The sequence below is a fragment of the Henckelia pumila genome, chromosome 3, assembly GCF_033568475.1.
Source record: "Henckelia pumila isolate YLH828 chromosome 3, ASM3356847v2, whole genome shotgun sequence".
Classification (NCBI taxonomy): Eukaryota; Viridiplantae; Streptophyta; class Magnoliopsida; order Lamiales; family Gesneriaceae; genus Henckelia; species Henckelia pumila.
In genome coordinates this window covers 196,019,897-196,091,985 of record NC_133122.1, presented here as the reverse complement: position 1 = coordinate 196,091,985, position 72,089 = coordinate 196,019,897, and the positions used below count along the sequence as shown (strand labels likewise).

The window sequence follows — 72,089 nt, the reverse complement described above, 5'->3', positions numbered from 1 at the left end:
TCTCTCGGACTGACCATCTGTCTGGGGATGAAATGCTGTACTGAACAAAAGCCTAGTCCCCATAGCCGTGTGCAGACTCTTCCAAAACGCAGATGTGAATCTCGGATCTCTGTCTGACACAATAGACACTGGTATGCCATGCAGTCTAACAATCTCTCTAATGTAAAGCTCTGCATACTGTGTCAAAGTATAGTTAGTCCTCACCGGCAAGAAATGAGCTGACTTGGTGAGTCTATCCACAATCACCCAAATCGCTGTGCAACCTCTGGCACTCCTCGGCAAGCCAACCACAAAGTCCATCGTAATATTCTCCCACTTCCATTCCGGAATAGGAAGAGGTCTAAGGAGTCCTGCTGGACGCTGATGCTCTGCTTTGACTTGCTGACAAGTCAAGCACTCTGACACCACTCTCCCGATGTCACTCTTCATCCCAGGCCACCAATACAATAACTGCAAGTCTCGGTACATCTTCGTACTTCCGGGGTGAATGGAGTACGGAGACGCATGAGCCTCTGCTAGAATCTCGGCTCTCAACTGATCAACGTTCGGCACCCACATCCTCCCACGGTACTGAACGATGCCATCCTCCACTGTATACAAGAGACTACCTCTGGCCTCATCTCTCTGTCTCCATCGCTGTAGCTCCTCATCAGTAGACTGTCCCTCTCTAATCCGATCTCGCAGAACTGCCTGCACCGTCAACACTGACAAGCTCGGTGCATGGCCACTCGGATAGCACTCCAAACCAAATCTCTGAATCTCGGTCTGTAGTGGTAACTGTACAGTCAAACATGATACCACTGACGACTTCCGACTCAAAGCATCTGCCACTACATTAGCCTTACCCGGATGGTAGCTAATGTCACAGTCATAGTCCTTAACAAGCTCAAGCCATCTGCGCTGCCTCATGTTCAACTCCTTCTGGGTGAAGAAGTACTTGAGGCTCTTGTGGTCTGTGAAAATCTTGCACTTCTCGCCGTAAAGATAGTGCCTCCAGATTTTCAACGCAAATACCACTGCTGCAAGCTCCAAATCATGCGTCGGATAGTTCTGCTCATGAATCTTCAACTGTCGCGACGCATATGCGATAACTCTGCCACTCTGCATAAGTACTGCGCCCAAACCAAGCTTGGACGCGTCGGTGTACACCACTAACTCCTCATGTGGCACTGTCATAGCTAACACCGGTGCTGAAGTAAGTGCATCCTTCAGCTGATCAAAGCTCCTCTGACAATCTGGACTCCAACTATACTTCGCGTTCTTCTTGGTCAAGGAAGTCAAGGGTACTGCAATAGAGGAAAAACCCTTGATGAACTTCCTATAGTATCCTGCTAAACCCAAGAAGCTACGAATCTCCGAAGCATTCTTTGGAATCCCCCAATCCCTCACTGCCTGCACCTTGGACTGATCCACTGCAATCCCATCCCTAGAAATAATGTGGCCTAGAAACGCCACCTGCTCCAACCAAAACTCACACTTACTGAACTTTGCAAACAGTCGATGCTCCCTCAAAGTCCGCAAGGCTGTATGCAAATGCTGTGTGTGCTCCTCAATGCTCCTCGAGTAGATCAATATGTCATCAATGAATACAATGACAAACTGATCTAGATATGGCTGGAAAACACGATGCATAAGATCCATAAACACTGCTGGAGCATTGGTTAACCCAAAGGGCATCACCAAAAACTCATAGTGTCCATACCGTGTCCTAAAGGCAGTCTTAGACACGTCTGAATCTCTGACTCTCAGCTGATGGTAACCAGATCGCAGATCGATCTTGGAGAATACCGAAGCTCCCTGCAACTGATCGAATAAATCCTCTATCCTCGGTAGCGGATACTTATTCTTCACTGTGACTCTGTTGAGCTCTCGGTAGTCAATGCACAATCTCATGCTACCGTCCTTCTTCTTCACAAACAACACTGGAGCTCCCCATGGAGAAAAGCTAGGACGAACAAAGCCCTTCTCCAACAACTCCTGAATCTGCTCCTTCAACTCTCTCATCTCTGTAGGAGCAAGTCGATACGGTGCCTTAGAGATAGGCACAGTATCCGGCAACAACTCAATACTGAACTCCACCTCCCTCACTGGTGGAACTCCTGCAACATCGTCAGGAAAAACATCTGGATAGTCACGTACCACCTCTATATCTGATAACGATCTGCTAGAAACATCTGAGGTAGTGACCACACTAGCCAGAAAACCCTGACATCCACTGCGCAACAGTTTCCTCGCACGGACAAGTGATATCATCTGAGGAATACTGCTAGACTGAGATGCACAGAAAATAAACATCTCACCTCCTGCTGGCTTCACTGATACTGTCCTACGTCGGAAATCAATCGAAGCTCCATTAACTGATAGCCAGTCCATACCCAAAATCAAGTCGAACCCAGTCAATGGAAGAACCACTAGATCTGCTCGAATGGAGTGTCCCTGCAACTCCAATGCCATATCCCTGATGACACTAGTGGTAGTGATAATCTGTCCGGATGGCATGGTAACATCGTAACCACTGTCTACAACCTCTGGTGTAATGCCTATCCGTCTGATAAAATCCCGGGAGATAAACGAATGCGTGGCTCCTGAATCTAGCAACGCAAACGTGGAGTTGCCTCCAACTAGAATTCTCCCTGCACGCAGAAGATTCCCAACAATTCACACCACTAAGCTCCCAAGGTTAAAACACTAAAATCCTTAATTCTAATCACAAAGAACAAAATTCCTAGTCTAGCATGCTGATAATTAAACTCAAGAAACAGGTATTCAAATATGATTGCAATTAAATAAAAGCAAAGTATTGAAAAAGTTCTAGGGGTTAGGTATACCGGTAATCAAGGAGGTATCTGGATCTGCCTCCTCAGCCTGCATAACATAGACTCGCCCACTAGTATTCTGCCTCTGCGGGCAGTTGGCAATCTGATGCCCTGGCTCTTTGCAACGATAGCAGACTCCTGCTCCCAAAAGACACTGCCCGGAATGCATCTTCTGGCACTTCGGACACACTGGATATCTCCCTGGAGTAGGGGCCCCGCCCCTAGTCTGCTGCTGTGGCTTCCCCTGAGGCCTCTGCTGAATCGGGCCCTTAGATGGCCCTGTAGACTGCTTCTTCGCAGGTGGCTGCGAAGATGGTCGCTGATACCCTGTATGCGTAAACTGTCTCTTACTCTGTTGCTCTCTCTGGATCGCTGTCCGACCCTCCTCAGAACGCAAAGCTCGGCTGACTGCAGACTCATATGTGAAAACGTCTGCCATGCGTACGTCATGCCTGATCTCTGCCTTCAGGCCCTCAACAAACTGTCGCAGCTTCTCCTGCGGACTCTCAGCAATCATGGGCACAAAACGACAGCCCCTCTCAAACTGGCTCACGTAATCCACCACAGATCGGTCCCCCTGACGGAGACTCATGAACTCACGGATCATGCGGCTGCGCACGTCCTCAGTAAAATACTTGGCGTAGAAGATACGCCTAAACTCAACCCACGTCAATGTCGGTAGATGGACCCCTCTAACTGCACCCTCCCACCATGAGGCTGCATCGCCCCGCATCATATATGTAGCACAGCTCACCCTGTCGGTGTCTGTGATCCCCATGTAGTCAAAGATGGACTCAAGTGAGCGAATCCATCCCTCAGCCACCAACGGATCGGTGGTCCCCAAAAACTCCTTAGGCCCCTTCTTCTGGAACCTCTCGGCGACGTCCTCCTCGTGGGACAGTCTGGGACGGGCTGCCTGCTGCTCCAGCAAGGCAGTAATACCCGCCATCATAGTGGCACTGGCCTGCTCCAGTGCTGTAATAGGGTGCTGCTGAGGTGGCGGTGGAGGTGGAGGTGGATGTGGAGGTCTCCCACGTCGATTCACCTGTCTGGGAGGCATTCTGCACCACCACATATTTATTTACGTAAATCGCCATGCATAACTAGGTGTTTAAAAATTAAGGCTAACTTAAATTCTAGGAATTAAATCATACTATAAACATTTAAAACTTACAGACCGGTAGCGTGGATTTCTGAGCTCGCATAGCAGTAGTGACCCCTCCAAGGACCGTGCTCTGATACCAACTGAAACGACCCTAACTCTCTAATAAATAAATATGCGGAAATTTTTTTTTTTTTTTTTTATACTACTAAATAAATATAAGTACATATATGCCCATACATATATGCACCAAATAAAAATACTAAAAATAAATTCATGACTAAATAAATAAACAATTTAAATACTTAAATAAAATGCATTCTTTGAAATAATTAAGCATCTGAGTCAACCCTAGAATTTAAAAATGTGCTGCATAAATAAAATAGATAAAAATGTGCATGCACTAAAATATTTAATAAAATATTCCAACACCTCAACCCATAAAAATCATAAAAATGTATCATAAGACATCAGTACGGTGACTCAGAAGCTGTCACGGTCACGGGGCTACTGCAGCACGGCTCATACATCCTCACCACCGGTAGGAGTAACCTGTTCCTCTACGTACTCACCTGCACCATATCAGTGTAGTGAGCCTAGAGGCCCAACATGCATACTAACAAGGGTTTAAAATAATTTAAATCAATTTAATACTAATACATACATATACATGAATGAGCATGCTTAAAAATTACATAACATAAATTACATAAATAAACATACATAACATACATAATATCATACATACATAAGTTATTGAGCATTTATTTTCTGAACATCGAATGGTCCTATCCGTAAGTGTGACCCATAGTGCGACTGATCAGTCTAAGAAACCATCGTACGAGGCTGGTGGCGAACCACCCATACATAAATGGCAGAAAACTGCCCATACATAAATGGCAGAAACTGCCCATACATAAATGGCAGAAACTGCCCATACATAAATGGCCACACTACTTCAATTTCCACCTAAAATATTTTATTTGCTCAACCATAGAAATTAAATCATAGCGTAAAAATTGATTTCATGAATGCATGTACTTAAATAAATTGTGTGTCCTTCATATATATTTAATTTAATTTTCTTACTAACATATAAATATTAAAATAACTTAAATGCATAAAAATAATTAAATATATAATCAGGACACATGCAATTTTCTCATGGATGGTTCTGGACTGATGGCCCTACACTCAAGCCCATTAACTTAAGACTTGGCCCATAAATCAAATCAAGCCCAATAAGACTAATTTAGGCCCAATAACACTGTCCCTGGCCCAATGGGCACAATAGCCCAATAACAGGCCCAATAACTTTCATGGGCTCCCAAGCCCATAAAAATTTCTGGCCAACTTAGAAATTTAAATAAAAATTATTAAAAGCCCAAAAATAAATAAAATAACCCAAAATAATTTAATGGACCCTAAATAAATTAAATGATACTAATTAAATTTTTGAGAATTTAATTAGCCCATTTAATTCCTAATTAACTTAAAAACTTAAAAATAAAAATACCCGAGCCCAATTAAAATAACCCGGACCCGGACCCACTTAACTTAACCCATATTATTTTAGACCCGACCCGGACCCAAGACCCGACCCGGAACCCACTAGAAACCCTAACCCGAAACCCTAGCCTAGCTTACCTTTCTCGGCCGCCGAAGGGCTTGTGCAGCAGGCCTTCCCGGCCTGCTGCAGCCCAGCTCCGGCCGCCGTGGCCGGAGCCCCGCCGGCAGGACCTCCCCAGGGTCCTGCCGGTTCGAACCATACCAAGGTCCCAACCCCATGCTTACCCTACATCGAACCGAAGCCCCTCAAACCCAAAACCCTAACTGCTACTCGGCCGAACCCTTTGCTGAACAAGGTGACCACCTGGGCTCGTTTGGCTCGAACCACTCGAGCCACTCGAGCCCAGACCACGTTCCCACACTCCCGGAGACCTAGCCATCAGCCTAACCATGCATGGATAGGAAGAAGACGTGAACATGCTATGAAATTCGAAGGCAATGCACCAACAACAAACTTCAAACGATTTTCTGAAAAGTTTCTAAAAGAATTTCCATGCCTACCTTAACCTACATAATATATACTGATATGATGTTAAAAACAAGAAGAAAATCATGCCTTTCACCGTAGGAGTTGATTAGAACGCACGTAGGACGTTTCCGGGACGACGGGGCGAACACACCTTCGAAGCTTTAAAAGATTTGAGCTATGGAACCTCCTAGGCTTGAGGAAGAAGATGAAGATGGAGAATGGAGGCGGCTAAGGGGGTGAACGATCGGCTAAGGGGTTTGGGGTAGATTAGGTTTAATTTTGTGTTAATTAAAATATAGGTTAAATAATAAAAAGGTTTTAAATAATTAATATACAACTTAAACTCTTAATTAAACATTTAAAAATCTGATAACATAAAAATAAAAATCTCGAAATAATAATTTAGGGGAAATTTAAAAATACTAAAAAGTCAATATTTTGACTAATTTTGGATAAAAATGACCCCTAAAATTAAATAAAATTAAATACTTAAAATTTTGGGATAATAAAACTCAAAATAATATTTTAAGGCTCCAAAAAGGCTCCTAAAATAATTTGGCTAGAAAATTGTCATCTCGTCCGTCCACGGTCCCGTCTACGCGATCAAATAATAAAAATACTAAAAATCATAAAATTACTAATTATGGATTACGTGAGCCAGTTTGAGAGGGGCTGTCGTTTTGTGCCCATGATTGCTGAGAGTCCGCAGGAGAAGCTGCGACAGTTTGTTGAGGGCCTGAAGGCAGAGATCAGGCATGACGTACGCATGGCAGACGTTTTCACATATGAGTCTGCAGTCAGCCGAGCTTTGCGTTCTGAGGAGGGTCGGACAGCGATCCAGAGAGAGCAACAGAGTAAGAGACAGTTTACGCATACAGGGTATCAGCGACCATCTTCGCAGCCACCTGCGAAGAAGCAGTCTACAGGGCCATCTAAGGGCCCGATTCAGCAGAGGCCTCAGGGGAAGCCACAGCAGCAGACTAGGGGCGGGGCCCCTACTCCAGGGAGATATCCAGTGTGTCCGAAGTGCCAGAAGATGCATTCCGGGCAGTGTCTTTTGGGAGCAGGAGTCTGCTATCGTTGCAAAGAGCCAGGGCATCAGATTGCCAACTGCCCGCAGAGGCAGAATACTAGTGGGCGAGTCTATGTTATGCAGGCTGAGGAGGCAGATCCAGATACCTCCTTGATTACCGGTATACCTAACCCCTAGAACTTTTTCAATACTTTGCTTTTATTTAATTGCAATCATATTTGAATACCTGTTTCTTGAGTTTAATTATCAGCATGCTAGACTAGGAATTTTGTTCTTTGTGATTAGAATTAAGGATTTTAGTGTTTTAACCTTGGGAGCTTAGTGGTGTGAATTGTTGGGAATCTTCTGCGTGCAGGGAGAATTCTAGTTGGAGGCAACTCCACGTTTGCGTTGCTAGATTCAGGAGCCACGCATTCGTTTATCTCCCGGGATTTTATCAGACGGATAGGCATTACACCAGAGGTTGTAGACAGTGGTTACGATGTTACCATGCCATCCGGACAGATTATCACTACCACTAGTGTCATCAGGGATATGGCATTGGAGTTGCAGGGACACTCCATTCGAGCAGATCTAGTGGTTCTTCCATTGACTGGGTTCGACTTGATTTTGGGTATGGACTGGCTATCAGTTAATGGAGCTTCGATTGATTTCCGACGTAGGACAGTATCAGTGAAGCCAGCAGGAGGTGAGATGTTTATTTTCTTTGCATCTCAGTCTAGCAGTATTCCTCAGATGATATCACTTGTCCGTGCGAGGAAACTGTTGCAGCAGTGGTATTTGCGTTGAAAATCTGGAGAATATTACGATGGACTTTGTAGTTGGCTTACCGAGGAGTACAAGAGGGTGTACAGCGATTTGGGTGATTGTGGATAGACTCACCAAGTCAGCTCATTTCTTGCCGGTAAGGATTAACTACACTTTGACACAGTATGCAGAGCTTTACATCAGAGAGATTGTTAGACTGCATGGCATACCAGTGTCTATTGTGTCAGACAGAGATCCGAGATTCACCTCAGCATTTTGGAAGAGTCTGCACACAGCTTTGGGGACTAGGCTTAATTAGCCCATTTAATTCCTAATTAACTTAAAAACTTAAAAATAAAAATACCCGAGCCCAATTAAAATAACCCGGACCCGGACCCACTTAACTTAACCCATATTATTTTAGACCCGACCCGGACCCAAGACCCGACCCGGAACCCACTAGAAACCCTAACCCGAAACCCTAGCCTAGCTTACCTTTCTCGGCCGCCGAAGGGCTTGTGCAGCAGGCCTTCCCGGCCTGCTGCAGCCCAGCTCCGGCCGCCGTGGCCGGAGCCCCGCCGGCAGGACCTCCCCAGGGTCCTGCCGGTTCGAACCATACCAAGGTCCCAACCCCATGCTTACCCTACATCGAACCGAAGCCCCTCAAACCCAAAACCCTAACTGCTACTCGGCCGAACCCTTTGCTGAACAAGGTGACCACCTGGGCTCGTTTGGCTCGAACCACTCGAGCCACTCGAGCCCAGACCACGTTCCCACACTCCCGGAGACCTAGCCATCAGCCGAACCATGCATGGATAGGAAGAAGACGTGAACATGCTATGAAATTCGAAGGCAATGCACCAACAACAAACTTCAAACGATTTTCTGAAAAGTTTCTAAAAGAATTTCCATGCCTACCTTAACCTACATAATATATACTGATATGATGTTAAAAACAAGAAGAAAATCATGCCTTTCACCGTAGGAGTTGATTAGAACGCACGTAGGACGTTTCCGGGACGACGGGGCGAACACACCTTAGAAGCTTTAAAAGATTTGAGCTATGGAACCTCCTAGGCTTGAGGAAGAAGATGAAGATGGAGAATGGAGGCGGCTAAGGGGGTGAACGATCGGCTAAGGGGTTTGGGGTAGATTAGGTTTAATTTTGTGTTAATTAAAATATAGGTTAAATAATAAAAAGGTTTTAAATAATTAATATACAACTTAAACTCTTAATTAAACATTTAAAAATCTGATAACATAAAAATAAAAATCTCGAAATAATAATTTAGGGGAAATTTAAAAATACTAAAAAGTCAATATTTTGACTAATTTTGGATAAAAATGACCCCTAAAATTAAATAAAATTAAATACTTAAAATTTTGGGATACTAAAACTCAAAATAATATTTTAAGGCTCCAAAAAGGCTCCTAAAATAATTTGGCTAGAAAATTGTCATCTCGTCCGTCCACGGTCCCGTCTACGCGATCAAATAATAAAAATACTAAAAATCATAAAATTACTAATTATGGATTAAATGCTTAAAAAATAAATTAAATCATGCATAACTAATTCACAAAATTATTTAACCCATAAATCATAAATTTAAATAATTAAATATCCTAATTATGCAGGCGGATTTATGTAATTAAAAATACCGGGTGTTACAAAAATGCTTACGTGGCACTGTACACGTCAGCTCCACATCAACACTGAATTGGCACCACGTCAGCGCCACTTCGGAAAAAGGACTAAAATTGCCAAAAAAAATAAAGATAGCGGACTAAAACTGAAATGTGATAACATAGAGGACCAAAATCGCAAAGTGACAAATATATAAGACTAAATTTGCAATTTTCCCACGTGGAAACTATTGGATGCAATGTTCATGTAAGCATAGAAAAGACTAAGCAAACTTTAGGAAAAAATAGGGAAAATTACAAATTTAGTCCTTAATGTTTGTCACTTTGCGATTTTGGTCCTCTATGTTTTCACATTTCAGTTTTACTCCTGCATGTTTTTATTTTTTGCAATTTCGGTCTTTTTTATTCAAAAATGCTTATGTGGCACTGTACACGTCAGCTCCACATCAGCACTGAATTGATGCCACCTCAACGCCACGTCAAAAAAATGACTAAAATTGCCAAAAAAATAAAACTAACGGACTAAAACTGAAATTTAAAAATATAAAGGACTGAAATCACAAAGTGACAAATATACAGGACCAAAAACGCAAATTGCCCGAAAAAATATAACTGAATTGTTAGAAATAATTGTGTGAATAGTTGAAGAACTCGTATATATGTGATCTATGTTTTATTTTGTGATGTTGATCACCCTTGCTAATATAATATTTTGGAATGCTTTAAAAAACACTATTGAATTTTCCCTAAAACGATAAAAGTGCACTCCTCCGCTTCATTCATTGATAATCATCACTCAATTAACATGCATGTTAATCATGGCCCATGGGGATCATGGGGAGGCAAAGTTGAAAGGTCTTCTCCAATTACAAGTCACAATTAAAGTTGATTCATAAATCCATTAGTTATTTCCAACGTTTTTATATTCTTGTGTTTTATTTCGGTTGTCAGAATCCGGAGGCTGAGTTGTTTTGTTATTATACGATGTATCAGAAGCTGAGTTGGCTAATACTTCGTCACGTCCCATTCTCAAAGAAGGAACTGTCGATGCTACACATGGAGTAATATCCATGTGGAGCGTGGAGGCCTCCCATTGGTCATATCCCGTGGGCTTTACATGTTTTGTGGGGCATCGACAAATCCCTCAATAAATATGAGAAATACAGACAAGGAAAGTCCAAAATGATGGCGCGGCCGGATTGACAATAATTTTATTTCATTTTTTCTTTTGTTTTCTTGGTCATATGAGAAGGTGGTCCATAAAGCCATCGATGGATCCCACCATCTATACACTTTTTGGATAATGGAACAATTAACCAAAACCGTCTGCGCTGCAAAATAGCACGAATTTCATGTGCAAAAGTTCAAGCATGTACGTCCAATTAAGTTTGGATCGTGCACAACGAAATCTCATGTTCGATACTGAGCTAGACACGGTGTTAAGCTGTGAAATTAAACAACTTATGGTTACGTTTTTATTCTGCTAGCTGGTTTATCCAAAAGTATAACGTTGTTTTTTTAGAAACTGTATGTCGTTTGTATATCTTCGATAAAATAAGTGACACGAAACTTTATGGTTTTCACACGCATGATAAACACAGCTCACCAACAAAATTGATGGTTCCTCTTGTGGCATGAAACATGCTATGTATATAAATATTTATAACCCAAAAAAAAATCATGATCGACATATATATGTACATATGTGTTAGATGAGTAACGGCTGACTTTTGTTGACTAACAAATGTATATATGGATATATTTGAATTACGAAATATTTTAAACAAATTGAATTTTACAAATTTTAATTTGTATTGTTATTGCAACTACACATGAAGACTAGAAACGGTGTATTGTTAAAAATTAGGTCTGCCATTTCTTTTAAAAGATAAAATTAAAATATTGAAGTGTGAATGTGTGATTAATAAATGGTCCAAATTAAACTACATATCGCTATCTACTAATTATCTGAATTTTGAGTAGGTTTTTTTTTTTGAAATTGTCTCATGAATCTTTATCTCTTAAACGAATCAATTATGTTTATTTTACAATAAAAATTAATATTTTTTCACAAGTGACCCAAATAAAAAAAATTATATAACAAAAATGAATTATGAAATCGTTTCATATGAATTTTGGTGCTCAATCTCATAATATTGTTCACCACATTCTAGATTCAGCTATAATAATTACATCTCATCTCTGAATGAAATAAAAATATTATTATACAACACTGACTAACACTTTATTCCGGATCATGGATCGATCGAGCAGTATTACTAACTAGCCGACACTAAAATAGGGTTAGCGTGCGATTATCTAACAAAATCAGCCGTGTGAATCTATTAATCCCAATTGCTAAGTTGCGGATTTAATGTTTCAATAGATAGAAAATAAAAACTCTAAAATTAATAATAAAACTGTCAGTTTGGGTATAGTCGATCAATCAAACAATCCAGCTACTAAAAACAAGGTTTGATTTTGACGGCATGTTTCGAGATGGGTCAAACGGGCTAGACCATTTGGCATTTAGGTTAAAAGGAAGGTTGACTTGTCATATTTATATTTAAAAAAATTCATCTACAAATTTCAAGGCGCGATTCAAGATATTTATCGTATTTTTCTCAAATTTTAAAGTTTAATTCGATATCGAAGTGTTAATCCATCGAATTAACGTTATGAAAACATCAAATCAAATCTCTAGGCATCGAATCATCTTTCAAGAATATCAAATACTCAAGAAATTCAATCCATCAAGAAATATATTGTCACGAAGAGTAAAATAAAGGGATTATCTAGAGATCGCATCCACAAATATTTATTTAATATCTTAAATTTACTTTGTATCCATTTTTTATTTCTTAGTTTTAATAAATAAAGAATTTTGCGCTACAGTAGCACCAGAAAATAATGATATAGCTTTGGAAATTAATGACTTGTCAAGTTGTCATGTCAGCAATTGGATAAAAATACCAAAAATTAAAATCAAAATTTTAAAAAATAACGAACCAAAAACCAAAAATACGCAAATTAATGGACTGAAAAATCATTTTTTCGGAGTTTTTTTTTGGTCTTATAAGATGTTGGCCAAATCCAGAAGAAATAAGTAATGTATAATTAAAGTCTATGAATTTTCTCCACCATGCATAAAATTAACACATGCCTAACTAACTAACTAACTAACAATCAAATAAAACACTTCTCCAAAAGAAAAAAAAAACAAATAAAACATGTGGAAGATGGAAAACAAAGAGAAAATTATTACAACCATAAAGTCATGGCCTCCACCATGTACTAGGTAGCTCTATACTCTTTCGATATATAACAACCAAAATTTGAAAAAAAATATAACCGATCAAAAACCAAAAATACGCAAATTAATGGACTGAAAAATCATTTTTTGGATTTTTTTTTTTTTTTTGGTCTTACAAGATGTTGGCCAAATCCAAAAGAAATAAGTAATGTATAAACTAAAGTCTATGAATTTCTCCACCATGCATAAAATTAACACATGCCTAACTAACTAACTAACAATCAAATAAAACACAGCCAAAAGGGAAAAAAAATAATCAAATAAAACATGTGGAAGATGGAAAACAAAGAGAAAATTATTACAACCATAAAGTCATGGCCCCCACCATGTACTAGGTAGCTCTATACTCTTGCGTATAACAACCAAAATCTGTAATGTAAAATAGCACGATTTTCGTGTGTATGTATGTCCAATTAAGTTTGGATCGCACACATCAGTCTCTTACGAGGTATCTAGACTGAGATCCCGTGTAAACATTATCATCTTAATCATTAAAAAAATAAATAATATATATTCCACTAAAAAAGTATAAACATTGTCAAAGTTTTACACATAGTGTATTATCGACTTTATTCTTTATTTAAACATATTTGAGATATTTAGCGATGATGTTTTTGATTACTTATTATAATAATGTAAAAATTGTGAAAACTATGTACATACTTGATAAGGATCTAATTTTCAAAAAGATTAAAATTTCAAATTTTTGTGGTTTTTTGTTTGTAAATAGATGAATTGGTCAGATTTTTTTCACGAAAATCTTAATTCATAAAAATATTTTCGTGAGTATTTATTTTATCTAGATTTATTTATTAAAAAGGATGCCAAATAATATTTTCAAAACCTTAATTTATTATTAAAATTTAACAATATATGATTGAATACATATAGTTTTACTAATTTTAAGATTTTTTTCTTCTTCGTAAAGACTAGCTGAATACTATAATAATTACTTTATGGGACGATCTTACAATTAACGAATTAGTATTTTTACAAGCTAGAGACAGAGAAGGACAAAAGATGACGTCCAAAAAATGTATGGATCATTAATAATATTGCTATATAAGTAATAAAATATGATAACATTACAAGAATGAAGATTAGAAGTAATGAAATTATTGCTACTATTAAAAATAAAGATTTTCAGCATAAAAAAGAGATCGTTTAACAAAATAATCAAAGAATAAAAGATATGAAAATGCAAATGATTGAGGACGACAACATCACAAGAATTGTTATTGAAGATGTTGATAATATTGCTTCTTTCACAAAGAAAGTCCTCAACATCACAAGAATTGTTATTGAAGATGTTGAGAATATTTGCTTCTTTCACAAAGAAAAAAAACAGATTGACAAAATAAAAATCGTGAAAGATATAAAAGTTCAAAAGATAAAGGAAGTAAACATTTGACACAATAATTTAAGAGTAAATTTTCTTTAAATCTCAAAATCCAAACATAATTTTGCATTCAGTCTCTGTCGGAAAAAAAATGTTTGAGATCTCTAATCCATAGCAAAATGTTTCTACACACCCTAGGCCCACATGTTTTTTTCGGATGAAAATCGGTACAAAACATTGAAAATAAAATACTAATACATGATATTTGATCATGAATTTTTTCAAATTTGGTACTAATATATGATATTTGAGTACTCAAATATGTATACAAGTATTGATATTAATTTCATATTTGTATTTTTTTTAATTGGACGGTACAAAACATTAAAAATATGATACTAATATATGATATTTGAGTATCACTTGTTTTAGATCTAGTACTAATATATGATTACTGAGTATCCAAACATGTGTTGGAAGTGTTGGTAGAAATAAAGTTGCTCAAATTTTGTAGTGTTGGAAGTGTTGGTAGAAATAAAGTTGCTCAAATTTTGTAACCAAAATTTTATCTTTTGTATCAAATCTAACCAGTTAGTACTCATATTAGCATCATATTTTCAATGGTTTGTATTGATTTTCATCCGTAAAAAAAAACACATGGTCCCAGGGAGTGCAGAAAATATTTTTGTGTGGATCAAGGATCTCAAACATACTCTTTTTCTGATAGGAACTGAATGCAAAATTATGTTTGGGTTTGAAGATTTAAAGCAAACTTACCCATAATTGAGTTTAATTAAAACTTATTATATATCTTTATATGTTTATTTTTTCATAAAGCAATATTAATAAAATAAGTTGTTCTACACTATGGATTATACTTTTTTCTTCTCTTAAATAATTTATTTTAATAACACTATTATGATATAAGTTCTATAATTTATTTTATACAAAATTATAAGATTGATCATACTATGTTAGTCAACAATTGTAAATTCATTTAGATTTGCAACACATAAAAATATTTGAACAAAGATCATTTACACGCATTTTATAATATGTTATGCAGTATATTACATTGAATTTATTTTTGATTAAAATAACAAGACAATCATTAATTTATAGCAAATTAATCTTTTCTCATCTTATTTCTTTAACAACTCTTATCGAAAATAAAAATGTGTACCCACATGTGTCGCAACTCACACTCGCACGTTTATTTTTTTAGTAAATAAAAAAACATGTTTAGCTGGTTTAATGAACGTTAGAACTTCGTCTTTTTGACATGATGGTTTGTCCTGCTGTTTATATATATATATATATATATATATTATATAGAGTTTTACTATGTTGCCCACCTATCATGCCCATCAATGATGTGACACTATTCTATTGGATGTGATAAATTGTATGTCCAATAGAATAGTGTCACATCATTGATGAGCATGATAGCATGCGATTATCGATCGAACAGATTGAACCTTGTTAGTCTGTTTAATCCCGATTGCTTAGCTGTCGATTTACTATTTCAATAGAAAATGCAAAAGCCTTAAATTAAGAACATATAGAACTGTCAATTTGGATTTTATCGATCTGTCAACCCATTCCGTCACTACAATTTTAAGCGAGTTGGGTATGATTTTGAGGTGTGTTTTGAGAAAGGTCAAAATGGGCTAATCATTTGGATAACAGGGAGGTTGACTTTGTCATATTTCCTTTCTTAAAAAGTATTCATGAGTTTTAGAAGAAAAAAAATTAGTATATATGAGTTTTGCCAAACTTTTATTATTTGAAATGGTTTATGTATATATGGTTGATGCTTTTGAAAGGTTGGTAATTTATATATAGGTTTTTTTAAAAAAAGAAAAAAAGAAAAAGAAAAAATTAAATAGGACAAACAAATTTTTTTTGGTCCACACATTTACTGCTGGGTCCCCGACAGCACAATGGTCGGACTAGGGTACAAAAGTACGAACACACACTAATTATACTTATCTTCTTCACAAAATTACTTTAACATGCATTCTTTATTTATTTCCAAATTAATATAATGACAAATAAAAGTTAAATTTCAATAAATAATCATTTTGAAATTTAGATATTTGTGTTTCTTTTGAAATTAAATTATAATTTACATCATTAATGAACGAAACTTAATTCAGGAACAAAAATAAAGCTACTGAAGGCTTATTCGTACGAAGAAATTATGGTGAGATGAATTTTTATGTGTTGATGGATAGATTTTTTTTTTTTTTTTTGCTGGAATTTTTTTGTATGATAATTCCAAGTGTATAAAATGTTGATTTATATTTTTCAAAATCTCATTGTACTAATTTTTGTACAAGCGTCTTTAATAACTAATTAATAATCTTTATTATATATATATAGAGTTATTTGCATGAACCACCCCTGTGAAATATTGAAAATGCACACTTCTCCCCTGTGAAATTTTAATAGGCATCTTCAACCCTGACCTTTTTAAAAATTAGCACACTCGCCCCATCAGAGGAGTGATTGTTGCGCACGCGCTCCTCATGCGAATGGACAAAGATTTTGATATTTTTTTTGCATCAAATAACCCTATGAAATATTAAAAATGCATATTTGACCCCTGTGAAAATAATTTTTAAATCTATTCAACCCATAATACACAATTTTTAATAAAATCCAATTATAAATATTTAGAAAACATTTTTTGTTTTATTAATTTTTATTTTTTATTTTAATTTATTTTATTTTTTTTAAAAGAATTTTAAATGTATTTTCATTAATTAATTATTTTCTAAAAAAAATATTATTACTTTATCCTGTTATCATTATTTTATTAAATTCACTTCGTATTTCCAACTTTTCAATTAAACATGCATTCATAAACAAGTATTTAAATAATTTCAAGTACCAAAATATTGAACTAAACTGATAAGTTCAAACATATTGTTTTTTCGATTTAGGACTATATATTATTGAACCAAAATTTAAATTTTTCGAGAATATGTATTGCATAATTTGTAATAAATAATACAAAAATAACATGCTTATATAATTCTAAATCGAAAAAATAACATTCATGAACTTATCATTTGGTTCAATATTTGGTATTTTTAGATATTGAAATCATTATTTATGAATTATGTTTAATGAAGAAGTTGAAAACACGAAGTGATTTGCTAAAATAATGATAACGAGATAAATTAATAATTATTTTTAAAAATAAATTAAATAAAAATTAAAAATTAAAAATTAAAAATTAAAATAAATAAAATTAAAAATGTTTGGTACTTATCATTCACTTATCATTTTGATTTAATATTTTGGTACTTTTAGGTATTTAAATCTCGTTTATGAATGCATTTTTAATGGAAAAGTTGGAAACAAGAAGAAAGTTTAATAAAATAATGATAACAAGATAAAATAATAATATTTTTTTAAAAAAAATTATATAATCATAATAAATTAAAAATTAAAAATAAAATTAATTAAACAAAAAATGTTTGCTAAATATTTTATAATTATATTTTAATAAAAATTGTGTATTATGGGTTGAATAGATTTAAAAATTATTTTCACAGGGGTCAAATATGCATTTTTAATGTTTCACAGGGGTATTTGGTGCAAAAAAAATATCAAAATCTTTGCACAGTTGCATGAGGGGCGCGTGCGCAACAATCACTCATCTGAAAGGGCGAGTGTGCTAATTTTTTAAAAGGTTAGGGTTGAAGATGCCTATTAAAATTTTACAGGGGATAAACGTGCATTTTTAATATTTTACATGGGTTATTTGTGCAAATAACTCTATATATATATATTTTTTGAAATATATTTTTTGCCCATCAGATTAAATATTTTTGGCTCCATCCCCTGGACTTCATATTAAAAATTTTATTATTTGAGAAAATTCCAACATAGATTTCTAGGACAGGTCAGAGATACAGAGTGTGTTTGGATTAAGAAGCTAGGAGATCATTGTCACTGTGTCCGTAAACAAATCTTCGGTTCATCCGATAACATAAAATGTAACGTTTGTGTTTTGAAATTGTTGTGTTGCATCGCCTAAAAAATAATATAATTTTTATATGTTTACTAGATTAGCTCGCGACTCTCTCAGATATAAACAATTAAAACTCGAACTCTATTCGAGTAAAGAGTCGAACAAATCTAACTCAACTCGAGTTTAGTCGAATCAAACTCGAGTTGAGTTTTGACCGAGTTGTTCACGATAACGTTGACTCACATGCATTCCTATTTTAAATACTCATTGAAAAGTGTTAATCCTAATTTCAAGTGAGCTTTATATATGTTATCATTATACTGGCATACCGAACGATGCGTTCATGTAGATTAAATTTTAATGTAAAAAATATAATTTTGTATGAAGTAGTAAATATTTGTGTGAAATATATAACGATGCTGGTCTAATTTTCCATTTAAATCTAACTTCGAGAATCATCAATAAAGGTAGGAGGCAAGCATACTCGAAGCAAATTAAATGAACAAGAAAATCTTGACATATTTGATTCGGATGGAAAGATAGGGTGAATCGTCGTAAAAGCATTTCAAATACAAATTTGGGACAGTTGTTGCAACGCTAAAACCGTCGCAAATGCCGAAAAAAATTTTTAGTGCAAGTTAATCAAGGAATTTTAAACTGTTGGATTTGAAATTTATCACCTCAAATTCATCTACCCAAGCACAATCTTCCTTTTGCTGGCTGATAAAGATATAGAGTGCACCGGATATTTGATTAATATTTCAAATTTCGTTTTGGTTAGTGATATGTATTATATCTATTATTGTGGATTTTCAGTTCCAATTTAAAAATAACAAAAAAAAATACAATGGATATTGCAATGTTGCATGGTGGACCAAAAACTGTGATTTTTTTTTTTGAGATTGTATGGGCTTTTGATCGAGTCCATGAATAATCCCATGTCTTCAAACCTGGCCTTTTTATGCACATGTAGCTCGTTTTTTAGGGAACAAATTCTCGAATAGTACCCGTCTCTCACATTTAAAACATACAAAAACTCAAAAGTTAAAGTTTACAAGAAAAACACAAAAAAAATTAAATTAAATTAAAAATAAAATAAAATAAGAATTGCTAGTCTTGATTGTTCTAATCGAAGGTTTGGCATAAAAATTTATGTTAAGTAGGCAGATAGCAGTGGATTAAATTATTTGAAATCCAAAACACCCATGAAAGTTCCGACAAAGAATTATTAACCATTAATTATAACAAACCATTATAACATAATAATGGTGTTAATAAATATATATACACGTACACATTTATTCATGGAATAAATTATTTTTTTCGTGATTATTAATGACTGGTATTATATACTATACTATATAACAAAATTTGGAAAATTTATTTTTTTCTTATAATATTATTCACCGTCTTAGTCTACCAACTTTTTTTTTTTTTTTTTTTTTTTTTGCACCCGAGTATGACGTTACATCATAAATTACTGAATATTTACTGTGGAAAAAATAACTAAACTTAAAAAAAATACAAATTAGTGGTCAACCGACAAAAGGACCAAAATGAAAAATGTCTTCGTATAACTTATATGACCAAAAATATAGTTATATCTAAAGTACTGTTGGTACATGCATATGAACAATGTGAAAATGAATTAAGATTCAGAGAAAAAAACATAGAAAATATTCATAAACAAGTAAACGACTGTGTATATAGAGTATATATGGAAATATATTAGACAACCAATCTATATATAACAAGGGTGGCATGCATCGGCTTTACGTAAAGTAGGTGGCATTAAATACCTTCTCGTACGTACGAATAGTGCAATATCAAATTTTATTTTATTTTATATATTTTTTTTAGAAATAGTGCATTAGCAAATTAGGTGCTGAATAGGGTATCGATTTATTTGTTTCTCACTTCGTAAAAACAGACCTTTTTTTCCATTTTGAGCTGTCTCCACCTGTGCATGAATAAATACAATCAAATTCTATTGACTGAATTAATTATTTTGATAAAGGATAACATACTACGTTTTACTATTGAATTTTTTTGAATTTTTAAGGGTTTGCATGTTTTGGTGTTTAATATTTACAGGGTTGGTTGTATTGAGATTTAATGTTTTTTATATATAATTTATATAAATTTACTAATTTGTAAACATTAATAAACTGAAATACATGCATTAGATAGCATATGAGGAAAATTTTGGATAAATGAATAATATGGATTAGTACCAATCATATATACGAGTTAGAATTAAACAAATTTAGAAAAAAAATTTACAAATTTGGTCTTATATATTTATCTCTTTGCGATTTTAGTCTCCTATACTTAAATTCGTTCTAAGTTTTATATCTTTCATTTTTTTAATTTTTCTCGTCATGATTACTGATGTGACAGTGTGTGTACGTCAATGTTATCGTCACTGACTAATATTTGAAATTTTACTAAGGACCAAAATCGAAAAAAAAAATAAGCCTAAAGGACTAAAATAGTAGTTTTTCCATAAAATTTTATGACTTGTGTATTTGATAATTGAAAAAAATTACGATTTTGGTCTCACAAGTTGATCATTTCATTTTGTCTTGTAAGTTTTGGAGTTGCAGTTTTAGTTGTTTATTCGCACTTTCAGACCTTTTACATTCGAGTGGTCATGTTTCGCCGAAAATTGATAAGATATATATGGCATCAGAAATATTGATGTGATATCGAACATTATTGATGTATCTAATGTCACATCAGTATTTTCCTTGCAAAAATGATTTTAAAAGTGATAATTATAATGAAGTACCTACATACATGATTAAAACTGTAGCTCTTCAAAACTTACTTGAAGTATTGAAAATTAAAACTGTAAGTTAGTCTGTAACTCTTTAAAAGTTACGAGACCAAAATTGTATTTTTCTATTATTAGATCGAACTTCTCATAATTTCTGCTAAAATTTTTTATGGATAATTTCTTTTCACGCAACTAAAACACAAAAATTACGTACTTAATACAAGTATTAATTATCAGTACTTGCCAAAATAGCAAGCTGAATTAATTGGGTTTGGATCCCCTACTGTGGGGTTGTCCACAGCAGGGGGTGCTGATGTCGTTTCCCCCCACAGCCCCCTTTCTTTTTCTTTTTCTTTCTTTTTTTTTCTTTTTTTGCTCTTTTTTATTATATTTAAGTTTTTATTTTTATTTATATTTTTTGTTCTTTTTTTTTTAGTACAAATTGCATCGAATATCGAAATTACATCATTTTTTTCCCTAAAATTTATGTGTTTAAATTTTGAGGACTTTTTTTTTTGTTTTTTGTTCCTCTCTTCTGACTTTTTAAAATTTATTTATAATTTTTAATTTTTTAAAAAAATATATCATTTTTATCTTGTCATTTTTTGTATTATTTTAACACATTATTCTTGGAAAAAAAAATTAAGTATAATATTAAATATATATACATTTAAAAATATCATAAATTATAAGTAAATTCTATAAAAACCCAAATTAACTTATTTGTAAAAGTGAAAATAATAAAATTATTATTTGGATATGAGATTTTATCATAATAAAACACATTATGCTCGACAAATTAAAATTAAGTATAATTTTAACTATTTAAATATTTAAAAAATATCATAAACTACATGTAAAGTCTAATTAAAAAAACCAAATATAATTATTTATTGTTAATTAGGTTGTTAGAAATCAATCCAAAATTTGGTATTCCGAGAATTCACCACGCAAACGAACACACAAGAACAATAACACAATCCCAGAACATATAAAACCAACGCACACAGATCAAACTCAACTCACACGAAAGCGATTAAACAACGCAAGTATTTACGTGGTTCGGCAAGAATTTGCATACGTCCACGAGAGAGTAACACAACACTTTTATTTATCACCAACAGAACAACCCAAGCTCAAGAACAGAGCTTATTATAGAGATGGACTCAGATAAACTATCAAGCTAGATACAGACACAATTCAAGTTTAAAGCCTTGAATTTTTCCTTCACAATCTATGCTTAGTTTTCTCCTCCGAAATCTCTCCTTCTTCTCTCACAATATATTCTGAAAAATTTGATTTTTTGTTATGTTCGTTGCGACCATCTTCCATCTGCTTATATAGAGAATTACACCGACTTTCATCTTGGGCTTTAGGTCAACAGTAACTTACGGCCCAATTATAAAGTCAACATGGTCCAGCCCGATAAGCCTTCATTCATCAGTCTGATCTGCTCTTGTACTTCCATCTGCATCGATCTGCCTGCAAGCTTCCCGCTTTACGAAAACTCCATCTGACTTCTAACCAAGTCACAATACTCGAGCAATCTATCTGTATGAACTCATCAGAAGACTCATCTGACCATCACATCGATTTGATCCCAATATTCGATCTGGCCATGAACTCATCTGATCACCGAGCTCATTTGATCTGTACTATTCGATCCGATCTCTTTTCTATTCACATTCAATTTGATAGAAGCATACTTCAACATAGGTGAACCGATTTTTTTTATAAAAACCAAAAAATCAAACTGAACTAAGCGAAATTTTCTAGAACTAAAATCGAATTTTAAAATTATAAGACGAAAAAATGATTCAAGTAAATGATAAGATAAAAAAATAAATGTTTTTTTAAAAAAAATCAAAATGTATGATTTAAAAAGGCCAAAATAAAGAAAAAAAACCAAAAAACCAAATATGTTTTTAAAAAAATATAAAAACTTAAATATAATAAAAAAAGAAAAAAAAAAAAAAAGAAAGGGGCTGTGGGGGCAACACCCCCTGCTGTGGACACGATTACATTAATTTAAGCACTTGAAAAACCTTCCAAGAACTCGAAAAAGAGTGTAATTAATTAAGATAGTATTTGAATTAATAAAAAAATGTCCATAATCACTTATTTTTATATATTATAATCAATACCTAAGTCTTATTTAGAAAACTACTCGGATGAGCTAGAGTTTGCGTCTATAGTGAAACCTGCTGCCATGTCCACATGATGACATGACAAGCAAGCATTTCCCATACTCAATACATCTCTTTTATCAACCTTTTATATATATATAACAAATGCACATGCATGACTTAATGCATTTTGCATCTATCGAGTAAGTACTCTGCAACACGGTGAAAAAAAATAATAATAAAAACTTTGGTATAAAATAATAACTGATGAAAATATTGAACTTACAACACCGCACCACACACTTGTGACCCCTACTCCTCGACATCTGGCGCATTGCAATAAATATTTCTGATGAAAATATTTATTTCATCCAGTAATTAATTTGTGGCTTCAAAATATTTTCACCCACCTCCTCTTCTTCTTTATAATTACCAATTACTTCCATGTACTCATCCGCTCACTAGCTAGCCAGCAATTTGCTAATTAACACAGAAACATAAATGGAGATTATAGACATTTTTGTACTATCCCTTACAGCCCTCTTCCTCGGCTTATGGTGGCGATGCTGGTCCGTCGGCGGCGGCGGCGGCGGCGCCAAAGCTAGAAACCTACCGCCGGGTCCGGCGGGTTGGCCGCTCGTGGGGAACTTGTTTCAAGTGATCCTCCAGCGCCGGCCTTTCATATTCGTTGTACGTGATTTACGTGTGAAATATGGTCCCATTTTCACCATGCAGATGGGGCAACGAACTCTGGTGATTGTCACCAGCTCCGAGTTGATTCACGAAGCACTGGTTCAGAAGGGAGCGCTCTTCGCTAGCCGGCCGGCGGATTCTCCGATCAGGCTCATATTCAGCGTGGGGAAGTGCGCCATAAACTCGGCTGAGTACGGCCCTCTGTGGCGCGCCCTCCGCCGCAACTTCGTGACGGAGCTGATAAACCCGGCGAGGATCAAGCAGTGCGGTTGGATAAGGAAATGGGCGATGGAGAATCACATGCGGCGGCTTCAGGAAGAAGCGTCCCGCGTGGGATATGTGGAGGTGATGAGTAATTGCAGGCTCACCATATGCAGCATTCTCATTTGCTTGTGCTTCGGGGCGAAGATTTCCGAGGAAAGGATCAAAGCCATCGAAAGTGTATTGAAAGATGTGATGATGATGACCACCCCGAAGCTGCCGGATTTCCTGCCGTTGCTGACTCCGCTTTTCCGGCGGCACGTGAAGGAAGCTAAGGAGCTGAGAACGAAACAGCTGGAATGTTTGGTTCCGTTGATTCGAAACAGGAAAGCGTTTGTTGAGAGTGGAGGAAGAAAACACGCAACTTCAGAAATGTCGAGCCCCATCGGCGCTGCGTATATCGATTCACTGTTCGAGCTTGAACCGGCGGGAAGAGGGAAGCTGGGGGAAGAAGAAATGGTGACCCTTTGTTCCGAAGCCATCAACGCTGGAACAGATACGAGCGCCACCACTCTGGAATGGGCTCTGCTCCATTTAGTACAGAATCAAGAAATCCAAGCAAAACTGTATAAAGAAATCGTTGATGTTGTGGGTAAAGATGGAGTTATGACTGAATCCGAGGTTGAGAAAATGCCATATCTCGGAGCCATTGTGAAGGAAACTTTCAGAAGGCACCCTCCAAGCCATTTTTTACTCTCACATGCAGGTAAATTATTGTTTTTTTCATGTCACCTTATTATATATATATTTTCAAGCTCCCATACAATTTTCTTCCATGCAGCCACGAAAACTATAGAGCTTGGGGGATACACGATTCCGGCCGACGCAAACGTGGAGTTTTACACGGCGTGGCTGACGGAGGACCCGGAAATGTGGCAGAACCCGAGTGAATTCAAGCCGGAGAGGTTCTTAACCGGCGAGGGTACGGAGGTGGACATCACCGGAATGAAGGGAGTGAAGATGCTTCCGTTCGGAGCCGGGCGGAGGATTTGCCCCGCCTGGAGTTTGGGCACCTTACATGTGAACTTGCTCCTGGCCAAGATGGTGCAATCGTTCAAATGGATCCCCATACCGGGTAGCCCGCCCGACCCGACCGAAACCTTCGCATTTACTGTTGTCATGAAGGATCCGCTCAAAGCAATTATTCTGCCCAGGCCAAACATTTAAATTCATTGATTTATTGCGCAGACTTGAAGTCCATGAATCCATCTGTTATTAATTGTACGTTTTGGTTTGTTGGGTTTTAATGTGTTGCATTCCATCGACTGATTTTGGTCTTTTTCTCTCTCTCTTTTTTTTTTTTATCGAATGAAATGCATTTCATACTTTTTTTCTATTATTAGGGTTTGGCTACTCATGTCCATATGGATATGACGTCAGCATCAACGACCCAGTTTTTTTTCATGTCACACGTAAATAGGTCGATTATCTATTTTCTCAAAAGATATATAGCGTCCAACGAACCTAATTTTAGTATTGAAATATGATTCTATAAAAATTTAACCTGCTGGTCGTACGAAATCTTCATAAATTCATAATACAGTTGCGAAAATTTAACCTAGCTCTGTGCAAATTTTATCAACTGATCTTATTAGTTTAGTGTTGGAGGTTCAGGTGAGGAAATGTAATTAATTAAACCTCATAATTCCCATATGCAAATTGTTATGAGTTTTATGACTTAATAATTTGCAGACTTTGTGCAATATTTTGCATTTTCTTCCCAAAATTGAAATTGCACTTAAAATTTTCCAGCTGGCGTCCAGGTGTTTATTTGCTTATGTGGAATATTTATTTTTTATAAAAAAAAAGTCACATCAGCTACTTTCCCACCAAAAAACCAAATCCCCAAATTTATTAACTGCTATCTAAGCAAGTGACATGCATTAATTAAAACTACAAATTGATACATAACATGACTAAAAATAGAAGAAGACCATACTTTAATATTCGTATCACGGTTTGCAGTGCACTGATGGGAAACGAATTACAAAACTGGTCAACTTTTACTTTCGTTTTATTGAACAAATTGATTAAAGTGTAAGGGATTCATGTGTATCAGCTGAGGTGGCATCTAGTTGACGTCCATTTCATTTTTTTATTATTATTTATTTTTTAAAATATCAGCTGAGATGGCATCTAGTTGACGTCCCTTTCATATTTTTTATTATTTTTAAAATTTAAAAATATACGACACATATATCTAACATTGCCCACCTTGCCGACGGCCGACAGTGGTCGATCACCACACCTCCGGCCGCCACCCTCACCCTCTCCGGTTACCGCCACCAACATAGAGTATTAGTCAGCAACATGTTTAATTGAATAATTCAAGATATCGTGGAAAGAAATAAATACATGTAACGATTTTGTCTTATATAATGGTGCAACTTGCGCGTACATGAATATTGAATACATGCTGTGTAAGAAAACTCAACAGGGAAAGCAAGTTGATGAAATATTGAAAATGATACAATTCAAACGCAAAATGATGGGGTGGAGATTTTATATATATAATTTTGATATGGTGACCTATGATTATAGTAACTTTTGATGAATTTACAAATTCCACTTCCGTTATGGTACTTTCAATCATGGATTAAATAAGCGATACTAGAGTATTTGACATTAAATTATTTTTGATTAGAGGTACAAATGAATCGAATCGAGCCGAATAATGGTAAAATTTTAATGCTCAAATTCGGCTCGATAAGAGTATATTCGATTTCGAGCTTGATTCGAAACTCGATAATTTCAAATATTTTGGCTCGAGTTCGGCTCGAAACATTTGAACTTATTCGTGAACTATTGCTCGAATATTATGGTTCGAATGCTTGAAATGTTCGAAAAAGTTCGAAATGTATGTATATTTATTATATAATTATATTATATTAATTAAATATTAAAGCTCGTGAACTATCGAACAAATTAAAATAATTTGACTCGAGCTCGGCTCGAAAAAAAGTTCGAATATGTTAGAATTCGATAAGCTCGAATACGAATCAAATATTTATCAAGCGAGCTTGAAAAGCTCACGAACTGGCTCGGTTCGTTTGAACTCCTATGTCCGACAAACACAACGAAAATATAAGCTGAACACATGCAAGGTGTACACACACAGTCCACCTCAAATACTATACCCTTTATACTATACCCTTTCTTTCTTTCTTTTTTTGAAATAAATGTCGTGAATCAGTGTGCAGCCTTAATTTAGGGGGGTGGAAATATATACAACTTTCAAACTTAAGTCAGAAATTTCAATTTTTTATTTAGGGGAAAAGTGTGAATCCACCTAACATGAATAATGGTATATATATTGTACTCATTAATCATTCACCTTACACAGTCGTATATCAGGTATCGTATAAAAAAATTTTATAATGATATCGTACCCCAATTTTCGTTATATCGAAATTTTTGCTGTATATCATATCGATTATATTAAAATTTCAATACGTTATCAATATATACCATTTTATATCGAAAAAAATCTTATATCTTTTAAATTTTCAAATTTGTTGTTTAAAAATATTATCTATATTATTATATAAAAGATGAGCACAATATAATAACTACGGATTATTCTATGTTACACCTTGAGGATACTAAAATTACTTATTCCATAATTACTTTTCCTACCAACTATCCACTAAATCTCTTCCACCCCTCCATGTTTTACTTTTAAAAAATAAATAAATATAAAAAATTTCTCTTTTAACACACGCAAAACTTATGCATTTTTCGCTAGTAGATTTTTAAACTTTTGTATATTGTTTTGGTACATACCAAAATTTTCAAATTTTATAATTTTATATGTCGTACAAAAATTTTGGTATTATTATCGTATCGAAATCTTCGGTTCCCACCCTGAAATTATGAATTATGATTAGGTGATAGCATTGAATACACAATACGTAAATTTATTATTGTTGTTGTTTTTTATTGTTTTTTTTTTTTTTTAAATCGGGAGACAACATCTGAAACAGTAACAATGTGGACCTGTAAAATTAAATATGTAGCATTGAATCGAAGAGATGGGAAAATTCATTCAATGGGGGGAGGAGACTGTAGAGAAGTTGTTTGATTTGAGTAAATAATAAAGTAACGGTGGAGACGAGTGAGACCCCGATGGACCATTCCGAGGACGTATGGTCATATATATAATTAACTCAGCCATTAAATAGGTATATAGCAACTCCACCTACTTCTGTCACGCAGCTTACTTTCTTCCCCACACTGCCGAATCCAACACATCATATGGGTCGATGAGATGATAACACGAGGTTATAATCCAATTTTAATTTGGTTTTTTTTTTTTTCCGTAGGCATACGCATAAGATCATATCCCGATCAACATTGGATCTTTACCCTAATGACATGAGCAAGGACTCACCTAAGTGGAAAATAATTACTTTTCTGGTTCAATGACTTCTTTTTTTAATTTAGTTTTTAGCCATTAAGTTTTTAGTGTTTGATTTTGATGTGTCCACTTCGGGTTTTTTTTTTTCATTCATATTTCGTTGGTGATCTTGTTTGATATCGAAAAATGATGACGTGATTTCGAAAATTGTTAACTTGTTGGATGTCATGTTATCAATTTTCACGAGCCATACCGGGTCAGAGTTTCATCTCATAAAATTGAGTAGGAAATAAATTTTTTATGCATAAAATATCAATTTCTAATATTTGTTAACTGATAAGCATAACTGAGGCGAATTTTTTTGACACACACACATATATATATATATATATATATATATATTTGAAATAATTATTTATATATATTTGAAATATAATAGTGTGTGAGTTTATATACTTAATGTAATTTTATATTAAAAAAACTGGTATGATAATTCAATATTTATCACATTATTATATGCTGATTTTTTTTATCGAAAATTTTGTTGTAATTAAAAATTATAGACTCTTAATATATTAAATTGTTAATAAATATCCAATAATTAAAATATAGGCTGACAAAAAAATATTTGACAAAAATTTTAAAATAAATTATATTTAACGTTTAAAAAAAGATCTATCGAGTCTTTGTAAAGAATAAGATCATATCAACTTAATTTAAGATCTTTTAAGTTATAAGATACGATCTATTAAAAAATAATTCCTTTGCTTAATTTAAGATATAACTCAAATACATTTTTCGCTAGTTGTTCGAGTCTCCTAACCATTTAACACAGAAACTACATAATGTTTGGTTGGATTATTAATAATCATTGTATAAATTTATCATGTCTAATTTTACGTTCTTCTCATCATATTATTTATCCATCTATTAATTATAATTTTACATCAATCAAATCATTAATTATTTATCTTACAGCAATCAAATCATTGAATTTAAATTACTATATTACCCCTTATAAATAATATTATTTATATTTTATTTATTGTTAAAAGGATAAAAATGTAATTTACAATTTTTATATAAAATTTAATTAATCAAATCAAATCAACTATAATCTATCAATCAAACCAAATATTATATTTACTATCATTTCTTATTTATTTTTTATTACAATATATTACTTATCTATATATTATTTATCCCATCATCTGTACCAAACATAGTAAGAGTTCAATTTTGTACAAGCATCGGTATTTCGTGCATATTTTCCCTTAAGATTCGGAAGTTAGGTCAGGGAAACAAAAGAGAGAATTAGAGGGATTGAGATGATCTCTTATTCGAATGGATCCATAAAAAAATATTATTTTGTATATCAAAAATATTATTTTAACTGCAAGTCGAATCTATCAGTCTGATCCCATAAATATACGTCACAAATAACTTCTCACAAGAGACTTGCTCATATATTATTTCTCTTGTCTCACAATTATAATTTCTTAAGAAAACTTATTGAATCCACATGTTTTAAGTTCTCAACTTTATAGTTTTATAATAAAGTACTGAATTAGTATTTATTTCATATATTATTATCATAATAACTAATAAAATAGTTTCAGAATAACATTAAATTATTTTAAAAATATTGTTAGTTACATTCATCATGCATATATGTTTTTAAGATCGATTCTTTGTTATTTTATAAAAAATTCAAATATTTCGGTTCAATCGTTCTTCTAACGGAAACAATTATTCCACCCACGATAATTTTTAAACCCAATAATTGAATTTCTTTGAATACATGATAATCGAACTCGTGACCGTAGATTTAATATCAATTGTAAGACCGAATATTTTTCGATTTACAAAAATGTTTAAACCGTATAACACTTCAAGTAACATGTTTGGAATTCTCTCAGTATAAACAATTACTTTTAGGCTCGATAAGATGCCCTTTTTTGCCAATGTGTACATTTAGGGAGTGTTTTGGATTAAAAAGCGTGATATGATTGTCATTTAATTAAAAATTAAGTTTGAAAGCAATTATTCTTCAAATATTGATCAAACTTTAGTTTGTGTTGTTAAAACACACTCTAATTTAACTTTTGATCAGCTTAAAAATAATCTCTAAAAAAATCACTTTTAAATAAATAAAAAATCTCCAAAACACTTCGTTAGTCGATATAAATTGCAATATTTATCACCCTTGCCAAATATTTATTAAAAAACACGTAACATCTCGTGTGCAAAATCTGTACTGTGTTGGATCGGCCTTTTTTTATTTTATTTTTGCGAGTAATGAAATTCCTAATGAAAATGCTTTAAAATATGTTTATGACATTATTTATTATTGTAATTATTTTTTCAAAAATTAAAAAAAAACAAATATACAAAACATATATTTGTCTATTATTATCTGTATTAAACTTATTTGATGGAACAATATTGTCAAGCTACTCATATCCCGCCCGACCCGTTTTTAGAGTGTTAGACACTGACCTTCGTTTAACAAATAAAATTCGAAAATAACAAATCTTGTCACACAGTAGACCAAATCAATCTCTTTCACAAATATTGTCTTTACCATGACCAAAATCAAATGCTTGATGCGGTGCCGTAAATCGTACTTACATAACTTTGACAAAATTTAAAATGCATAAAGTGCTTTGCTTGTGGCTCTATCACCAGCCCAAAAGCATGTTTGATCCTCTTCATCTAACTGTTCTTCTTTCTTTTCTTTTCTTTTTTTTTCTGGGGGAAGGTATGTGTGAGTATTGGGAAAATACTCAGCAAATGAGAGCTAGTTGGACTAAGAAATATGCGTAAAAATTGCACAAAGATTTAATTAAAATATATTATTATTCATGCTACGTTTTGTGTTATTCACGCTTCACTTGATGTATAATATTTATTCACAAAATCGAATGAAAATAACAAAAAAAATGGAGTATAAATAAGTAGCGATCGATATATTGGTTCCTCTCTCTACACGCACACTAGCTAACCAAGGGAATTCGATATGAATTTCACACTCTGAAAACTTACATGATCACGCAGACTCATTGGTCTGATGGCTCCCAAAACGTTCGATCCTCAAATAAGCTAACAAACTATATATTATTTTGTCCATGTTAATTTAATTCTTGGATCGAGATTCAAAATCAACCAAAAATTCAAACATATCTCTCCTTTGATCACTGCGTTGATGATATCCCAAAATCTTTCCAAAACACAAAAGTATATAGTTCCATGACCAACGAAATGATCACGTTCTTGTTAGAATGTCTGTTGCATTTGAATCTTCGTCATCCGTCGGCATGGCTAAATATTCGAGGGCGGTGACGACGTCTCCGATCAGCGGCCGCGTGCTGGCCTCTTCCTGCAGACACATTGCTGCAACAGCCAGAGCCTGGAATAGTCCCTTCATCGGGTACTTCCCTTCAAGTAATGGATCGGCCATCAAAGTAAACTTTCTCCTGTCCTTGAATAGTGGCATTGCCTGCAAATTCCCACATTCAAAAACAGCCAAATTTTAGATTGCTATAGACCTCTATATATTCATATAAATCAATCCATGTGTTAATTAATAGTGAGCAGATTTATAACTAATGTACAAATTTGATTTAAAATAATATAATGTTTGTCAAACTAACCCATTCCACAAGATTCTCCTCATCAGGTGGTTTTGTGCTATCAATAGCTCTCCTCCCTGAAATGATCTCAAGAAACACAACCCCGAAGCTGTAAACGTCGGACTTGGTCGTCAGCTGGCCGGTTTTCGCGTATTCCGGCGCGCAGTACCCGTAAGTCCCCATCACCCTAGTCGACACGTGATCCTGCCCTCCCGTCGGACCCAACTTAGCAAGCCCGAAATCCGACAATTTAGGACAGAAGTTCTTGTCTAATAAGATGTTCGACGCCTTGAAATCGCGGTATATTATCGGAGGGTTTGCGGTATCATGCAAGTACTCCAGCCCTTGAGCCGCACCTTTTGCTATCTGCATTCTCGTGTACCAATCCAGAGGCTCCTTATCTGGTGGCAAATCTGATACCATGACAAAGATATATATGCAACATTTACTTATTAAAACTCAGACGCATTTCGACATGCACTTTGAATACAACAAATCATATATGAATCAAGAACTACCCAAAAGATGATCTTCTAACGATCCATGGTGCATGAATTCATACACCAATATCCGTTGGCGGCCATCTGCACAATAGCCTATCAAGTTCACGAGATTCGGGTGATGAACGAGGCTTAAAGTCAAGACCTCCGCGAGGAATTCTCGGTTCCCTTGAACCCCATTTCTGTCCAGTTGCTTCACAGCAACAATCTTGTGCAAACAGACATAACTTAGCATTATAATTTTAACGTCGAAAACGGAAGGCGAAAAAAACAGAGATCAGACTCTGAAACATGTATATACATTTCATACTTGATTTGTTTTCTTGAGGTATCCTTTGTATACTCTCCCAAATCCTCCTTCGCCTACTAGAAGTTCGGGATCGAAATTTTCTGTGGCATGAGCAAGTTCTCGGAAAGTAAATACTTCTGCCGGAACTCTCACATTCCCATGCTTGAGTATGTCTTCAGCTATTATCCTCTGTTTGCTGTTACCTGTTCATAACAATATCTCAAAAATACATCTGATGCATGCAACATGAAAATTTTACATGAAGAAATATTGGATATTAGTATTTGATCGTTCTAATTACCCGTGTTCATCGATAAACTCCGGGCAATCGTGTATAATGTCTCGGCATCAGCCTTCATTTCTTTAACAGAAGTTTTAGAAGTTTTCAAAGAATTCCTCTTCATGGTGTCGCTCCTCTTAATCCTGCAACAATACAAAATTCTCATATCCGCGACGTTGTGATTCGGCGAAAAAAACCCTCTTCCCCGATTATGATACGAAAATTATTCGCTCCCGGAATCCATTTTTTGCTTATCTTAATTAAAATTTATGAGGATCAAAGGTGGCAGGCACACCAAGAAAAAGTTGGGAGGAGAAATTATTGATCATTGAAGATTAATTAACTGTGGGCAGATTTGGCTTTAAAGAGGCGCAAGCAGTTGAAAATTAAACTTATTGGAGATTTGATTGAACAAAAGATCATAAAAGAAGATGGGAAATAATATCTTTGTCCAATCATCATGGGAACAACTACTTTCCCGGCAGCTTTGGTAACAAGAAACCACGTCGATTTTAAAGATTTCCGGCTCGCATTTTTCGGACAAGTTGAGGGCCGCACATGAACATTATATACACAACTATTAGCTGTCACAATTCATAAATCATGGTAATTCCCGTATTATATTATATTATATATTTGCCGAACACCATATATTGTATCTAAATACAATTTTCTTTGGATTTACTAATTTACACATTTTGAGATGTCAGTTTTTTTTTTTTTTTCGAAACGTAAACACTTAGCATCAGAAAATGACAATATGTCATGGCATATTGCTGACGTAGTATCGTCGCTGTTCAGTATTTTGGAAAAAAAAGGATTAAAATTGAAAAAAAAAATTATAGGAGTATAGATGTAATTTCCAGATACAATTAATTATGAAATGCAAATCCCGTATAAGTTCAAGCATTTATTTAATTTTAAGTGAAATTGAAATGGTACCAAATAAATTTAGTTTTAACTTCAAGCTTTAACAGAATGGAATTGGAGCCCGTAAGGATTCGATTTGGATGTTCCGGTTGATTTAATAAAATTCAATTGTTTGAATTCAAATATTAAATTGTAAATAGTGATGTGGTCAATTTGACTCATATGTAATGAATAATAAATATTCTAGAAAATAAAATATTTAAATTCAGACAGCTCAATATAATCAAATTTGTACTTGCTATATTTATTCACCCTTGAATCCTTGGTGCGTTGGGGAGGACCCCTACTCATGAATTATCAATGCTAATCACATGGGGGGTTTTGAGTTATTAGTTATGGCAATTAATCCATTCAAAATTTTTTGAGGATTTATTAAGTTGATGAAAATAATAATGTTTCTTCAAGATTTGGATGATTGTGGAAAAACACCATGTTCAAAGTTTTTTTTAACACTGCAAATGCCTATTTTTATAAACAAAAAGCACACAAAAAATTTATTGCATTGTTTCACCGGTTAATTTTTTTTTTACATAAATCTCTTATTCATTATGACTTGTAAAAAAAATATCTAGATAAGTAGATATGAGATAAAGGTAAAAGTAACATATGAATGGAGCCACACAATACATAGGGTGAAGGATCTATTCAATTTAGTGTTCAATCTACTCGATTTTTAATATTTTTTCGAACTTTTTTTTTTCCTTTCAGAACCCTGCACTAGAGGTGTCAAAACGAGCAAGCGATGGGGCGACCCACAACTCGTCGTAATCCACCATTAGGCGAGGCGAGGCGGGCCGGCCCACCTTTTAGGTGGGTTGAGAAAACGCCAATCCAACCCACCTATTTTAGGTGGCGGGGCGGGCCAACCGGCGGGCTCACATGTAAATAGGTGGGTTTTTGCGGGCCAACCCGTAACTCACCACAACCCACCATTAGGCGGGGCGGTGCGGGCCGGCCCACCTTTTAGGCGGGTTGGAAAATTGTCAATCCAACTCATCAATTTTATATGGCAGGGCGAGCCAACCCGACGGGCCTAGCCCATTTTGACACCTCTACCCAGCACTACTCGATACGGAAAGAGAAAAAAATAAAAATAAAAATACTCTACATCACTTTAATTTTGGTTACACTATTTTCTATCTCTTTAAAATTCAGCAAAAACGTTTTGGTTAAATCAATGTTTTAAAACTCAGACCGGCCGGTTCATATGCGAACCGATTACGGCTTCGATCCGGAGTAATTCCAAAAATCGTTTTTCCATCAAATCGTTCAGAATTGGTCAAACCTGATCAAAAACCGGTCGGAACAGCCTTGAACCGATGAACTGGGTCAAAAGGGTTTCGACCGGGTCATCTATATTTTTTTTAAAAAAATTGAATTTGATTTCCTACATCGCTTATGAAAATTATTTCATAAATTTAAAATTTAAAAATTTTATTTGTTGTTATATATATACATAATTATTTGGTTTTAAACTTTTTAAATATAATATTTTATTAGTATTCTGTATTTGAGCTTATTATTTTGATTTATTTTTTTGTTTATAAAATAAATAAATGATTTTATTTGATATTTTGATTATATATATGTAGTTTTTTAGATTTTAAAATTTGGTAAATATATCTATCATTATATATATACAGGTTTTTAAAATTTAAAATATAACATGACTATATATATTATTATTGTATATATACAATAAAAATATTCCGGTTTGATCAGTTGAACAGTTTTTAAGGGTTCATCGGTTCGATTATCGGTCCAATTATGAAAACACTGATTAAAATATTACATTTTGTGGAAAATTAGCAAAACCATCCTATAAATTTTAGGTTTTGGTCATCTGATTAGTCGAAATTAAATGTTAATTTCATACGATAGTCTTTTTTCTTTTTCTTTTCTTTTTTCCATTTTAGACAATTTTAATCACGTGTTGTTCAACGTTGTTAATGGACCGAGCACTTGTTATTTCACTAAAATTTATAGCTGGTAATAATAGTGCAACCCAGATCTTTGTAGGACCGAACGCTTTTCGTTTTACCAAAATCTATAGTTTGAGGTAATAATAGCTCAAGTATCATGGTTCGATCGTTCTGTCGTTGTAATCAATAGAAATTGAACCGACGACCTTGACTTTGATATCAATTGTAGGATCGAGAGTTTGACGTTTTACCAGAAGCTATAACTGATGCTAATTGTACAACTCAAATTTGTTAAACCGCATAACAACTCAAAAATCATTTTCAATAAGAACAATTATTGCACTCTAACAGTTGTTATAGTATGTATAGCGCAACCACGTTTATATTTGATTTTAAATTTTTTTTTAAAAGTATCTATTAGTGTAAAACCACATCTGATTTATTTAAAGACCAAAACTTGATTTATTTAAAAACCAAAACTTAATACAGATCAATTTACAATACACTTAAGTTACGCTTGGATTGAAGTATTTCAAATCCATGGATGTCGATTATAATTTTAGTGTTAACAATGAAACATAGAAAAATCTCAAATTCATAACTTAATTATTTACACATTAATTAGATGGATTAAAAAGGATTATAAATCACAACTTTATTGGATGAACTTAAAATCCATCATAACTACCCTGAATTGCCACACAAACATAAAAGAAGTGTATTTGATGTTTGTGGTGCTACTTCTCTAAACAATAAAAATGTATTTGAAATCCATGGATTTGAAATAGTTCTATATAAGCAGAGACTTAACAATTTTTCCTCGCAACAGTTTTTGCAAAAGAAATCTTGTCCAAAATTCAAGGTTTTGGTGAAAGTATTTGCATCTCTATACTTATTTTTTAATCACATAAACTAATCAGAAGTTGTTTCATTGTTTCGATCCTAAACATTAAAATTATTATTTTTATATTAAAAATCGACGGTCTTCTATTGGGAAAAAAAGAGAGAAGAAAAGTTACTTCTATTAAAAATCGAGTTATTTGCACCAAATTCCCCTATGAAATATTGAAAATGCACACTTTTTTTCTGTGAAATTTTAATAGACATCTTCAACCCTGATCTTTTATAAAATTAGCACACGCGCCCCTTCGTATGAGTGATTGTTGCGCACACGCCCCTCATGCGACTGGGCAAACATTTTGATTTTTTTTTGCACCAAATACCCTATGAAATATTAAAAATATATGATTGACCCCTTGAAAGTATAATTTTTAAATCTATTCAACCCATAATACGCAATTTTTATTAAGATCCAATTATAAAATATTTACCAAATATTTTTCATTTTATTAATTTTTATTTTTATTTAAATTTATTATTCTTAATTAATTTGTTTCTAAAAAAATATTATTACTTTATCTTGTTATCATTATTTATTAAACTCACTTCGTGTTTTCAACTTCTCGATTAAACATGCATTCATAAACAAAGATTTAAATACCTAAAAGTACAAAAATATTGAACCAAAATGATAAGTTCATCCATATTACTTTCGTGAAGATGCATTGCACAATTTGCAGTAAATAATAATACACAATTTTTATTAAGATCCAATTATAAAATATTTATAAAAATTTTTCATTTTACTAATTTTTATTTTATTCAAATTTATTATTCTTAATTAATTTGTTTCTAATAAAATATTATTATTTTATCTTGCTATCATTATTTTATTAAACTCTATTTGTGTTTCCAACTTCTCTATGAAGCATGCATTCATAAACAAAGATTTAAATACCTAAAAGTATCAAAATGATAAGTTCATGCATATTAATTTTACATTTAGAACTATATAGTTTTGAACCAAAATCTAAATTTTTCGAAAAGATACATTGCACAATTTGCAGTAAATAATAATACACAATTTTTATTAAGATTCAATTATAAAATAGTTATCAATTTTTTTACATTTTACTAATTTTATTTTATTTAAATTTATTATTCTTAATTAATTTGTTTTTAAAAAATATTATTACTTTATCTTGTTATCATTACTTTATTAAACTCACTTCGTTTTTCAATTTATCCATTACATGCATTCATAAAACAAGAATTTAAATACCTAAAAGTATCAAAATATTGAACCAAAATAATAAGTTCATGCATATTAATTTTTATTTAGGAATATATAGTTTGAACCAAAATCTAAATTTTTCGAGAAGATACATTGCACAATTTGCAGTAAATAATGATACACTTTTTATTAAGCTCCAATTATAAAATATTTATCAAAAAAATTTCATTTTATTAATTTTTATTTTTATTTTAAATTTTTTATTATTAATTATTTTTTTGGTTCAAAAAAAAATATTACTTTATTTTGCTATCATTATTTTATTAAACTCACTTTGTGTTTCTAACTTCTCTATTAAACATGCATTCATAAATAAGAATTTAAATACCTAAAAATACCAAAATTGAATCAAAATATGCATGAACTTATCATTTTGGTTTAATATTTTGGTATTTTTCGGTATTTAAATAAATTTTTATGAATGCAAGTTTAATAGAAATTGAAAATACGAAATGAATTTAATAAAATAACGAAGTGAGTAATAATCTGTTTTCAAGAAACAAATTAATTAAGAAATAAATTTAAAATAAAAATAAAAATTAATAAAATGAAAAATTTTTGGTAAATATTTTATAATTGGATCTTGATAAAAATTGTGTATTATGAGTTGAATAGATTTAAAAATCATATTTTCAAGGGGTCAAACATGTATTTTTAATATTTCATAGGAGTATTTTGTGAAAAAAAAATCAAAATGTTTGTCAATCGCATGAGGGATGCGTGCGCAACAATCTCTCATATGAAAGGGCACGTGTGCTAATTTTATAAAAAGTTAGAATTAAAAATGCATATTAAAATTTCACAAATAAAAAATATGTATTTATTTCATGGGTTTTTGATACAAATAACTCATTAAAAATATTTGTTAAAATTAATTAAACAATACCACGTGCCGTCGAAACATTACACGTGTCCATCCCAGTCCGTCTCCTCCAAACCTCACCGTTGAAACTTCAAAACCCCAATTCTCCGACGTCGCCGCCGCCACACCCTGTCTGCTCGATTAAACAATGCTCGTGCGCCACCGCCGATGGCCATTTTCCGATCACTCATATCTCGATTCTCCCAATCTCCAAGCTCCCCCCGCAATTCATCCCGCCTCCGAACCTTTTTCTCCCTTTCTTTGACCACTCCTTCCCCAATTTCAGCTCCATTTCTGATTTACACCCCAGTGAAAAATTCCCATCGCCACTTTCTCTTCCGTTCTAGGTTTCTATTCCCTATTGGTGGGCCACTATTCCTCTGCAATTCTCCCTGGAAGCTGTCTCAATCCGCCACCCCTCTCCTCCTCCAGCCCGACGTCGCCTCATACTTCATTAAACTCCGTGCCCTTAATTTACTAAAGAATCCCTCTTTTCCTCACAATTTACGTTTTCGGCCTGCTTATGATGCGCAGAAGCTCTTGGCCGAGGGTGTTGGCGAGAAATTTAGAAATGCGCCTGCAATAGATGCTACTGGCAGTCATGGTGTGATCACTGACAGTTACTTCAATCTTCCTAATTATATCTCATTCGCGCGGTTGCTCTCCGGTCCGTTGCTTGGATGGTGGGTTTTCAATTCTATAATCTGATATTACGAACAGCAAAGTTTATTGAATAGAATGTAAATCAATGTACCCTTTACTTCATTACTTTAACTCTCTAGAGCTACTGGAGACTATGCGTATATAGTGTTGCCTCATTATGTCGTATGCTTATTTCTTGTGTATAGAGATTGATTGTGAATTTGGGAGCTTTGGAGGGAGCTCCAGAGTGAAACATTATTGACATTAAAAAAATGCTCCCTAAAGATAGTTCAATGTGCGATGTTTTAACCTTTTAGAGAGGCTGAATCAAGTGCTTGTTGCTGCACCATTTTGCAGGATGATTGTAAATGACATGTATTCATATGCCTTTATTGGACTTGCTATATCTGGAGCTACTGATTGGGTATGAATGGTAGTTGCAGTTGCTTTGTGGTATTGTAATATGTATCCAATACTCGTCTCCTCACTTCTCTACCTATGTTTTTAGCTTGATGGTTACATGGCTAGGAAGATGGGAATCAATTCCGTAGTTGGGTCCTACCTTGATCCTTTGGCCGACAAGGTTTGTTTCTGTATTTTCTATGATGGCATCGCTGTTTGTTCAATATCAAGTAATCCTCTGTCGTGTTGCACCTGTTTTCTTATTTTTGTTACAAATATATGTTTAGTAACTTGCTCATACGCGGTGATGATTACATGTTGTCAGGTTCTAATTGGAAGTGTTGCGCTTGCAATGGTAGATAAGGATCTCATACATCGTAAGTAGATGTACATCATTATTCCTGCACTACCTTATTGTGTAGTGCAAAGTTTTTTACTTTCCTCAATCAGGACTAGTTTCTTTTATTAATGATCCGCATGACACTATGTTAATGTTGTTCAGTGTTAAGAATGTTGATGATTTATCTGCCTGTCTTTGTTTGAGTAAGCATCTATGTCTGTCCGTAAGTGTTTGTTTGTTATTTCTATAATGTTCTGGATTAGTTTCTTCATTAGCCAGCATTTTGTTTCAGCCGGTAAATAACGTTTTACTGTTTGATTTTACTCTAGAAAACAAGATAGTTAAGGGACAGTTAGTCTTTTGGGTATTTTTCATTAGTTGTAAATAGAGTTCGTTTATTTAATTTTATTGAGATAGATTTTATTTGAACATGAGACATGTTCCTTCTTTTGTACCCTGTGATCTGTGTTTTATTGTGCATTTGTCTTAACCTGAAGCTGGATTGGTTTCACTTGTTGTCCTGCGTGATTTCGCTCTTGTTTGTGGTGCGGTCTATAAAAGAGCTAGCAGTTTGGATTGGGAGGTGAGACCAATATCAATAATGTTATCAATTTGGGTATACCCAGCATCTTGCGTTTCTTACTTTTTCTTTCATTTTTTCGCAATTAGAGGAACAGTTGGCGTGACTTCTTCAACCTCGATGGGGCGCATGCCCAAAAAATTGAGCCTCTCTTGATAAGCAAGGTACACCATATGATATTTTGTACTTTGTGCATCGAGAATGAATTTGAAAAGGCTGCGATTACTTTTGTCCTCCTGCCTCAGTATAGTTGTGGAGTGTTATTTAAGCTATTATAGGTATCTTGATTTGTGGTTCCTAGTCTGGAATTGGTGCTGAGTTGCTAAAGGCTTTAAAAATTCTCAGTTCGTGATTGGCACACAATTGATATCATTGTAAAAGGTGGCAAATATGTATAAGATTTAGATTAGTTATAAAACATTAATCTTCCCTTCTACAGTTAAATACAGTGCTCCAGTTGGCCCTGATCGCAGCAGCTCTTCTTCAACCAGAATATGGGAACGAAGAAACCCAATCTTTTATCTACATCTTGAGGTAATTTGATTTCATCGAGTTGTCTATGTTTCCATGGCATTCTGAATGTGTAACAAAATTGTCCAACTATTTTGGTTTGGTGCAGTTGGGTTGTGGCTTCTACAACAGTGGCCTCAACTGCAGCGTATGGGGCACAATATCTGAGAAATGGAACCAAATTCTTTGGCGGGACCAGAACTTGAACAGAGCACCCTGGCTGCTCTACCATTCGCCACAGCAGCTGAGAATCATATTCGTGAAATTTCTCGGTGTCTCATCAGCAAAAACTCGCATTATTTGAAGCAGAGGAAGCAAAAGCTTTAGACAATTATAAGTTTAACGACCACTTTTTGGTTTACTACTTTATGCGTATACACAATTGGGATTTCTGTATTACAAAGATTAATACCCCACTCCCTTTCTCCAAAATTTAATAATATTTTTTTCTTTTTTTTTTTTTTTAAAAAAAAAGGAATCCCGATTTACATTTGGTTAACAAAAGAACAGGACAAAAGTTGGTTTGCTTGTTCGCGCAACATTTACGTTAATACTTCGTTTATGCTGTGAAAAAAATCCCCATTTTCTTTACCAAGAAGTTCAAGTAACATCAAGTCAAATGTAGGAAAATGTTCGAGAGTAAAGAAAAAGATTTTATGATGCTACTCATAGGATAGTGTTCCAAGCTTTAATACCAACGGTTGACTCACTCGTTGCATTGAAGAACTATGCGTAACTTCCTTTTAGATTAACACTTTGGACATTACCCATGAACATGAACAAATAGAAAGACCAGAAAGAACAGAAAGACAGCGGTTAAAATAGCTTTCAATCAAATTCTCCTCCATCCACCATTCTAAGTGAAAAAACTGATACAAGGTAAAATAAAACAAAAGGAGAAGGACAAAAAATAGAACAAAGTACTCTATTTTGGCAACTTTTCCTCAATCTCAGCCCAAGCACCAGCATTCCTCGAGAACTTCTCCTTCACCTGCTCAATAATCCACCTCGCTTCATCAATTTTCTCAATGCTCACTAACCCATCAACGAGAGATTTCATAGTCGACATATTTGGTACCCAACCTTCCGACATACTATCCTTGCAGATAGCTAATGCATTCTCAAAATCCTGTCTTTGGCACAGATAATAAACCAGCGTAAAATAACAATTAGCCTCCGGCTTCAATCCTGTGTCAATCATCTCCTTAAACAAGCTCTTGGCAATTTCCGTTTTGCCTTCGACGCAAAACCCGTAAATCAAATGGTTGTATGTTGCCTGATTTGGCTTCATTCCCCTGCCCAAGATTGTATCCAACAATGCCTTTGCTTCTGTGGATCTCTTAAGCTTACACAAGCTCTGAATCCTGACATTGTATATCCCGATACTATTTGCCACACCATGTTTCTTCATCAATTCCATCATTTTCCCCACGTCACTAAATTTTTCCTCCTTGTAAAACCCGGCAATCACAGTGGCAAATGTCGTTCCGTTGGGTTTTATTCCCCTTCTCTCCATCTCCGCCAGGATAGAGTGCGATGAATTCGCACTGCCCAACTCGCAGAATCCCTTCAGGACAGTGTTGTACGTTTCCAAAGTCGGTGTCAAGCCATACTTCTTAGGATACTCTGAAAATACCCTCTTCATTTCACCGATTTCCCCTGCTAAAACACAAGAAAACAACAGGGAGTTCAAAGTCTTCACGCTTCTATCGATGCCCATCTGAGGCATTTCGTCGAACAGCTTGACAGCGTCACCGGCAAGACCCGCCTGGCCGTATAAAACGACGAAATGGGACACAAAGCGTTCGGATTTGAAATCAGGCCGGGTAATGGACTCCTTTATGAGGCTCCGAATGCCTTCGTAATGGTGTGATTTTTTTAGGCTCGAAATGGCTAGCGAGTAGGCAACTCGATCGAGGTGAGACTCTGGAGTTAAGGCGGCGGCTCGGCAGATTTCAAGAATCCGTTCTGGGTTTTTCTCGAAGCGCATGAGCGAGAGCGCGGAGCGGGATTTCTCTTTACTGGTGAGGATAGATTTGGAATCTGGGTTCAAAATCGAGGTGGAGAAGAGGCGGAAAAGCCGGAGACTCGACGATCGGAGGTTGCAGCGTAACGCCATGGATTTGTCAGGGGTGCTGCAGTTGCAATTGGGGGTTTAGGGTCTCTCGTAGGAAATGTATTGTCAAATAAATTATGACACGTTTTTCATCTCTTTTCGATGATAGATTTCAAACTAACATACGAATAATAACCAATGATATATTTAATATTTTATAATTTGTCACGTCAACAATATATAATAAGTTATGCATATGTGTAAAAATACAAATTGTTAAATGCATGGTTTGGGTATTACACATATGCTAATATCTCATTTACCTCTCTTTTCTCACCCATCTTTTCAATTTTAAATAATAATAAAAAAAATTCAATCATTCAATGTTTTTATGAACCACGTACCTAGCATATATCACGATCCACTTAAATGCATTCATATATACCAACACACGATGAAGTTCAACCTAGCACATAAGTATTATCTCAATGGTAGATTTAATATTTCATGATTTGTCACGTTAACAATATATCATTAATTATCTCTATGTGTAAAAATACTAACCATTGGATGCATGATTTGGATATTACCCGTGTAGAATCTCATCAACCCACATACACAGATAAATGGATGTATCAAAACGGGTTAGCGAGACAGAACGATCCAAAACATATCGTAACTCATCATTAAACGATATCAACCGTTTTTTAGACGGGTTGAGAAAATAACTTTTAAACATGGTAGTCCACAACCCACTATAACTTAAAACGAACGTCCTTTTAGACGGATTGAGAAAACACCATTAGACAAAGATGGGCCAACTCGCTGAGCTTATATGTAATTTGATAGGTTTGGATACACCAAGTGCAATGCACCACCTATTTTATATGATGTGATAGACCAAGCCGACATATCTGAACTCATTTTAACATAGATGAATTAAATTTAAAAATTATTCTACTTGTATGTTTACCCAAATATTAATTGTTCCAGCTTTAAAAAAAAACATAATCGTTCCAACCACAATTAAAACTTGCTTCTTTTATCCATTGCGGTCGTCCAGTTGTATTGTATCCCTTGTAAAATGATAAGCACATTGTTTGCTGTAGAATAAAGAAAAAGCTAACGCTTAATTTTTAGTTTTACTTTTTTAAAAAATGATTGACCTCGAAGGAGACCTCCTACATGAGTCAGAATCGAGAAATGCGCACAAACGACGAAAACCCGAGGAAGAAAGCAACATGGCCAACCCTCATATCCCCACAATATTTCAAAAGAAAATATACTTCACACGAGGATCGATATATTTATTTTACGAAAGTCAGAATTTAACCGGAGACAATATTAAATCATTTCAATATATCTCGTCAAAAGTACTAGGAAATTTTCGAGCACTATTTACTTGAAACTTTTTTTATGACATAATTATCTTGGAATTTTTAAAAACTAAACTTGTTTTAAGAAAATAGAATAAAAATAAATGACAGAATTTGTTCTGATTTAAGGTTTCAAGCGTTGGACGAGAAAATATGGACCACAATTTTCTTGTACAATAAATCATCAACATAATGCCTTTTTTTTCAATTTTATTGTGATCAAATGCAAACCAACTAGACGAATTTTACACTGTTTGTATGCCGAAAAAGGTGAATCAGCTTAAAATGCTCAAGTTATAAAAAAGGGTGGCTTATCATATCCAAACCTGGACAAGGGGGTGAAGATAAAGTGACTAACTACTAACATGCCATGGACAATTTGTTCTAGGGACTTCCAAAACAGCTGCTAATGCAATTTGAAACAGATCCCACATACATTACATGATCAACGATTCAATTCCTGTTGGACGTCCTCCGGTGGAGCAGCAAATCTTACATTAGCGGGCCTGGCTGCCACTACAGGTTCATCCGCAAATAATGATCTGATAAAACCTGGTGTTCTCAGGGGTCTTCGACCAGTCATTCTCGGGTACACGTCTTGAAGAAAATAGTAGGCATGACCAGCTATCATACCCTGAACCCGATCCAAGATTTTTCGGTAAGGCCAAAAAAAAAAGTCTTGCAAATTTGATAGATATTTTGAGTACTTGTGTATCTACAAGTTCATTGTCAAGTAAATAGTGCAGAAAACTATTAATGCCACAAAATTATAATTTCCCAAGGAATCGTCATTGCATACATGTGACATTACATAGACAATTAGACACCATGTAAACACTTGCCCAAAGTGCCAAAAATATTAAGTCGCTTCGAGATAAGAGGCAGAGAACCAATTGCAATATGTCATCAGAGAGGACTTACCAGTAGATCCACCCAAGCACTGGCACCGACAAGGACAGAAAACCCAAGGAGGACCTGCAGAAAGGTAAATCCATTGTCACACATATCACTCGATGTATGGAAATAACTAAAATTGACAACATGTGGTTAAAAGAAGACACTATTTAAAATGAACGCGACAAAAGGTGTAAGAAATGAGTAAAATTATTGTGAGGGAAATTGAACAGGCAAGCAAGCATCTATGCAACTGGTTGATGAAAATTTAAACCCACTAACCCATGGTAAATAGGCTGCTGTGAAAGTAAAGAGGCCTAAAAAGCTCATGTGGATGAAGGGATTCTGCTTGCTCCATACATATACCTACAAAACCGAACAAGTGAGAATTCCAGGGGAAGTAAGGTTCGACAGCGATGAGAGTGAAATTGTTAAACACGCGGTTCTTCTGATCACAGACGGCATACCATCATAAATGTGAGTGAGTTGCTAAGAAAGATGATTTTGGCAAACGACTCTGAAACATAAGGAATCATCCCCCCAATAAGAACGATGCCAGTCAAAACTGACGCACCAAACAACAGCATATAGAAGAAATCGGCGGTCCTCCCACGGAAAGAATTCTCTTCAAGAAGCTTGCAGTACCGAGCAAGAAAGAACATGTGGAACAAAAAGTCCAAGTCTGGAAAGGAATACATCAAACAGTGTTATCATCAAATGGAAGTATTGGTTGAGCAAAAACTCATCAAGTCAGAGGCTATCCCTCCAAAATTGTCCGATCAATTTATCTGAGAGTTAATTAGTGAATTAGCACAGAATCAGCAATAGAGTCAAAAAAATTTAACTCAGTCTGAAATGAAATCATGACTCATTAAGGATCAAATGCAGCATCATTAAATTATCCAAATCCGGTATCTATCCCCAGGCACGTTTGCATGTCTGCAACAATTTTTTTAAAAAAAGAAAGACACATTAATTACCCTGCATCTACATGGCTCATATTCGGCCAACATCCCCATCAAAACCTCTCTCCATTTTTTTAGTATGAACAAATAACAGAAGAAGAGCATATTCGGCGGTTAGGTGAGAGAAACATTCCACTGCACCACAAAAGGAAGAAAACATACATACCACGTACGTGATTTTACCCCACCAATGCAATAGAAACGTTTAACAATGACATGCAGAACACTAGCCGATACCCAGATTTGATACAAGAATAACATAAATAAGCTACAGTAATGTTTCTAATAATAATTCACAATAAACACCTCCACGCACGTGTTCAACAACAAAGAGTGAGAAAGCAGCAGAATTAATTGGGAGGTTTGTACTGTCAAAAATCAAAATGGTCAGAACACGGATATAATTTCCTAAATATTTGATAGCATGAAGTAATGATCATATGCATCAGACATGATTAAATTCAGTCCCACGAAATAATTTATTTCCATTCATTCGTCACTAAACAAATACATAATCCACCAGCTGAACCCATCTTCTTGAAGGATAGAAAGCAGATTAGTTACCCATTTTGCGAAAATACAAGAAATTGGTAAAAACGCGCCATATTTGGTAATGTTTCACCACGAGCTTGGGATTCAAGTACAAGTCATACGGGGATATTATCTGCAAATCACAGCAAATAAATGCAACTTAGTAAAGTGCCCCATCCAAAAACCCGAGAAAGAAAACAAATACGCCAATAGCTTGGGGCGTTTTTCCCCGCAAAACAAATAGTTCGTTTTTAACCCCAAAAAATAATCAGAACCAATCAACTTGTCTTCACTCTTCAGCAACAAAGATGCCAGCATGTATTACTTGGACAACTACATGATATCTAATCTTACAAAGAAGAGTGCCCTAATCCATAGAAATAGCCAAGATAATTCAATTAAACACACACAAGATTCCATATTTCCTCCAAAAAAGCAATAAAGATTTCTCCAGAATATCAAAACTTGAAACATAAAAAGGAACATGTAAACAGGCGCAAGAAATTACATCGAGAGAGCAACCAATCGTTGTCACAATTGCAGCTGTGAGGTAAGACCTCGTAATTATTGGCATCTGTTTGTACCATTCTTCCACGGCTTGTGCCATTGTATCTCCTCCAATATCCTCGAACAACTGATCAACCCACAAAAACCCTAACCCAAATCTCCAACAAAATCAACGAAACCAAATACCACCAAATAGAGACGACGTAGAATTTTCAACACAGTCGGAATAATATTTCGATAAAATCGAGTGGTAATATTTGGTTTTTCCTGTATAAATAAATTACACATACACAGATTGGAAACGAAAAATGAAAAAGAGGTTTTATATTCTGTGCTGTTCTTTTTGTTTCTGATATTAATCAGTCATTTGTTCTGATAATCTTAATTATTTAATATCTATGACACGCGCAATAATAACAAGTGTAATACACGAACCAATGTTATACTTTATCGACGAGATATTGGCCAATGATGTGCCTAGGAGGAGGGGCCGTGATGGAGATGGGCGCGTTGTATCATAGTTTTATAATTGATGAATAAATTTCTGAAAAATAATGTATTTTTATGGTTTTAAATTTAAATTAAATTATTTTGGAAACAACATTTTTTAAAAATAATAATTTAAAATCAAATACTTGAAAAAATTATCAAATTGCCATAAAAATTTAAAATCAAATACTTGAAAAAAATAATTTTATATTATATATACATACATAACATAATATTTGTATATAACGCTACACACATAATACACGTGCGGTGCGGCTAGTATATTAAGTAATTAGGCCTTATAGAAACCTTCTTAAACTAGCCTCTCGCACAAGGTTTACCCAATGTGGTTTACCTGAGTAACATAGTTTGCAGGTTATTGCGTTAGTCAGTTAGTCCGGAGGTTTACCCAGAGCGCACTGAAAGGTAGTGGCTGCGGGTTCCCACGTCAAAAAAAAAAAAGACCTTACAAAACCGCTTGGTCTCTTGGTATGACCACACAAAATCTATAATAATTTCCATTTATTTATCTATTTTCAAATTTCAAATTATTTGAAAAAATTAATGAAGCAAAAAATACCTAATAAAAACAAGGATGTTTTAACTACTTCTTATGGTTATCATTCATAAACTAATTTTTTTTCTACTATAAATTTATTAGATTTTTATTGAAATTAAGTATAATAAAAAAATATATAATTTTTTGTCACACACATCATGTTTGTGCAAATATACTAATATGCAACTATGCAAAAATAATAATACGTACCAAATATCACACATATGTTAGCCATAATTTTTTGTCACACACATCATGTTTGTGCAAATATACTAGTATGCAACTATGCAAAAATAATAATACGTACCAAATATCACACATATGTTAGCCGCATAACCGTATCAGACAAGTCCTGTCACTAGTCCAATAAGGTATTACTACCTACTATTATCGTGGCTAATATTAAAAGAAATTATTACACTTATCATTATTATTCATTAACAAAATTTCTAGTATTAAAAATATTTATCATTTTTTATGTATGTCAAAGTTATTGTGTAACTTATAGTTGATATTAATGTGTCATTTATATTATTATAATTAATTTTATATTATTGTTATATATATCATCAGTATTATTGTTATTATGACTGTTTATACATTTATTTATTATAAAATTATTGTTGTCATCATTCTTTTTTTTTTTTTACTAATATTGTTGTCATTATTTATTATCTCTGTTAGAGTTAGCATTGTATTTTAAGTAAAACGCCAACTAAAAGTCTAAATCCATAGGTAATGGGGTATTTTATCATCTAATTTCAGTCAATCATTCTTTTTTAAAAAAAATGACCTTTTGTAGTGTATTTTCAAATACACTTGGAAAGATCAGTTCTTTTGTAGTGTTTAAAAAGTGTTATAGTTATTATTGTATTTTAAGTCTATCAAGTCTTGTGTGAAATTTTTTAAAAACATAAAATAAAACCACCTATTTTTAAAATCATGCATATTTAATCCTACGAGTTATCTCGTTTTGTCAATAGTTTATGGTTAAATTTTAAAACAAAAGGTTTTGAAAAGCAATTAATTTTACATATGATTTCTCTTTTTTTTTAAAAAAAATAAAATAAATACTGGAGATGCTTATGCAATTTGCAAAATGAGACATTAACAACTATTGTCCAATAATATGAATAAGGAATATATATATATATATATATATATATATATATATATATATATATATATATATAATGAGATTATTTGACGGAGTGACGGATGATCTGCACGATATATATGCAATAAAAATTAATATTTTAACATAAAAATAATAATATTTATGAACCTGATTTGGTTGGAGATCCGTCTCAAAAATTTGATTTAGGAAACAATTTTATTGAATTTTGTGAAAAATAAGTGCATTCCCAAACTTGCAAACAATATTATCAAAAAATATCCAAAATTATGGGTTAAAATGAACTCACATATAATATATATATATAATATAATAAATACTAATTATAATATAATCATAATAACAATGGAAAGTGTAATAATGTGTTAAGTTTTTTTTCTCCAATATTTACATTGTAAGTTTCCATCTGTGTTGGGAAATTTCTCCCATATATATAAATTATAATTATAATTATATATAAATATAAATATATAAATATAAATATACGTAAAAAAGTAATAAATAATAATAATAATTTAATTTAATTTAATAAATACAAAGATTCCTCCTCGGACCTTTTTCCTCTCTCTGCGATTTCATCCGCATATCCGTTTTAGGGTTCCGCTTCTCCAACGCCAATCGACGATGATGCAGCCGCCGAACTCCAACGTCCCATCTCATATGGCTCAGCCTCCTCAATACCAGCAATACCCTCAACAACAGCCATCTCATCAATGGATGTCGCAGCCACCGCAACAACCGCAATACCATGTCCCTCCGCCGCCGCAGCAGCCACCCGCTTCTGCCTACTATTACCAGCAGCAGCCGCAACAGTCTATGTACGCCCCGGCGCCGGCGTCACAGGCGCGGCCCGTGGCGGAAGACGGGATCCGGAGTCTCTGGATTGGTGATCTGCAGTATTGGATGGACGAGCAGTATTTGATCAGCTGTTTCGGCACTGCCGGGGAGGTATACGTGAATACCTGCACCGTTCGATTTCATATATGATTACTTTAATGGTTCTTGCTTCTTTAGTTTTTCGAAAGTTTAGTGCCTGAGTCAACTTTTCCAAGTTTTATTCTTGATTTGATTGTGTTTTGTCTTGTTTCTTTTGCTTGCCTTTCTGGCTCGTTGATCAGCCCGATGAGATTCCGACTTAGGTTGTAAACTACTATTAGGTTTGCGTTATACCTACCCATCTTTTAGCATTTGAGTGCAACACTAATGGATGTTTTGAAAATAAATTATTTGTAACTGGGCGTTTTATACTTCAGGTAAGTGATCTAAATTTTAATGTTCGGAAAAAGGTTAGCCCATGTACTTTTGTGCTTATAATTAAATGACATTGCCCCTGAAATACAAATTGCAATGCACTTTGTTTTTAAAATCTTAAACCCCTGAACTACATTGTTTTGAACTGAACCTTTGAAATAAGTTATTTTCCTGTGCACTTGGGAACCGTCTGGCATAATTTTTTTGTGGAGGTTCTTCGTCTTTTCCTTGAACTCAGAGAGAGAATGTATTTTACTTTTGAAATTGGTCTAGTTTTTCTGTTTTTGAGTGCTTAACATTTAATCAACGGCTTGTTACACGTTCTTTTATCCCCGCACACCCACCTGAAATCTGAGATGCAAACAACTTCACCAACCTTACTTTCTCCCATATTTCGTACCTTGTTTCCTGTTGCTGTGATTATATCCATAGTTACTACACGATATAGCCTATTGGACTTTATATATATTTGGTTTTGGATCTTATGTACCTGTTTTTCTCCCTAGGTGGTATCTGCTAAAGTCATACGTAACAAGCAAACCGGCCAGCCAGAAAGTTATGGCTTTATTGAATTTGTCAGCCATGCTGCTGCAGAAAGGAACCTTCAGACGTTTAATGGAACTCTCATGCCCAATATGGATCAACCATTTAGACTGAACTGGGCATCTATGGGAGCTGGTGAAAAACGTGACGATTCCCCTGAATACACAATTTTTGTCGGAGATTTGGCATCTGATGTTACTGATTATATGCTTATAGAAACTTTTAGGCCATCTTATCCTTCTGTTAAGGGTGCAAAGGTTGTCACAGATGCGGTAACTGGGCGTCCAAAGGGCTATGGTTTCGTGAGATTTGGTGATGAAACTGAACAATTGCGTGCCATGACTGAGATGAATGGAATGTTTTGTTCCTCTAGGCCGATGCGAATTGGTGCAGCTGCTAATAAACAAAAAGTTGGGAATCAGAACAAAGGTATGCCTATTTCTTGCATTATCTTTTTAGATGGCTACTGGAGTAATGTGTATCGATGAATTTACCTGTTCTGGGTTTGATCTTTTCTGTTATCCTCATCTGTTGTGATATAATGTTCTGATTTCTGAATGTGGATGCCTCAATGCATAGAGGAATCATTTGGTTTGGAAAGTTTTGGAGCATTACATTGAGCGGTGTTTCTTGCTTTTTTTGAGTTTGTCGCACTCTTAAATTCTTGAAGATAAGGACAGATTGCGGTGTCATTTCCTTCCAGTGCTTTGAACATTTTAGGTTCTGACGGATTAAAACTTTGCATAATCTTATAAAAGGCTATGGTTGTCTCATAGCAGGCAGGGTGATTGGAAGCTCTATCATATAGTGGCCTGGAGCCAATGTGAGCTGAAATGATAACTCTTTAGTGCCTGGTTTTTTTGTAGGTCAGTTTTAATTTAATGCTGCTTATTTTTGATTCCTCAAGGAATTGATTATACTAGAATTTCCAGTTTTTGTTGCCAGTCCTTTGAATTCATAGGTCGTGGTCAAAATCAAATTACGTACAGTATCAGTGTTTTAATTCAGTATTTAATTATAAGTTTCAGATCATCTCAGTTCAGGCATTGATTTCCTCCTGCCCATCACATAATTATGGTGGCTTGGTACTCATCCCGTTCATCACCAAGCTTTTATTTCTGGGTTGCATGTACTTTGAGTTATAGGATTATGTATGATTAATCGTGCTATGATTTTTAAAATAATTGAATAGGATTTGAAATAATGTTAGATAAATGAAAATATGTTTATTTTGGTCGATCAAGATTATGATTGATATTCTGATTAAGTGATGATGTTTTACAATTTTACCCATCGATCAATGTGCTACTATATCTGGAATTGTATGATAAAACCAGATTGTAATTTTAATTATCTTGGTCTTAACAATTTGTGATTAAAACTTTCACATTTAATTTTGTTATTATTATTGTTATTATAAATTTTCAATTTTTTTAAGAAAAAATTTGTTAATATTTTCTCACACTTTTAGAATTGTAAAATAAAATGTAAAATGAATATAAATTTAAATTTAAATGCTATAATTTAGCTAAAAGTATATGTAAATTCTAAATATGCTTTTATAAATTATTTAGTAAATAATTTATATAAATATATAAAGATTAAATAAGACTTGAAGAGAAATAATATAAAGACGGGTGAAATGGGTAATTTTGGTAGTTTGAGTTAAAATTAGATGATGGGATAAAAAATTACGCCAATCAAAATCGACAAATAATCACTCATTAATAGTAAGTAATTAAAACGGTCCCATAGATTCATTGTGAGTGGTAAAATTTCAAGTAAACACTTGATGAGTTCTTTATTAATTAAATCCAACTCTAATCACGCAATGTAAACGCAACCCTGTAATTGCTTCTGTTTAAAGGGCTCTCCATGGAAATTGGGAAGTAATATGAGGTCACTGGAACTACTTACACCAAGCAGTTTTAACTTTTAATAGTCTTTGTAATTCTTACTTCAAAGTTCAAACGATGCTCCAAGCTGTCTTAGGTGTGGATCCTTTTAGATCATGATCACGAAAATTGGAAATTGACTCGCTCGAAACATCATGTTAGTTGTGCTCCTCACTGGTATAAAAGTGATTGCCTTTAGTTGGGCACATAAAGGCTGGAAATGTTGGCAGTGATGCTTTCATTTGATGTTCTGCTATGAAGGGATACTTTAGAAGCATCTTCACTGGCCCTTGCGATTGTTCCTTACCCTAGTCCCTGGCTTCAAACTCCACGAGTTTTGCTCATTACAGCTGCCAGAGGAGTGATCCTTTTTAGCCAAGAAAGTAGCTTTTGCAAGCTTTGTGAAATGGTGCTGTCTCAAACTGAATGTAGGTATAGATGAGAAATAGTCACACAAAAGGAAAAGGTGGCCAGCATTTTTATTTTTCAGTTAGCTAGCTTGGCTAGTCTGCGTGAGTTATTCTCTGCTGTTTTGCCCATGCTTGAATTTTAGCCGAAGTACACTATTTTCATGGCTACATATCCAGCTGTTACGCTGCATATGTTTGCTTACCAAAGATATTTCAGAGTATAATACCGGATTTGTTTATATTCTGTTTTAGTTGCTGTCATCTTCATAGTCAAACAGACAGTGTTGGATAATTGTTGGAATGCCTCTTGAATGGGATGTCTTGGTTTCTTGTTCACTTTATGTGTTTAGTGTGGACTGTTATGGATTCTTGTTTGTCCATCACCTCCAATTTCTTTCCCTTGTGTACTTTGTAAGTATATACCTCATTTTCCTCACATATCTTACAATTGCAGCATCATTCCAGACATCACAAGGGGTGGCAAGTGAGGATGATCCAACTAACACCACTGTGAGTAAAATGTACTGATGCTTGCATTTGGGTGCTTTTGTTGTGAAGCATGTGCTCATGGTTTATAGGCTTTTTCCTTGCAGATATTTGTTGGGAATTTGGATTCTAATGTCACAGATGAGCAATTAAGACAGTTGTTTGGGCATTTTGGACAGTTGCTCCACGTGAAAATACCTGCAGGCAAACGTTGTGGATTTGTTCAGTTTAGTGATAGGTAAATTGAGAGTATTAAACATTTTTCCTCACTTTGGTTTAATTTAATTAAATTAAAGTGTTTAAAAAGTGCATATAAAAACTCGTCCTGTGCTCATCAATGATAACAGAAGATGCGCTGAACAAGCTATAAATATTTTAAATGGAACCCAGTTGGGAGGACAAAGCATTCGACTCTCTTGGGGTCGTAGTCCGTCAAACAAACAGGTTCTACTCATGTAACTTTTGTTCGGTCCTTTTCAATTATAGTGTTGCATGCACATTAATTATCCAAACCTTCCTGCCTCAGGTCGATCCGAATCAGTGGAATGGTGGATACTATGGATATACCTCTGGTTATGAAACCTATGGGTATACTCAACCAGCCCAGGATCCAAACTTCTACTATGCAGGGTACACTGGATACGGGGACTACCCACCACCGGCGCAGCAGCAGCAGCAGCAGCCTCAGGTATATCCAACTAGTACCATGTCAAAATTTTTAGCAAATGCTTGCTTGCTTCCAACAAAAAGTAGTTGGTGCCTCTCTTTCTCATTTATGCTCTCCACTATTACCTATATTTGTGTGGAAGGTTTTGGGAATCTTTGTTTGTCTGGCATGGCTATGTTATTGCGATTTTTTTTTTGTTTGTTGCCTATTGCATTACGTAAGGTATTTTATGGTTCCCCTCCTGTCTTTGCATTACCATCGTAGTTTGTTGTACCGTCTGTGACTTGTCATAATCTGCCTAGTTTCAACTGGTATCATGTTTGAAAAAATGCATTTGATTTTAATTTTTATGATTAAATGCATTTCTGCACACTCTAGGATTAGAGATATTTCTACTCCCCTCACCAACAATGTGTTGACGCATGTAATATTTACACCCGTATTCTCAGGACACACCTTCTTTGAAGAGCATGGTCTTGGATATTTGTTTAGCTAATTGCTTCCTGAATTATGTGATTGTCCTGGTCAAGCTTTCAACACTGAATCCAATCGTCTCTACCATGTCTTTTTGTTTCTCTTCAATTGGCATAACCCTGAATGAATTACTGATAAACACTTCTCTTCCCTGTCGCTTCAGATCAACTTTTTGTTATTTCTTTTGTTGCTGCATGCTCGTTCTATTCAATGTTTTATAGAAATTTTAAAATAATTATATATGTTGGTGTAGTGATGTGTGTCGAGCATCAAGTGGAAATCAACAGCTTTTGATTGTGGATCATGAAGTTGGAGCTGTTAGCTGCAGTTGCGGGGAACACATGTATTAACTGGGTTCTTGTTTGGAATGGTTTGAATTTACCGTTTAAATTTTCCTTTTTTTTCCTTTTTTTTTTCAAGTTTTGTTATCATAGCAAGGAAAAACGGTTTGGGTTTTATGGTTTTCTTGGACAGTGGCTGCATATGCTTGTTGTCTCCATATCTAAGTGTGGGGTATATGTTTACACATGCAGTTGGTTGCCGAGTGATTGTTATGTTTGAAACTAAAGCTTTTTTCTTATTTAATGTTCCATTTTCGGAGTTTCACATCCTTGTGTTAAATGGCTCGTATGAAAATACTAGGTAGGCATTTTGTTTTGTTAAGATGGCATCTGCACACACATTACGGGTGACAACTGGGTCGGTTTATGTCGATTTAAATGAGTTGAAGTGAGATAACCCTGTCTAATTGTCCCAGCCGAATCCTGACAGCTACTTCACCATGTATTATCATCAAATATGTAGCTGTTTTCCATTCGTTTAGGCCGAAGTCTCACGGGTTGAAATTGCCAAGTTTGCAGTGGCGATCTAACTTTAGGACTATGAGCTTTTCCGTTTGTTTTCAGTCGATGTTGCTTTGGATGCATTTTACTGTGACTGGATGATAATTACTATACTCTTTTCATATTTGACAACGCGATACATCGCTGAATGCCGCCTTGGCCTTGTCATTATTCAATAATGTGACACGTTTGAATCACACACACATGTATGTTATCACGGCTTGTTGGATTGAAATAAATGGTTGTGGGAGTTAACTCCATTTTTTTTGGGTCTTGTTCTTATCCTCTTGTGGGGGCGTGGACCCTATATCATCGTGCTCAAATGCAGGTGGAAATAGTGAAGCAGTGGCGCCAAGCAGTCTTGAGCCCAATAAATCAATACGCTCATTTCATTTTCTTGAAAAAGGTGAGCAAGATGGTATCCACCGCTCAATATGTTTGTTTTTTTTTCAACTTCTATATCTCTCTCACTACCCTCCACTTGTTGCCCATCCCAACCCCACCATCAAATCAATCACTTTTCCACTAAAAGGACATCTTGGGTTTATATATCATTTCCCCTAACTTTTACCCAAACCAATCGCCATTTTTACGATCGGTTCGTTGTCAAGGAAAAGTTCGTAAGCATATTTTTGAAGTAATTTTAAACACTATTTTAATGATCGACAATTTGATTAGGTCTCTAGCGTAGTAGTGAAATCTGACTAGGGTTTAATATGTTGGTAATTTTGGTTGGTGAAATGTACATACATGTCCAATGTTGCCAGCGACCAAGGAATGGTCACTCTCATACGGGTATTAAGCATGGGGTTTGGAATGGTTGGCTTGAATAACTCCTTCCAGTAATGTGGGAGTAAATGATACACATTATTACCATTCCTTGTGATAAGATATTATATATTATCTACAATTTATTTGGTGTGAAGGACACTTCTTCTCATTACGTGACAAAATTCTCGCCTTTTTTAAACAGCAAGTCGTGTGAATAGCATTTTGTGATAGAAGTACACTTTATATACATGTATTAGAGGTAAATTTTAAAACTTTGTCGGACGAGTTTTTTTTTTTTTTTTTTTTTTCTTTCTTTCGCTTGGAATTTATTTTATATAAACTTTTTTATCGGCATGGTTTGTTGTCAAAGTGGGAGTGAATAACTCAAAGTGCACCACTTGATCGTGATGCTGACCATATTGTTTCGAGGAATTAATCAACACCACAAACAATATAATATACAATACTTGGACCGAGTGCACTTAAATTTCATGTTAATTCTTGATTGAATAATTAACCACATTGCGACAAAGGAAAATGAACTAGGAAACTTGAAGCCTTGAACAAAGACAACATATGTAATTCATGACTGGAGCTCAATCCTTCCAAGTAAACTCACTTGGTTTGATTCATTGCTCCCCAAAAGAATCTTACGTTTCACCAGTGACAATATTGAGTATCCCAATTATTGCAATGATCCAAAGGGTCTTGGAATAAAATACACAGCCATTGATCCCACTGCTCCAGACAAATGTCTCAAACGATCAGCCGTCAAATCGGGTCTGGCTCCACACTGCATCACGGACTCGGCTGAGATCTCGTCCCTTTAAGGTTCGCCCCACGCCCTCGAACACCGAGTTGGCCGCGCTTTTCCGGCTCCGTGCGTACTCACGCGCGAGATACTCGTGTGGTGGCACGACGACGCCCGGGTCATAGTCGTTCAACCCGTCGTCCAACTCGTGCAGGGACTCGACCGAGTCGACCCGATAAATCTTGGACCAATCAGGTACGTTCACTGGCGCTGACGCCGCCATGTGGAGGCCACGTGGAGATTCCCCCACGCCGTCTTGTCCACGGAATTGGTGCAAGATCCTTGGTGACGATGAGGAGTTGCTGGAATCGTCGAAAGCCAGCGACAAACCTCCGAGCTGGCGGTGGTGGTCGGATGGCGGAGGCGGGCGGCGGCTCCGGTAGCCACCGAAGCTTCCGTTGCTCTCAATGGAAGCGCGTGAACTCCATCCCCAGTTTGCCGAGTGATCATCCCCGTTTTCTGTGCTGTCAACTACCGACCAAACTTCATCCTCTCCCAGTTCCGACGCACCGTTGGCAGTTCCCTGGCCGAGGTTGTTTTCAAGACTTCCCAAATAGCGTTCACTGCGGCTGGTAATAAGTGTTCGACCTTTTCCCATTAACGTTCGATCAATATATATTATATATCTCTCGAATTTCCGGCTTTAGAATCGCCGAAATCTTGGTTTCTGATCAGCCCTCTGAAGGGAAAAAAAATGAATTCTTGATGATCCGATTTGGAATTTTATTATCTCAGGTTGCCGGAATAGCTATATACATAGAATTTCCGGCGACCCAATGTTTAAAAAATATGAAAAAAAAAAGGAATAGATAGAGGATTATTTACGTGGGAGTAAAAACAATGCATATAATGAACAATAGCTCAGCTGCGATGGCTGATGTTATTATATATAAAAGCTCGATTGCGTCGGGAGCGGCCCCACTGGAGTTTCATTTGAATTTGGTTTTCATTTTGTCTGAATTTCATTATTGTGGGTATAATTCAGACAAGAATATCATGAAATCGACACTGTAAAAACAAAATAACTTCATTGGACTGATGGTGGTCATTCCGAGCTACACGCGCACGGTGTGGGTTCATATAAGGCACTCTCTTGCCCGTTAAATGTAAACACGACGTCGCCGGTCGTAGAATCATGATTTTTGGTTTACTCGAGCTAAAATTTTAAGCTATCGAATATTTTTAATTTCAATTGAGCTACCTGGATTAATACCAAATTAATCCAAATTTTTTTAAAATTTACAAAAATTTAAAAAAATTTCGTGCCACCCGAGCCATAAGTGTGGCTTCACCCTTGGACGTCGCGGATCTATTTTCATGAATCAGATCGATGCGAATTTTATTTCGTGACACGGATTGATACTATTGATATTTTAAGTGAAATTTAATATATATTTTTGGATTAAATTTATTTTATTTAAGAATTTTGATGAATTATTGAGAGAGGAGGGCATCGAAGTCATTGTTTTCATGAATCAAGCACATTGTGATCATTTTTCTATCTTTATATATATACCTAGACACCTAGAGGTATATTTTATGCTAAAATAATTGAATTAATTGTAAATAGATAAAAAATAAAATAATTAAAAATGAAACATTTGTCTGAAAATTAAGGCACCTAACTTTTTGACCCAACAAAATGCTCGAAATATTTTAATTGGAGTGATTGGTCCACTGAGGTAGAATCGCCAATTGTTAACCAGTCTTTTCAGGATTTGACACATTGGATGGCATATTAAAAGTGGTCTCAAATCCCAATGATTGATGTTCATGCTTGTGAAAGTTGGATTTGATTGGAATTACACAATGGTAATTTGAATTACTTCGACGTGAGCACAAGAACATTGTTCATGTGTTAAATATATGAGTTCAATTTTTTTTTTTTTTCCACTTGATGTTTGCGCGAAATCTTCTTATATGTACATAATTTGTTTGATTGCTTTTTGTTATGCATCGTCGGATGAGGCAAGTACAAAGTGTTCACAATCTCTTACTATAAATTTCATTAAAATAATCGATCAACTAAATGTCATATGTGATAGACTAAGATCAATATATAATAGACGACGTTCTTCAAATAGTTATATAACTAATATACGTACGAAACGGTGTAAAACTATTTCCATGTCAATAATCACAATTCACGGTCTACATCACAAAATTTTATAGATAATGCCATGGTGTGCAATTAGAGTTGTTGTTTATGTTAATTAGTGATAGATATGATGATGACACCAATAAATTATCATGAATAATTGATTGTTAATTTGCATTAATACGTGGGAACTCCAGTGACATTAAGAATCCAATAATATACATGTTGGGTTGTGATGTTGGCATTGACTAAATGTGGCTTTACAACATGTTGAAACTGTCGCTACTCGATAGCATCTTTCAAAAATACTTATTACTTTAAATTCATCAACATCTACGTAGTTTACTAAAAAAAAAAAATTACAACATTTATGCCGACTATCCTATACTTGGAGTAATACCCTCTTATTTTTAATATAATATGTTCAATTGATCATCTGTACATATTTTTATTTTGAATTCAGATAATAAATGAAAGATATTGCATTAAAATATAAAAAAACGCTCCGATGAATCACTTTGTGAAGGTCATATCAATTTTTTCTCAAAAAAAAAAGAAGGTCATATCAATTATTTTGATTTGTTTTGAAATAAATTGTTTCAAATTTTATGAGAAAAGTACTCACTTTATTATTAAAAATGTGTACACTCAAGTATCACAAGGCTAAATAGTTAGTTGTCCCCCATTTTTGGGCCAAGCCACAGTGATGTAGACAAAACACGAAACACATGGTTCGTGCACCAAACGAATTAACTGAAATCTACGCAACCTAGTTAGAAAATTTTCCTTAATTTAGGGTTAATCGAAAGTAAATTAAACCCCAATCTGGGGGAGAAAAATACATCAAGGAAAGCATTTAAGAATTTTGTTTTTCTAAAGGCATATTTGACGGGTAAGAATTTTTTGGTGGGACTCGAAAGTAAAATTGTCCTTTTATGAATAAATTCAAAAACTTATCATGATTTCATTGTCAGCATGGCCACAATCACATAGGTCCCTTCCAAAAGGGTGGTTTTGTTCATGCCACTCGCAGGATACTACCCTACGGGTGACATGTAATCCCATGATTGGTTAAAATCAGTGGGTCCCATGTGAGACCCACTAATTTTGACCAATCATGATCCACCTCGCTACCCCAGGGCACTACCCTAGAGGTAGCATCGAACTAACCAAAAAAGGGCTTCAAAATGTAGCTGAATAATGAACTTACGTAGTCTGATCATGTAAAGCATCTAAAGAACCAAAGCATATATATGTATACATATATGTCCTGAGATACCGTACCGAAATACCGAAATTTTGGTATACCGTACCGAAATATTTTTGATATACAGACATTTTTTCGGTATATCGAATTTTTTTTCGGTATCTATACGGTATCAATATGACTTTTTTTCGTACCAAAATTTTAAAATTTTACTATCGATATCGGTTTGAATTTTTTTCATACCAATATTTGTAATAAGGTATACCGAAAAACCACCCCTACCTATGTGAATCTCACATGATAATAACAATGTAATAACAAGTATTACACATTGATCATGTATATAATCTAACATGGTAGATTAATGAAGATGGCCAGCCTCATCTTAATTAATATTTTTGTATTACTATTTGCATCTTTACTGTGTCAAAAAAAGGAGTAAGAACAAGTACGTAGGATTAAAAGGCTAGTTTTAAGTAAAAGGGTTGACCCTGAAGGGACCCCATTCCACATGAGTCCAAGGCCAATTGACAAAAGGCTAGTTTTAAGGATATCCATGTTGACGGATACTGAATATATATATCGATCATGAGTTCGATTTTATTTTTTTTTTCATTTTTTATATACTTTCCGGACGAATGCGTTGCTCAAATTTTGTCCAATCATTTTGCCAAATTGATAGAAAGTGAATCGAATTCATGATATTATTCGGATATCAAATTATAAATACGACCCTTGTCACTCTACCAAATCAACAGAGTGCAGAAAGTGCTACTCAAATATTTTGAACTCTATATCCAATCCAATCCAATCCAATCCAATCCAATCCAATCAATTCTCTTGCAAGCTAAGACAAATTGTTGTTATCTATTAGTTTCTCTATCGTCTATCCTTGTTTCACTCGCCCATGATGACTGATGTGTTATATTTAGGGGTGGTTATTCAACGAATACCGCATACCGTACCGAACATTTCGATATTGATACCGTACCAAAAATTTTGATATGCCGACAATTTCGGTATGACATAAATCCATACCGATACCAAAATTCGGTACGGTATCTGTATGATATCGTGTATACCAATTTTTTTAAACTGTTTTTTTTTAGAAAAATGTCGGTATACGGCTATACGCGATATCATACCGATATCGTGTATACCGACTTTTTTTTCGGTATACCGAAATACCAAAAATTTAAAAATCCTATACCGATACCGAAAGTTTCGGTACCGTGCCGAAATTTTCGGTATCTGCGGTTTTTTTTGGTACGGTATAGGTAGTATGACGACATTTCGGTATTTTTTCCTAGCCCTAGTTATATTAGTATACATGATACGGTCAATTAATGCTACATGTACAACCAAATTTGTACAACACAAAAAAATCAATACAAAAATTTCATTTATCAAAATATAATGAAAAATTAAATATAAAATATTACAATATAATAAAAAAATCTCACGATATATTTTTTATAAATATCGTTCTACACGATATATGTTGTACCTCTAGCATTATTCACATGATACATGTTTCTTTTGGATAAATACTTTAATGATAATTTTAATGTTTTATATTTAATAAAAACCTTAAAATATGTGATTGAATAAGATTTTTATAAAATATTTTTAAAAATATATTTTTTAAAATTGTTCTACAAATATAGTTTTCAAAGAACAATTAATATGTGTTTTTTTATATTTTTATAATTTTTTTTTATAATTGAAGGTAATGATAAAAATTAAAACACATTACTTTTTAAATCTAAAACCATCGAAATAAAGCTTGAGATATATAGTAAGAAATTATGACATTTATACATTCATTATTATGTGTTATTTAAAATATTTATAGACTTGATATAATTAAAATTAAGTAAGCAATAAAAACGAATTTTCAGACTTAACTCATATATACTAAATTCGTTTAAAACTCATAAAACCAAAAATTGACTACGACGTTTCCTCACATTTACCGGTTTTTCGAACTTTATTGGTACTTGCTTCAAAAAAGAAAAGAAAAGAACTTTATTGGTACGAATAGGAGGGACACCTGGCTATTTGCTCTAGAAAATCCAAAAGGAATCACACAATAACAGATGAATTCTGTGTTGCAAATTTGCAATTAAACGATGAATATTAACTTAAATTTTTTAACTCTTTTTTATATTTCTGTGTTTAATTCCTAATTTATGTTCATAAAATATAATTTTGTTAACTATAAAGATACATTATTAATTTTATAAAAAAAAAATTCAAGGGGGTGCAGCTTGCCCCCTTCCCCCATTGTGGAGCCGCCGGTGATCATATATGTGTTGATGTAATTAGTGAACCATTTCCATTAAGTGAAGAAAAAAAAAAATTTAAACATCTATCTCTATACTATTATATAAAGCAAGATAACTTTTTACTAATTAATTTGATCCGACCTAATTGTGCAAATATAATTTTATATTATAAATATCTCAAACATCATCAAAATATGTGAATATTTCAAGGATAAAATAGTCTTGAAAATCTCTCCACTTTTGTCTTCTACTCTTCTAAATGCGGGACAATTTCTAAATATATCCCTTTATCTTTTTCATTTTCCGTATTATATCCCTTTCACTTTTCATGTTTCAAATATATCCCTGATTCATTAAATAGTTTCTTGAATTTGTTCTTAAAACTAAATAATGTCCATTCTACCCTTTATTTCCCTATTTAAAATTTAAAGGCTTAATCCCATCATGCTTCCATCAGTAAATTAAAGCAGAATACCTCTTTGACCACACTGTTGCCGGGTTATGTCCACCGGGTTTTACAGGTTGTTCCTCACAACCAAACCACACGATCGCAACCGATGGTTCCTGACACAGACTCCTTCAGCAGCAGTTAGCACAACCCTATTTCGTTTTCTACCTTAGGGCGTATAGTAAAAACTTAATTTTTTAAATAAAATAACATGATAGAGAAGAGCTTCGGAAATTTATTCAGACAACATATTATTACATAAATCAACCTCCTTTGAAGAGGAGGAGATAACTTGTTTAGCTACTCATAGTAGCCTTGTTCTTGAAATATATAAAAGTAAAACTTAATACAATAGAAAGAGAAATATTACAATGTTTTATTTGTAAGAAAACTGAAGCAAATGATCGATGTCTTCAGCTTCCTTAAAATCCTGTATTTATAGCCGAAGTTCCACTCGTTTTACCGAGAAACTTCAGGGAATCTTACAGCTGTCTTGAATTCTTTATGCCATTATTGATGGCATTTTTTGCTAGTGAGAGTCACATGCCCGATGACATCTTTTACTAGTGGAGGAGTCACATGCTTGAATTTTTCTTTTGGATTTATTCTCCTCACATGCCTTCTTTATTGTTGTCGGGTCATCTTTTGCTTTTGCAGTGGGCCCCTGGGAAAACGCGGTTTTGGTGGTCCCTGTTCACCTTTGCTTGTCTCGGAAAAATCTTTTCGATCCGTTCGAGGTTTGAAGGTTTTTCCGAATTCTGGCTCCTTCTGGTTTGGACATTCTGGGCAGATATTCTCTGACCATCTTCCGATATGAGCCATGTTACAAAATTTTCGGCGAGTTTTTTTACTCCCCGGCAGCTTGTTGTTCCACAAAAATTTCCTCTTCTTTTCGAAGAGTTCTTCCGCAAAAGCCGTAGTTTTTCCTGTCATTGTGTTTAACAGGAATGATCCGTTCACAGAATTTTGATAAAATTTGAACGGAAACTTGACCTTATCCATCTCGGTGAGACAAACTCAACTATCCCATGCCCTTCTGGTTGAAATTTCATTTTCTCCAAAGGTGGACACCAATGGTATTTCTTCAGATATAGGATCCTTGATAAATCTTTGATTATTCATGTCAGGTCTACTTAGCTTCATGAAATGAAAGGGCTCGTGTGATCCTTTCCCTGTTGGTTCTGGAGCAGCACTAAAGAAGTATAACTCGAGCACATCTTCTCTGGACAAATGATCATTATTTGCCCATGTTTCTTGGACTGCTTCCTGAATCTATTTTGGTAGTTGTGATATTTCTTGGAAGCCTGGTGAAGTTGTATAAACTGAGGCTAGAGCCCCAAATTCATACCATAGCTTTACATCCTTAGGATTGACATTGTTTTTTAGCCAAACCGTTGGATATATTCCTGCAACATCAACCCTGCAAGTGATCGGGTTGATTTCACTTCTTGTACTTAATTTCTCCCATCTTTGTTGATAAACCTGAAATGGAGAAATTACAGCTGGGTTAGTATCAATCTTAGATTTGCCCTTGTCAGTGTGGGGCCTAAGATTGATCTCTTTCTCTTTTACCCCAGAGGCGGAGGGTTGACTTGATGAGTTATCCTCATCAATTATTGCTTTATCTAGATCATCAAAAGCTGATGATAGATTAGCGCTTGTTTCTTGAGTATTAGAATCCTCAACATATTGTTTTACAACCGGTGGCTGTATTTCTTGTTTTTGAGAAACCAGTGGTTTTTCTATGGCACGTATAATAGGCCCTTGAATAACAGCCCATAGTTGAGTTTGAGCTTGCATACATCCTGTGATTCGATTGGATACTTTGATCTGATCAGCTTGTTGTAACATGCCCTCCATATCGGCACTTATGACAAGCTGGTTGAACTCGATTTGAAGCAACTCAAGGTGTTCCCTGAGATGCCTCTGCATTTTCATGATGGAATCTACGTCACTGCCTTCCATCTCTTGTTAAGAAATCTGCAAGAATATTTTCATGAGATTTAATAATAACAATATCAAAAATATAATTTTGACATAAAGCTTGCCATCTTAATAACCTAGCCTTCTCAGGTTTAGATTCAATCTTATTCCTTAGGAAAGCTTTTACCTGAGTATTATCAACCTTCAAAGTGAATTTTTTAGCAAGTAAAAATAATGACTATTTTTCGAAATACCTTTTAACTGCATAAAATTCCTTTTCGTTGATATGCCATCTGATAGCCTCAGATTCTGAAAAAAGACCGCTACAGTATCTGCATGGTATTTCTCCATCCGGAGTGATCTTAGTAAGAACTCCTGCCCACCATTCTTCACTGGCGTCTGTAAATAACACCAGATCATCTTCATCCACGGGTATAGCCATTTTTGGGAGATTCTTACATATCTCCTTTAATTGGTTCACCCCTTTAGTATGTTCATCGGTCCATATAAACCTTGCATCCTTTTTGAACAAAGGACTAAACACCTTTCTATACATTTCCAGATTGTTTATGAACATCCCTGTAAAATTAACTACTCCTAGAAAACTTTGGAGTTTTTTTATATCTTTGAGTTTATCTGGAAAATTTTTTACCTTTTCCACAATATGAGGTTGTAGAATTATTCCAGTTTCATCAATCTCAATTCCAAGGAATTCAATTTTCCTTGTTGCTATGACTGCTTTCTTTTCAGATAAAACTAGTTCTTTTTGTGTACAAATTTTAGAAAAAGTCTCTAAATGTTTAATATGTTCATCTATGGTTTTTGATTCTATAAGAATATCATCAATATAAACAAACATTGAGTTGAAATAATCTTTAAAAAGATTATCCATCTTTCTTTGAAATATTTGGGGTGCATTAGCCAATCCCATAGGCATAACTTTCCAGATATAATGTCCTTGTGGTGTAGAGAATGCTGTGAATTTCTTACTGCCTTCTTCCATTCGAATCTGGTAAAATCCAGACTTACAATTAAATTTTGAGAACACTCTAGCATTTCGTACACAGCTAATTAGATGTTCTCTACTGGGTATGAAGTACCCATCAAATTCCAAGATTTTATTAATACCTTGGTAGTTTATAACTAACCTGGGTTTTTCTCTTTTTATTTCACCATGATTTCTGACCAGAAAACCAGGGCTGCTATATGGTGAAACTCCTTCTTTGATTAGACCAAGGTCCAAATGTTCCTTGATAATCATTCTCATATCCCTTTGATCTATTATGTTCATTGGGATAGGCTTATATCTGACGAATTCATACTCTTTGCCTTCCTTTAGAGTAAGACTGGCTTTGAGTTGATTTCTGTCCCACCATACCAAAGGATGCTCGTTGTAACTTTCTTTGAGCCTCTTTTTGACATCTTCAAGGGATACTTTATTTTCTAACTCTATATCTCTGTGATTTAGAGTTACTTTGAGAAGCTCCATATCCTCTGTTTGGAGTTCTTGTTTTGTTGTTATTTTCAACATGGTTTCTCCAAACCTTCTTGGATCTTTCATTTTTGGATGAAAAAGTTGTCCTTTATCACCACGCTGGCTGCGAAATATTATCGGTATTTATCGATAAAAAGCAACCTTGAGTCGTTGAACGATAATTTTATGATCATAAATTGTAGTGAATATAAGTCTTCTTGACTCATTGTCTTGTGTGTACTTCTTAAACATTTGTAAGAAGTTATTTCCTAACAGGATATCAGCTCCTGTATCATGGAAATAGATTGGTGGTGTCTTTACCTTGTACCAAGGTGTTTGACCTGCTCCTCCTATAAGGATCTCTGCTTGTTTTATTCCTTTGCAAAGAATTAAAATTCTGAGAGAGAAATCTCGTCCAGCAATTTTTGGCAATTCTTCTTCACATTCTTCAGGGAAGACTCCTCTTTTTGCTGTACAAATTCCTGCTCCCGAGTCAATATAAGCTGCAAAATATTCAGCCTTATATTGTTCATACAACATCCCTATTGGAATGTATATGGAGAAAGGACTTGTTGTCATTTTTTAAAGGGATTACTAAATGGCCCCGCCATTTTTAACAAACTGTGTTGTAACTCAGTAATCCGATTAAGACTATTTACCTTCAGTTTTCCTAAGGCCTCAGAAGGTAGAGTATGGTTACTCATTTTTACTTCTTCAATGCGTTCTAGTAAATCATGTTCATGACTTACTAATTTCAACAATTGCTTCTTCCTCTGTTTGTAAACAGAGTTTTCGAATCTGATTAAGGGATTGTTCCTTATCCAATTCTCTTGGTTTTCCATCTCGTAGAATTCTTATTGAATCCTCCAAGTATTTTCTTTTGCCATAAACTCTATTCCTTTTTCAAGGCGTTTCTATGGTTTATGATCTTCCAGAAACTCTGGGCCAAGAATGAGCTGATCCACTTATTTTCCTGGAATTCCACAGATTTGAACTTCCAATTCTCTAATATTTATTAATCCTTGGTAAGTTCCTGTTACCTGCTGCTCTAAATAGTAAATCGAGTTACAATAAAATTGGTTCCCGTGACTTGTAATTTCGAATAATATTTTGACTTATTTCCATCCTTCTGGAGATATAAGTTTTTCTATTATTGAAAACTCCTTTTTTTCTGGTGGAATTTCCTGAATAGGAGATTTTTCCCACCTTCGACTTGTCATTCGGTCACCTTGGAAAGATAACCTTCGGGGTTCTATTTTTAGATCTCTGTATAGAACCGGTTTATCTTGTATTTGAATGTCTGTTTCCTGAATTAAAGAAAACTCGATTCTTTTCGGGTATATTGCTTGAGCAACTTTTCCAAAGATTTCTGGAATTTCAATAAACTCATTTCTAATAAATAATTCAGAATGATGCGTATTAGAAAGAGCATATGAAATTTGATAAGTAATAGAATATGGTCTATTACCTTCCTTCATTAATCTTTTTTCCTTGAAGTTTTGATGCAACGTCAAGACTCGAATAAAGTCTCTGTCAGCTAAATTGTAGGCTATTCTTGGATAAATAACTCCTACAATTTTTCCTGCACATAGATTTCCTGAGATCGTACCCAGAACAGCATCTTGGATATTTCCCATTCTTTTATCACATACTACGATATCTATGGGTGAATCTATTCCTTCTTTAAAATTTGCCTTGATCATTATTTGGATTGCTCCAATATGAATCCAAGACATCGTTCTTGCTACCTCACTTTTCAGCTTTTGCAATTTCACTCTTACTTCTTCAAAAGAAATTAACTGCATCTCTTATTTGATTACTTGTTAACTCTATCGGAATTGATATTTCCCTTCTGGATACTTTGTAAATCAAATGATGTCTTCTTTGTCTTAGCCCTAGGTTGCCTAAGACCCTCTTTACTTGTCCTGTCGAAAATCCTTGGTACTTCTGTAATGTTGGATTTTCTCTCATAATCTTTTGGACCATATTATGAGATATCGTGGTTTGACTAAAAAATTCAGCCAAACTCTCTTGTGTTTCGTGTCGAAACACTTCTTCTTGATTCTGATTCTGATTCTGATTCATCTTCAGATTCATTTTGGCTAAACAATATCTCTTCTTCGTATATACTTTCATCTGAGGGGATATCTTCAAATTGATATACTTGGACTAGATCTTGAAAGAATACCGTATCATTCATATCTGGTGTTGCTTCAAAGAGTTTAACTCCCTTTTTCTCGTTTTCTGGACAGTTTGTAGATATATGTCCTCTTGCTCCACATGTCCAGCAGTTGAAATCCTTGAAACTTTCACTTGCTCTCATATGAGTTCTTCTGGAAGTTCTTCTAGATGGTGTTCTTTCCTGCCTTGTGATGAGTTTGTTGCTGGGGATGTTCTTGTAGGTCCACTTCTTCTACCTGATCTATAAGATCTGGCCTTTTGTTTGGACCAAAATGTTCTTGGTTTCCAAGAACTTTTCATTCTTTTATTGTAGGGATTATTTCTGAATTTTTTCCTTTTAAATCCCTGTGATTTATTCCCTATAACCGTAGGGAGATCATTTTCTCTACAACATAGAGGAGTATGCTTGTTAATACCCCTTATTTTTTTTGTAGTTCTTCTGTAATGCTGCCATATGACACCATTCCGCCAATTTTCCTTTCAAAAAAGAGGCGCGTCTTGCCAAAGTATCAAGATTATCTGGAACGTATTCTTTTATCAGCATTTCTCTCCAGGGGCTTGGCATTTTTGCGAAAAATAGCTGAATGGCTACATTTTCTTCAACTCCCGAATTTTATCTGTATTTGGTGAATAACATAATATATTCATCAACTAAACAGATATCATGTAATTCGAGGCTATACAGAGCTTGAGTATATCTTTTTTTTTTCTCTGTATCTTGATTATTGAAATAGTCTACTCCTATGAATTGTGCTTTAAAAAGGGTGACAATTCTTCCTCCAATCTCGCTAAGTGATTCTCCTGATAAGATTGATTCCTTGGTTTCTAGCATGGTCATTTTCCAAGCTATCTTGACAGATCCCATTAGACTCATTTCCAGAAGTTTGATAAATCCTTCTTTATTGAGATCTAAAGTTTCTGCTGCTATTCTCATGGCTGATGTCCAATCATCTATGAGATCTTCTCTGTTTTTGAAGTCCAGAACATGCGGGTTTAACATAACCCCATAAGGATGTATCGGGTCTAAAACGGTTTTTCCATAAGGAGGTTGATGTATTGGTATATTACTTCTTCTTGATTTGGTTCCTGCTGGATGTGAATTTTCTCCAACATGGAACTCACTATGTGGTTCTTCTGTTTTAACCACATATCTCGGAGGATTCCCTATGGGTTGTTCACTCTCAGGAGAATTCATTTTTAGATCTACTACTTTAAGATTCGAAAAAGAATCCGCAAGATCTTGTAGATCCTCGAGATTTAATCTTTCTAAAGTAGTCATCAGATAGTGTTTTTCTCTGATACTGTCTTTATAAGATTAATCATCAATTCATCATCAGTTAAAGGTTTTTGAACCATTTTGGTTTTACCTTTCTGACGTAACAGAGGTTCGGTGCCAAACGAGAGTGGTAACCTTCCTCCTGTATTTCCCTTTCTAGAACCAGAAGTATGTTCTAGATTTATAATTTTAGTTTGAAGATCCTTTAGAGTTACAAGAATTTCTCCAATCTGCCGAGGTATTTCATACAGCTGATTACTGTAATATTGTACCGTCTTTTGAATTTCTCTAAGATCTCCGGAGAGTTTAGAGGAATCTGGTGTGATCTCTAGAAATTGAGAATTAGAAATCATATTTCTTAATCTCTTCAGAGAGTATAAAAGACCTAAGTCTCTTTAAGTTCTGTTGTAAAGAATCTATTTTAAATAGATTCACTTGTTTATGAGATTTCATATAAATAAAATCCTTCTGGTTCAAACTCTCGTTTGAATCCATGGTTTGTTGAAAATCTCTTTCTCAACAAAGAAAAGTATGATTTAATGAATAATATAAAGTCTGAATAAAATTACCTAGGCTCTGATACCATTTTTTGAGCCAGGAGGAAATATTAATTATAATTGTTAGAATAAGGGTATTATATGCAATTTTTAGTTTGAGGAACATATTAAGGAAACTATTTGTTAAATAAGGGACATAATTAGAAACGAATAAAGTGTTAGTATATTTTCGAAAAAGTTAGAAAACTTTAAGGACGTATTTGGGTTTTATCCCTCTAAATGCAATGCAGTTTTCTTTTAGCTTCTACAAACTCTCATCTTCCATTTTTTTACGTTTTGTTTATAATTTTTTCCTCTCTTCATTTTTTACTTTATTTCATTTGTACTGATTTTACAAATAATGCAATTGTTCCTCTCATATTTTGCAAAAAAATTGGAGTGCAAAAATTTTGTTTACTTTAGATTATACACACACATGACACATTGCTTTGAGTGTGCACAATTACTAGTAAAAATAGATAGTGCTTACATAAAAAATAAAAAAAGAGAGCTGGGCCAAGTAGCTGACACAGACTCTGTCATTGTTCATCTTACGTTTACCCTACTTTGATCCTCTAGTTTGCTGCTTTGCTAGTATGGTACAAGAAGGTCGAGATCTAAGTAATTTTTGGATAGTTTTTAGGAATTGTTTTTCAATTTTTTATTAACACTATATATACGTGATTTCAGATTCAAGATATATACCTAGGGATGTTCGGTACGGTATGCGATATGACATA

At 34.4% G+C, this 72,089-nt stretch overlaps 7 protein-coding genes across 7 annotated transcripts; 3 read left to right on the top strand and 4 right to left on the bottom strand.

Annotated features, from left to right (window-relative positions):
• The first annotated feature begins 23,398 nt into the window (after positions 1-23,398).
• On the top strand, positions 23,399-25,150 carry LOC140893271 (cytochrome P450 77A3). The gene is made up of 2 exons (XM_073302335.1): positions 23,399-24,582; positions 24,658-25,150. The coding sequence occupies exons 1-2, from the start codon at positions 23,424-23,426 to the stop codon at positions 25,041-25,043; spliced, it is 1,545 nt and encodes a 514-aa protein (XP_073158436.1). The 5' UTR covers positions 23,399-23,423; the 3' UTR covers positions 25,044-25,150.
• A 6,048-nt stretch (positions 25,151-31,198) lies between these two features.
• On the bottom strand, positions 31,199-33,418 carry LOC140893272 (probable serine/threonine-protein kinase PBL23). Its single transcript, XM_073302336.1, has 5 exons — positions 32,956-33,418; positions 32,676-32,857; positions 32,384-32,573; positions 31,887-32,278; positions 31,199-31,732 (listed from the first exon to the last, which is right to left on the bottom strand). The coding sequence occupies exons 1-5, from the start codon at positions 33,098-33,100 to the stop codon at positions 31,499-31,501; spliced, it is 1,143 nt and encodes a 380-aa protein (XP_073158437.1). The 5' UTR covers positions 33,101-33,418; the 3' UTR covers positions 31,199-31,498.
• Positions 33,419-38,823: 5,405 nt separating this feature from the next.
• LOC140893273 (CDP-diacylglycerol--glycerol-3-phosphate 3-phosphatidyltransferase 1, chloroplastic) lies at positions 38,824-41,724 on the top strand. The gene is made up of 8 exons (XM_073302337.1): positions 38,824-39,465; positions 39,782-39,848; positions 39,933-40,007; positions 40,152-40,203; positions 40,664-40,749; positions 40,836-40,910; positions 41,186-41,280; positions 41,366-41,724. The coding sequence occupies exons 1-8, from the start codon at positions 38,951-38,953 to the stop codon at positions 41,460-41,462; spliced, it is 1,062 nt and encodes a 353-aa protein (XP_073158438.1). The 5' UTR covers positions 38,824-38,950; the 3' UTR covers positions 41,463-41,724.
• Positions 41,725-42,020: 296 nt separating this feature from the next.
• LOC140892021 (small ribosomal subunit protein mS86 (rPPR1)-like) lies at positions 42,021-43,456 on the bottom strand. The gene has a single exon (XM_073300748.1). The coding sequence runs from the start codon at positions 43,373-43,375 to the stop codon at positions 42,182-42,184; it is 1,194 nt and encodes a 397-aa protein (XP_073156849.1). The 5' UTR covers positions 43,376-43,456; the 3' UTR covers positions 42,021-42,181.
• A 1,416-nt stretch (positions 43,457-44,872) lies between these two features.
• LOC140890781 (derlin-2.2) lies at positions 44,873-47,913 on the bottom strand. Its single transcript, XM_073298826.1, has 6 exons — positions 47,587-47,913; positions 47,112-47,211; positions 46,050-46,264; positions 45,865-45,948; positions 45,610-45,663; positions 44,873-45,322 (listed from the first exon to the last, which is right to left on the bottom strand). Exons 1-6 carry the CDS (start codon positions 47,683-47,685, stop codon positions 45,134-45,136), a joined length of 741 nt encoding a protein of 246 aa, XP_073154927.1. The 5' UTR covers positions 47,686-47,913; the 3' UTR covers positions 44,873-45,133.
• Positions 47,914-50,322: 2,409 nt separating this feature from the next.
• LOC140886776 (polyadenylate-binding protein RBP45-like) lies at positions 50,323-56,100 on the top strand. The gene is made up of 7 exons (XM_073293594.1): positions 50,323-50,716; positions 51,526-51,991; positions 54,322-54,377; positions 54,461-54,591; positions 54,701-54,797; positions 54,880-55,041; positions 55,748-56,100. Exons 1-7 carry the CDS (start codon positions 50,393-50,395, stop codon positions 55,748-55,750), a joined length of 1,239 nt encoding a protein of 412 aa, XP_073149695.1. The 5' UTR covers positions 50,323-50,392; the 3' UTR covers positions 55,751-56,100.
• A 1,493-nt stretch (positions 56,101-57,593) lies between these two features.
• On the bottom strand, positions 57,594-58,754 carry LOC140892832 (protein S40-6-like). The gene has a single exon (XM_073301841.1). The coding sequence runs from the start codon at positions 58,514-58,516 to the stop codon at positions 57,872-57,874; it is 645 nt and encodes a 214-aa protein (XP_073157942.1). The 5' UTR covers positions 58,517-58,754; the 3' UTR covers positions 57,594-57,871.
• Between the last annotated feature and the right edge of the window lie 13,335 nt (positions 58,755-72,089).

Excerpts from the sequence above, each read along its gene's own strand:
- LOC140893272 (XM_073302336.1), bottom strand. The coding sequence starts at position 33,100 with ATGAGAATTTTGTATTGTTGCAGGATTAAGAGGAGCGACACCATGAAG. Across the intron at positions 32,574-32,675 it reads ACCTCAAGAAAACAAATCAA|ATTGTTGCTGTGAAGCAACT; the intron begins GTATGAAATGTA and ends TGTTTGCACAAG. Across the intron at positions 31,733-31,886 it reads AGGAGAATCTTGTGGAATGG|GCAATGCCACTATTCAAGGA; the intron begins GTTAGTTTGACA and ends GGGAATTTGCAG.
- LOC140893271 (XM_073302335.1), top strand. The coding sequence starts at position 23,424 with ATGGAGATTATAGACATTTTTGTACTATCCCTTACAGCCCTCTTCCTC. Across the intron at positions 24,583-24,657 it reads TTTTTTACTCTCACATGCAG|CCACGAAAACTATAGAGCTT; the intron begins GTAAATTATTGT and ends TCTTCCATGCAG.
- LOC140892021 (XM_073300748.1), bottom strand. The coding sequence starts at position 43,375 with ATGGCGTTACGCTGCAACCTCCGATCGTCGAGTCTCCGGCTTTTCCGC.
- LOC140886776 (XM_073293594.1), top strand. The coding sequence starts at position 50,393 with ATGATGCAGCCGCCGAACTCCAACGTCCCATCTCATATGGCTCAGCCT. Across the intron at positions 50,717-51,525 it reads GTTTCGGCACTGCCGGGGAG|GTGGTATCTGCTAAAGTCAT; the intron begins GTATACGTGAAT and ends TTTTCTCCCTAG. Across the intron at positions 54,592-54,700 it reads TTTGTTCAGTTTAGTGATAG|AAGATGCGCTGAACAAGCTA; the intron begins GTAAATTGAGAG and ends CAATGATAACAG.
- LOC140892832 (XM_073301841.1), bottom strand. The coding sequence starts at position 58,516 with ATGGGAAAAGGTCGAACACTTATTACCAGCCGCAGTGAACGCTATTTG.
- LOC140890781 (XM_073298826.1), bottom strand. The coding sequence starts at position 47,685 with ATGGCACAAGCCGTGGAAGAATGGTACAAACAGATGCCAATAATTACG. Across the intron at positions 47,212-47,586 it reads CGATTGGTTGCTCTCTCGAT|ATAATATCCCCGTATGACTT; the intron begins GTAATTTCTTGC and ends TGTGATTTGCAG. Across the intron at positions 45,949-46,049 it reads ACTCACTCACATTTATGATG|GTATATGTATGGAGCAAGCA; the intron begins GTATGCCGTCTG and ends TCGGTTTTGTAG.
- LOC140893273 (XM_073302337.1), top strand. The coding sequence starts at position 38,951 with ATGGCCATTTTCCGATCACTCATATCTCGATTCTCCCAATCTCCAAGC. Across the intron at positions 39,466-39,781 it reads TCCGGTCCGTTGCTTGGATG|GATGATTGTAAATGACATGT; the intron begins GTGGGTTTTCAA and ends ACCATTTTGCAG. Across the intron at positions 40,750-40,835 it reads CTAGCAGTTTGGATTGGGAG|AGGAACAGTTGGCGTGACTT; the intron begins GTGAGACCAATA and ends TTTCGCAATTAG.